Genomic DNA, 68,155 nt, shown 5'->3' on the forward strand with positions numbered 1-68,155 from the left:
CGCTGATTGGACGACGGTGCTTTTGAACCGGAAGTTATCGTTGTTGCGATGCGCTATAGCGTCCGCCATATTGGAAGAGGCTCTGCCAGCAAGATGATGCAAGTAAACGGGCCGAACTTTGTAAAGTGCTTTTCTATTCCAGTGAGTTAATGACACAATCTCAGTATCAGTGACATTCTCAGATTGAGTCTGAGTATATTATATTTAGCAATAATAACAAAACTAAAGACAACGTTTGAAACTTTTCAATGTGATTAATAGTTTTGTGGCAGAATAATTACATTTGATACAGCTGATTCTAATAAATCACTTTTATTGATGAACACACATTTACAGTGATGTATTCATGAACATATTAACATAATTCAATGTGCATTTGCTATTTGAAGAACATTTGTCATAAAGTTTCACAGGACATTTTACTAAAGGAAACGGATTCCTCAGATGATCCTGATGGACTTAAAAAAGGATTTAAGGTCACATCAAGTGAAGCTTGAACAATATTTGAAAACGTGTTTTTGTTTCTGTTTTCTGCGTTCGGATCAGCTGAACAGACCCGACGGCCATCGAGCCCACCAGGCTGACCCGAGCCGGCCAGAACCACGGCAGGACTGGGAACCAGCAGGAACTGGCAGCCAGGTCCGGGTCCGACGGGTCAGAGCGTTCCTTCATCAAACGTCTCTCCGCGTTCCAGCGGAACCTCTTTAATTATTCACTTTTATTATTATTACTATTTATGTTGGAAAAAATGTTTTATTATGAATGAAATAATCTGACAGGGGAACTAAAGAAATACTGACTTGAAACAAATTCACATTTCTTGAGGAAACATTTTCTATCAATTAGTCGAAGAAATTTGCACTTGAAACTCGACCAAAAACACTTGATAGGATTTTTAATAATAAAAATGTAATAAAAAATGTATTACCAAAATGTTTTAATTTTTGTAGTAACGCTGGAGGAAGTTTAGCTAAACTCCATTTCCTGTCAGCGCGCACAGACAGGAAGTGAGGTAATGAGAGACAAAGTTATGGGTCAAAGGTCATCAGGCCAGTGAAATGTGGGTTGTGCTGCTGCGCTGCAGATTTTGGGTGACTGAGACACACTGGACAGTTTTCCTTCAAAACATTAACCAGTTTCAGGTCTGCACTTTGACTAGGCCGCTCCAAACAGCCTTCAGGATGTTCTGGTAGTTTCCTGCAGTTCCATCGTTCACTACTTATAAATCTCTGAATTATTTTGGCAGGTCATGATAACAAACCACAGAATTAGATCAACCTTCCTGTTCACTCAGTTCCATGCAGGAATAATTCATAAAACAGAAACAGACTGGATTGGCCACGAAGGTTTTTTATTGTTGCGTGTGCCATAAACATGTTGATAGCTAAAGTACCATCCAGACGGGAATCAGTGCGAAAAGCCTGCTGCGTTCGCTCGGCGCGGCTCCGACCTCGTCATAAAGTGCTTCACTTTAGGCAAAGTTACAAACCGAGTCGCTGCAGGAGGTTTCCTGAAGCAGCGGCAGCCGCTCAGCAGCGCGGGTTCCCCATCCGGCACAAACACACCGTCTTAAACAGCCGGCACTGGCAGAACGCGCAGAAGTCGCAGCAAACGTTGCCGGGAGCTTTGCAGCTTCCCCAGAGCGGGACGCAGTCCGGCGGAGGAGGCGGCCGCTTCCTCGCAAACTTATTCTGACAGAAACAGGAAAACAAGAGCAGAGCTCAGATTTAATCTGACGTCCATCACAAAGTTTAACGCCACAGACTGAAGATCATTTCACAAATTCAGCAGACAGAACAGAGCAGCTCAATGAGGCGATATTAGAAATAAAACCAGCAAAAAAAGAAAAGAAAATATATATCAGACAAACAATCAGACAAAACAGAGAAAATTTAAAACTGCAAATAATTAAATCTTACTTATGATCCAGTGAAAATATTTTAGGTTACTAAAATAATGCAAAACTAACTTTTCAGAAAGATATTGGAGCTTGTTAAATTTAAGTTATTAATTCCTCTGACAGATTATTTCTCTGATAAAAATGGAAAAAGGTTTGAAGTGAAATAATCTGCCAGTGCCTTATTATCAATATTCGGTAATTATTTACTGAAAACAGGCTCTGATAAGCTGCTTTAATTTTATTTCAAGTGTATTTCCATATTTTCTCTAAACTCTGTTTTTGCAGTGTTCCAACCTTTTTCTGCTTCCTTCCTTTTTCCTTCTTCCTGGTGGATTTGTTCAATTCTGAAACAGAAGAAGCAGCTTAAACACGTCGCAGTTTTATCGCCTCTGGTTCATATTATCATGAATGACTTTGGATTTTATTATGAAATATCGTCACGAGGGATAAGATGCTTGTCGCCACGCAGACGCTCCGACTCTACATGAAGATGCAAACATATTTACCCACAATAACAACAGGAGGCGGGTCGACCTGCAGGCTGTGAGACAGAGCGTTGGACGCAACGACCCGATTGGTGGACAGCCTGTCGTCAGGGATCATGTGGGCGGAGCCAAGGCAGCACTGCGTGAGCGCGATGACGCAGCAGCCCAGCGGCAGGAAGGCCTGCATCTCTGGAAGGAAAGACAAACACGTCAACAAGGCGACTTTCAGTGAGGCTGAAGCGGCAACAGCAACTTGACCACATTTCTTTATACTTCCTTACATCAGGTTAGGATCGGCCCACGGCCTAATCAAAGCAAAAACATGGCAGACGATTTCTCTTCATTATGTTTACCTGGTTTATGTCAAAACATCCCAAACATTTTTTTCCAACTTGCATCATCATGCGAACCACAGAGGGATAAATGATTAGCATTTTTAATGCAACATAACAGAAAAATAAAGTTGTAGGGCAGGTTTTTGTCACGCAGTAGATTCAAACTTTTTATCAATTTGCAATAGAACTGTGCCGATCGATCGGCCACCGATCATAATCGGCCAATTTCGGTGAAAAAGGGTTTGATCGGTGATCAGGGTCTGTTGTTGCCGATCACCAAACCGATCAGCTGTATCTCACTTGGCAGCCTGCGTGTGCAGCTGCTCTCTTTGCTTCTCGCTGCGCAGCAGCAAATCCTCAGCGATGCCATGCAGCACTTCAACACTCAGAGTGAATGGGGACGTTTGCGAGTTGCGGCGGAAAATGACCTTGGGGTGAAGCAGGTCACAAAGCGTCAACACAACCGATCTAATGCCACGCTTAAAAAACTTGACGGAGTTTGGCTCCATCGAGGCTCAATGCAGGAAAAAAGCAACCAGACAGCAGGAACAGCTGCTTAAAACTACCAACATTGACCCGGATTAGCATCACGGTCACAAAGCTAAACAAGTCACCCAACGGTGATTCAAGTCTTGGAGCTGCGGAGGGAGACGCTGGTTCTGCTCCCGCTGCCGGACCTGCTGGGAATACTTCACAGACAGCAGCGCTGAACCTGCAGACGGTGAGCTGTCACACCGAGAGCTGCAGCAGGAACTTAAAAGATTTGACACTTGCGCTGCGTCCCAACACGAGACAGATCCACCCGTCCCTCTTCTTTCCACCTTGTCCCTAGTGGGTCGGGTGCTGCTGCCCATCTCCAGTGAACATACATGAGACACGTCATCTGAAACGAATCCATCTCCTCCTCCCTGTGTCTGCAGAACTACTGCTCAGTCAGAAGCAACCAATCAGAGCATTGATCTGCTAGCCAATCAGAGCTTAATCAGCTAGCCAATCAGAGCTTAATCAGCTAGCCAATCAGAGCTTAATCAGCTAGCCAATCAGAGCATTGATCAGCTAACCAATCAGAGCTTAATCAGCTAGCCAATCAGAGCTTAATCAGCTAGCCAATCAGACCATTGATCAGCTAACCAATCAGAGCTTAATCAGCTAGCCAATCAGAGCTTAATCAGCTAGCCAATCAGAGCTTAATCAGCTAGCCAATCAGACCATTGATCAAACCAATCAGAGCTTAATCAGCTAGCCAATCAGAGCTTAATCAGCTAGCCAATCAGAGCTTAATCAGCTAGCCAATCAGAGCTTAATCAGCTAGCCAATCAGAGCTTAATCAGCTAGCCAATCAGAGCTTAATCAGCTAGCCAATCAGAGCTTAATCAGCTAGCCAATCAGAGCTTAATCAGCTAGCCAATCAGAGCATTGATCAGCTAACCAATCAGAGCATTGATCAGCTAACCAATCAGAGCTTAATCAGCTAGCCAATCAGAGCTTAATCAGCTAGCCAATCAGAGCTTTGATCAGCTAACCAATCAGAGCATTAATCAGCTAGCCAATCAGAGCTTAATCAGCTAGCCAATCAGAGCTTAATCAGCTAGCCAATCAGAGCTTAATCAGCTAGCCAATCAGAGCTTAATCAGCTAGCCAATCAGAGCATTGATCAGCTAGCCAATCAGAGCATTGATCAGCTAGCCAATCAGAGCTTAATCAGCTAGCCAATCAGAGCATTGATCAGCTAACCAATCAGAGCATTAATCAGCTAGCCAATCAGAGCTTAATCAGCTAGCCAATCAGAGCATTGATCAGCTAACCAATCAGAGCATTAATCAGCTAGCCAATCAGAGCTTAATCAGCTAACCAATCAGAGCTTAATCAGCTAGCCAATCAGAGCTTAATCAGATAGCCAATCAGAGCATTGATCAGCTAGCCAATCATAGCTTAATCAGCTAGCCAATCAGAGCTTAATCAGCTAGCCAATCAGAGCATTGATCAGATAGCCAATCAGAGCATTTATCAGCTAGCCAATCAGAGCATTGATCAGCTAGCCAATCAGAGCTTAATCAGCTAGCCAATCAGAGCATTGATCAGCTAACCAATCAGAGCATTGATCAGCTAGACAATCAGAGCTTAATCAGCTAACCAATCAGAGCTTAATCAGCTAGCCAATCAGAGCATTGATCAGCTAACCAATCAGAGCATTGATCAGCTAGCCAATCAGAGCATTGATAAGCTAGCCAATCAGAGCTTAATCAGCTAGCCAATCAGAGCTTAATCAGCTAGCCAATCAGAGCATTGATCAGCTAACCAATCAGAGCATTGATCAGCTAACCAATCAGAGCTTAATCAGCTAGCCAATCAGAGCTTAATCAGCTAGCCAATCAGAGCTTTGATCAGCTAACCAATCAGAGCATTAATCAGCTAGCCAATCAGAGCTTAATCAGCTAGCCAATCAGAGCTTAATCAGCTAGCCAATCAGAGCTTAATCAGCTAGCCAATCAGAGCATTGATCAGCTAGCCAATCAGAGCATTGATCAGCTAGCCAATCAGAGCTTAATCAGCTAGCCAATCAGAGCTTAATCAGCTAGCCAATCAGAGCTTAATCAGCTAGCCAATCAGAGCATTGATCAGCTAGCCAATCAGAGCATTGATCAGCTAGCCAATCAGAGCTTAATCAGCTAGCCAATCAGAGCATTGATCAGCTAACCAATCAGAGCATTGATCAGCTAGCCAATCAGAGCTTAATCAGCTAGCCAATCAGAGCATTGATCAGCTAACCAATCAGAGCATTGATCAGCTAGCCAATCAGAGCTTAATCAGCTAACCAATCAGAGCTTAATCAGCTAGCCAATCAGAGCTTAATCAGCTAACCAATCAGAGCATTGATCAGATAGCCAATCAGAGCATTGATCAGCTAGCCAATCAGAGCTTAATCAGCTAGCCAATCAGAGCTTAATCAGCTAGCCAATCAGAGCTTAATCAGCTAGCCAATCAGAGCTTAATCAGCTAGCCAATCAGAGCTTAATCAGCTAGCCAATCAGAGCATTAATCAGCTAGCCAATCAGAGCTTAATCAGCTAGCCAATCAGAGCTTAATCAGCTAGCCAATCAGAGCTTAATCAGCTAGCCAATCAGAGCTTAATCAGCTAGCCAATCAGAGCATTGATCAGATAGCCAATCAGAGCATTTATCAGCTAGCCAATCAGAGCATTGATCAGCTAGCCAATCAGAGCTTAATCAGCTAGCCAATCAGAGCATGATCAGCTAACCAATCAGAGCATTGATCAGCTAGCCAATCAGAGCTTAATCAGCTAACCAATCAGAGCTTAATCAGCTAGCCAATCAGAGCATTGATCAGCTAACCAATCAGAGCATTGATCAGCTAGCCAATCAGAGCATTGATAAGCTAGCCAATCAGAGCTTAATCAGCTAGCCAATCAGAGCATTGATCAGCTAACCAATCAGAGCATTGATCAGCTAGCCAATCAGAGCTTAATCAGCTAGCCAATCAGAGCTTAATCAGCTAGCCAATCAGAGCATTGATAAGCTAACAATCAGAGCATTTATTTGCTAGCCAATCAGAGCATTGATCAGCTAACCAATCAGAGCATTGATCAGCTAGCCAATCAGAGCATTGATCAGCTAGCTGAAGTCAGGACGTTTTAATTCATGATTGTTCATCTTGATGCTTTTGATAAATGTTTCCTTTTGTTCTCGACATTATTTGATATCTGTGCTGTGAGATTTATGTGACTCATGATTTATGTGAGAGCCTTACTGTTAAATATTATTTTACTGGTTGCAGGTTTTTCAGTCCTTTTCACTGAGTAGCTGCTGTTTTGTGTCTGCAAGTATTTTGTGTGGCTGCTGTCAGGACAACTGCATCTTGTTTTTTATTTTGTTTTTTATGTTTAAGGTGGCAGTAGTAATTTTATTGGTTTTATGTTGGGTGTACATTGGAATGTAGAGGGGGAACTTTTGTTTTGTTCCGCGCGGCATGTGTTGCCCGGGGAGCTTTGGCTGGCGCATTTGGAGCCATGTGGGTCATGCAGGCTGGAGAGACTGAGAAGATTAGACTTTATTCCTCTGGAGTTGATGCAGATAATGAGGTACAGTTTGTTGTATGGATCTTTTGTTATATTGTGCCATTTGTTGTGAACTGATTTAGGTTGTGTTACCTTTTTTGTAGTTCTGACGGCATTTTTGAGGACCTCGAAGAATGTGTCTGAAATAAATGGCTGTAGAAAATCAATAACTGCGTTAAGTTTAATTGAACTCGAGAGGAGTAACATTTTGCATGTTTTATGTCTAAATTAAGTGAATTTATTAGCAGATCAATTTTCCATTTTTCAAATCACTTAATAGCATTTATACCTGAAGCAAAAAAGTAACAGCCAATGCTGATCAGTGATCAATGCTGATCAGTGATCAGCATTGATCGGTGATGGGAATCAGAAAATCCTGATTGGATCGTCGCTAATCATGATAGAAATATTCTCTCAGTTGCTGCCAATTTCTTTTCACAGAAATCTTTCCTGACTTATTCTTAATCCTGATATTCACTAATATTATGGCACCATGAATAAATGATTTCTGCTTTTGTCCAACATCATCTACCTGCTAAGTCACATGACCCCCATCGCCATGCAGACACGAACAGGGCCGTTACCCAGCAGCAGATGAAGAGGATCTGAATGCGCTGCAGGATTTACGGCGGGATCTCTGAGACCTTGACCTTAACCTCTGACCCCTAAGCCGTCCTTCTGAAGATGAAGAACTTTTATAAATGATCAGACATCTGGACTTCATTCCTGCTGCAGCCGCAGATCGGCGCACAGCAAAAAGAAAGATGCTTCAGAAATAATGAGGTCCTTCAGATCTGCTGCGGATCAGACAGATTTTACTGAAGTCAAACCTGCTTCGACGCTCAGAGGCTGAACGAACTCACCCGGCCAACCAGGCTTCACTTCTGAAATAAATCTCACTTTCTCATCTCTTTGCCGTCTCATTATTTTAAGTGTTGCTGCTTTATTAGCAACACATGAGCTGCACATGTTCTGTTTGCCAGAAAATGTTTTCATCCTGCCGCTGTCAGACTCAAATTGCTCCATATTTATTCCCAATGTGAGAAACAGAAAATTATAACAAAATGTTGCTAAATTGGAGGCTTGGCAGCATGAGAAGCAACAAAAATAATGATTTCAACGCAGAGAGAAAAAACTTTCTGGAACAAACAAGGAACATATTTTCTGATTCACATCAGAAAACATGAAGACAACAATAAATATCTTCATGTTGATGCACTTCACCAAAGATTTCAGCAACAAGCACATAATTACAGAAAGAGAAAATCAACCTGGACTACGACTATTAAAACATTTCTTAAACTTTTACTTTTCTTCTGTTTTCTCCATATTTTACTGTAACAGATGAATAAAAAACTAAATATTTCAACAGTATTTCAAACATGCAACTCTAAAAAACAAGAGACTGTTGGATTGTGGGAAATGTAGTTTAACATCTAACAGCTCCGGATGAGAACTGACGGATCGGAGAGAGAATCGGGTTCAATGCCAAACTCTTGCAGATGGAGTTTTGAGTTTTGATGTGGATGGAATATAAGTTCTGTCACAAGATTTTTTATTTATAAAATAGTTTAAAAAACATGCATTATTTCCCATTTCCACTTCTTTTGCTGTCCTTTCTGTTATTCTAAAGCATAAAAGACTCTGGATGCTGTTGGCCATGTTGAGTCGAACACAGATATTTGCATAATATTCAACTTTGGATTTGAACCTCCCAGTAACTTTTTGCTGTGTTTTTTCTTTATTTCTGAAATGTTTTTTCAAAAATAAAATCATATTTCACTGTGACCTGCTTCCAGAAATCTCAAACTTAAAGAAAAAAATGAAATGATATGTAAGAAACAGTCAGGTTGTTTTCTGATTGAATTTTCAGTTTTGAAATATCGGCCTGATTGTGAGATGAATGTGATTGTGTGAAACATGAATTGCCGTCGTGTTTGCGTCGCGTTCACAGAGTTCTGCGTTGTGACCGGGTGTGGCACTTTCACTCAAACTGTTTTATTTCTCCAGTGTGAAGCGAAAAACGGTTTTCATTGCAGTTGAACAAAATATATTCAATACGGCCAAAAAAAAACAAGTCACCTAAGCACAAAAAATGTTTTATCAAAAAGTGAGTTTTTAAAAATGGTGTTTTTATTAGATAACGATATTTTTTAAATGTTCAATTTGTATAATTTTATCATTAATGGACAACAAGTCATTCAAAATAGGGAAAAGTCATTAGCCCTAGCCTAACCTAACCTAGCCTAACCTAACCTAACCTAACCTAACCTAACCTAACCTAACCTAACCGACTCCTAACGTTTCCAAACAGATTCTGATAAAAACATCGCAGCAGAAGAAAGTCATGTTTCCTCTGTGTCCTCTGGTCAAATGTTTAGGAACTAGAAGCTGCTCTGTAGACGACTGCAGGACAAAGATCTGAGAATCACAGACCTGACGGTGATAAGGCAGCTCATACTAATGAAAGGTAGTGTCTTATTTTAAACGTGCTGCACTTTAGACGTGAAAAGGTATCAGGCTGCGACTGTATGTGGAAAAAGCAGCTGAAACATTTGGTAGCTGTTTCAGCAGCGTCTGTCTGTCTGTCAGAAAACACCTGACAACACCTTGACCTGCATCTGGTTGGACTTAAAGCTTCACGTCTGGCACCCAACCCTGAGGCACTCCACTCTAAAGTGGGTAGTTACATCTTGAAGTCAAACGATTTAAAGACATAACTGCTTGGAAAGATGACTAAAAATATTTACAGATGTCAGAAAATAATGGAGCATAATGTCTGGCAGAGCTTTGTGAAGCTCTAGAAAACATCTGAAGCGTTTCAGTTCAGCGTAGCATCACAGAATTCAACGTTAAATCAGAGTTTAATGTTAAATCAGTTTAGCGATAAATCGGTTTAACGATAAATTGGTTTAACGATAAATCAGTTAAACCGATTTATTGACGATAAATCTGTGATTTATTGACGATAAATCTGTGATTTATTGACGATAAATCTGTGATTTATTGACGATAAATCTGTGATTTATTGACGATAAATCTGTGATTTATTGACGATAAATCTGTGATTTATTGACGATAAATCTGTGATTTATTGACGATAAATCTGTGATTTATTGACGATAAATCTGTGATTGATTGACGATAAATCTGTGATTTATCGTTAAACCAATTATTTATTGTTATTGGTTAAACAATAAATCAGTTTAACGATAAATCGGTTTAACGATAAATCACAGATTAAATCAGACTTTTATATTACATCGCTATAGAAATGATATGTATTCCGCTCACTTCCAGCTAACTTGCTTGTTGATGACGTAAGCGGCTAGCATCAACACAGAGCGGCGGGAAGCAGCACGGCTCACAGCACAAATGAAGAGCTCGTTAAAAAGGAAGATGCAAGACATGAATTATTTGGACCTTGTTCGGGTTTAACCTCCTGCGGTCTGAGCAGCGCTCAGGATGAGCGCGGCTGATGTCACGGTCTGACAGCGGGGAAGTGGCGGGTAGCGGGGTGACAGCCTCACGGTCTCTCCAAAACCATAAAACACCTTGTAAAACACACAGCGCGACTCTGCAGGACCGCTCAAAGTAAAAAAGTTGTGGGGTTTAAATGACGTCGTGTCTTAAGATCACGGGAGGCTTGAACAATCAGACCAGGAGCAGAAAACTAACCTGCAAACTGAGTGAAAGACAGGAAATGATTTGTTTTCCCACTACCAGCATGAGTTTCGATGGCAGCAATGCAGCCGAACACAACCAGTCGCTGCACTGGGCAGACAGGATTGGACACTGACATTCTTTGCATGTTTTTATATTTCATTTATGTATTTAGTCTTGATTTACCCAGGAAGTCGCCGCCACGTCTCCCTTGCAAAGAGATTTTTAAGGCAATGACAAGCAGCAACGTAAAACTGAACATTTACAAACATAAATAAGATCCACAAAAACAGCAGAGTGTTAAACTAGCTTTAACATTACAATTAGGATGTTTTTTTTTTAAATGTCTTGGTAAATTTTATACAATTTATCTTGACATGAGTTTCATGCCATATGGCACGGCCTTGCATGGCAGCGCTTTACGTCAGTTTTATTTTTATCCACGTCAGAATAATGTCAAACTGCAACATAAAAACTCTGCTGTCATTAAGTTTCTGTGACAACATTCTGCTCAACGTTCTAGAAATTGAATCAATATATGGGGATTTCTTTATGCTGCAGATAAAGACTGGAGCAAACTTCAGCAAGTATTCCAGCTTTTTATGGATAGAAACCAACCCCGAGCATGAATGAACCCCTGACCCCTGACCCCATCGGTAGCAATGAACCAGCTAAAATGGTGTTAAAGCTGCATGGGTAACTGAACGCTAAGCGTTCCTGTGGGACTCGCTGCAGAGAGAAACACGGAGAACGCCTGCCTCGTTTCATTTCTGACTCCACTTAAAACGATCCGCGACCCGGGGTCACGGCACGCCGGGCCGGCTGCTTCCCGCGACCCCGGGGTCACGGCACGCCGGGCCGGCTGCTTCCCGCACACCCAAACATGACTTAGGAAAGGAAGCAGCACAAAGCTCAGAGCGCCAGGCACTGAAGTGTGTGCAGATGTTCCAGTAGCGGCTCGCTGCGGCGGCTGGCTGCGGCGGCTGGCTGCGGCGGCGACCATCAGGGTTCATACGCAGGATGAGAGGAAATACAATCACACAGTTCTACAGAAATACTAAAATAATCTTCATGCAAAACAATACATGGTGGAGGCAGCGTCATGCTGTGGGCATTGATTTATTATTCACCTCCCAACCTGAACCTCCAGCCAGAGACATAATGGTTCAAATCAACAAAAATCCATGTTCACAAGGCCTAGTCAAAGTCACAGACTGTAAAAACACACAGAGCAAATCATGAACGATCTGTTTCCACTTGATCATTAATAAATCCTGACAGATAATGCAAGTAAGCTAAACTTGCAGGTTAAAGAATTTAAAAACCTTCAATAAAATGATCATTTGAACCAAACTCAAAAATTAAAACCTCAGAAAACAGAAAAGATTTAAAATGTTTTGCTAATCAGTTTTTACTGACAGAATTAAAACGCTGAAATATGGAAATATTTCTGTTCTGCAAAAACAAGAAATCTTCCTGATTATTTATGTTCACAAACATTTAGTTTTATAAGATAAAACATAAAAAAGATCCACAAAAACAACAACAGAGTGTGAATCTAGTTTTAACTTTACAATTAGGATGTTACTTTTTTAAGCATCTTATCAGTGAGCAGATTATCAGCCAATAATCCCTGAATATTGATGAAAAAGTTCCAGACAGATTATTTCATTTATTACATGTTTTGCAATAACTGAAATAATCTGATACTTTTAATCAATATTAAGAAATTATTGATTTAAAAAAAAAAATCCAATCTTTTTCTGAAAAGTTACAAATTTGTTTAAGTGAAATAAAATATTTGCTCTAAAATTCTTGGTATGATTTTGTATTTTTGAGACATAACTGCATGTTTATCTGGTATTAAAAGATAAAAATGAATCACTATGCAAGTCTTCACATGATGTTCAGAATAAAAACATTCATTTGATAGCAAACTGTCGCGGCTCAAAGCGGCAAACAGGAAACTTTGTAGTAAAATAATGAAATGGTTTGATTAAATGTTTCGTGTCGTCAGTGAATAAATCTGGATGAAAACATGAATAATCTGGATGAATTTAATCCAAACAAACATGAAACAGCAGCAAGACGTTTCTGTTTGTCCGGTTCTGATGCAGATCGGCATCAGAACCGGAACCCGACATCCGCAGGAGAAAAACTGCATAACGACATTATTTCAGCTTTTTATCTCATAACCATATTAAAAAGAAAAACAAGCAGAAACTTTTTCCCTTTTCACAAACATCTTTTCTACTCAATCTGCAGAAATGCAACTTTTCTTTGTTTTTCTACCTTTTCACTTAAATCCTCTGTTGATAGAAAAAGGTTAAAGTTACAGGAAATATGTAATTTAATAAACCACAGCAGGTTTATGATTCCGGTTTCAGCCTGAAAATCAAAATGTTTGAATGTTTGAGATCAGATTCTCCATCACGAATAAAAGCATAAAACATGAAAGTTGTGGGTTAAAGGTCAGCATCCATTTTACTCACATTTACCAGAAATTCTGTAAATCAGTTTCATGATTAAACTATTCAACAAATAAAGATTCATTTGACTTCAAAATGCTTTGCCAGTGTTTGGATTTGAGTTTTCTGGGAAATAATTTAAAGGAGATTTTTTTTAAAATGTAAAACACAGAAGCAGAAAATTTAACATTTGAGGAAAAAGATTTAAATATAATAATAGCAATATTAATCCTGAACAACAAAATGAAATGTTTTCAACTTAATTACCAAATAAAAAAAGCTTCCAAGATATTCAGGCTTCCAACAAAATAACTCATATTTCTGCTCTGATCTGAATATTTTATGACTTTTAGATTTTTTTTCTGAATTCATAATATAGCAATAATAATAATAATAATAATAATTATTATTATTAGAGTCATTAGGGAAAACACACCAAAACAATCTGTTTTCATGAAACATTAAGTTATTTTTCGTTGATGAAGTTTTTCCTGACACCGGACCAGACGGGATGGGACCGGGCCGGACCGGGCTGGACCAGTCAGGACCGGACCGGACCAGTCAGGACCGGACGGAACTGGACAGGACCAGACGGGACCGGACGGGACCGGGCCGGACCAGACCAGACGGGACCGTCACATTATTTTTAACTTGGTAAATCAAAACTAAAACATTGTTCCACCGAAGCCTTTCTGAATTATTGTTCAGATATTTTGCAACCTGCAGCTGATTGAATGCATCAGAGTTTTTTCTGTCATAATCAGATTATAATCAGATTATAATCAGATTATAATCAGTCAGATTGTTTCCATGTTTTCAGTTTTATTCTGTTATAAATTTATTATTGAGGGAAACAAAAAGCTGCTGGTCGTTTCTTCCTGCTAACAGGAGCCAAACGGGAAAACCGATTCGGATCATTTCACCATCAGCCCAGTTCCTGGTCCGGTTGGTTCCGATCCAGATTCTGATTGTGAGGACAATTTGATCCCAAAACCAATCCATTGTGAGAGAACCAGAACCAGAACCAGGTCTGTGTTTTCCTCACCGTTCACCGACTCAACAATCAGGATCCGTTTCTTGTCGTTTCATTTGGGTTTGAACTGAACCGGATGGGTAAACCGGACCGAGCGGCTCGGCCGTCCTCCAGCCTGCTGCTTGCCGGGTCCATCCTGAAAGCGTCTCGCTCTCCTACCTGAGGATCCTGCGTCTGACGGGACGCGGCGGCGCTCTCCGCTCCTCTGATTCCTGCTGTTTTCTTTCCTCTCGGCTCTGATTGGAGTCTTCGCTTCGTTTCAGTTTTCCTCTCTGCTTTTTTCCCGGCTGATTTTCCCCTCGTCCAGATCTTCTTATTCCCGCTGCGTCGTTCCTGTTGAGCTGGACTAGCTTTCCCTGCGTTGGAGCTTCACACCATGAAGATATACTGGGAGGTTCGGCCCGGAGGCGGGACCAGTGCTGCTGAGGTTTAGGGGATGGAAAAGGTCAAATCCTAAGGATGGACAGATAAATGTGAACCAGACCCTCCGCTGAGCGAACCCGTTACCACTACGGCTGAGCGCTACTGGATTTCAGAGGCCAGAGCCGCTTCGCCAAAAACGCTTTCATGTGTCAAGCAGCCATGTTAGTTTTCACTCAGCGACGCATCAGGCCGGTTAACGTCCCAACAGCCCCGACAAACAAGCCAGAAAATGATTTCTAGTTCGCACTTTGAGCGCTCCACAAACATCTGTCCGAAGGTTTTCCAAAGATCGGACTCCAATCAGAGCAGGAGACCCAGAACCAAGGAAACCGGCGGCTGCTTCCGGGTTCTGGACGACTCCAGGAACGACTCCAGGAACGACTCCGGGTTCTGCGGAATATATCCGGCATGCAAAACTTCTAAACTGGCAGAAATAACAGGGATGGATTGATATACATCACTAAGTGAGAAACATTTATGAAAACATGTAAATTACTCAACCAGAAACACTTCCTGGTGTTAAACTAACAACGATGAACTGAGCAACAACAGCCAGGTCAGACACGATGGCTTCATCTCCTTCTGACTCAACATTGTGAAAGAATTCATTCATCGTTTGCTTTATTTTGCTGCACAAACGTCTCGACCCAAAAACAGTTCCAGCCGATCAAAACAGCAGCTTTTATTTTAGCGATGATCCAATCAGAATTTTCTGATTCCCATCACCGATCAATGCTGATCAGTGATCAATGCTGATCAGTGATCAATGCTGATCAGCATTGGCTGTTACTTTTTTGCTTCAGGTATAAATGCTATTAAGTGATTTGAAAAAATGGAAAATTGATCTGCTAATAAATTCACTTAATTTAGACATAAAACATGCAAAATACTTGCAGACACAAAACAGCAGCTACTCAGTGAAAAGGACTGAAAAACCTGCAACCAGTAAAATAATATTTAACAGTAAGGCTCTCACACATAAATCATGAGTCACATAAATCTCACAGCACAGATATCAAATAATGTCGAGAACAAAAGGAAACATTTATCAAAAGCATCAAGATGAACAATCATGAATTAAAACGTCCTGACTTCAGCTAGCTGATCAATGCTCTGATTGGCTAGCTGATCAATGCTCTGATTGGTTAGCTGATCAATGCTCTGATTGGCTAGCTGATCAATGCTCTGATTGGCTAGCTGATCAATGCTCTGATTGGCTAGCTGATTAAGTTCTGATTGGTTAGCTGATCAATGCTCTGATTGGTTAGCAAATCAATGCTCTGATTGGCTAGCTGATCAATGCTCTGATTGGTTAGCAAATCAATGCTCTGATTGGCTAGCTGATCAATGCTCTGATTGGTTAGCAAATCAATGCTCTGATTGGCTAGCTGATTAAGCTCTGATTGGTTAGCTGATCAATGCTCTGATTGGTTAGCTGATCAATGCTCTGATTGGCTAGCTGATTAAGCTCTGATTGGCTAGCTGATTAAGCTCTGATTGGCTAGCAGATCAATGCTCTGATTGGCTAGCAGATCAATGCTCTGATTGGTTGCTTCTGACTGAGCAGTAGTTCTGCAGACACAGGGAGGAGGAGATGGATTCGTTTCAGATGACGTGTCTCATGTATGTTCACTGGAGATGGGCAGCAGCACCCGACCCACTAGGGACAAGGTGGAAAGAAGAGGGACGGGTGGATCTGTCTCGTGTTGGGACGCAGCGCAAGTGTCAAATCTTTTAAGTTCCTGCTGCAGCTCTCGGTGTGACAGCTCACCGTCTGCAGGTTCAGCGGCTGCGTCTGTGAAGTATTCCCAGCAGGTCCGGCGGGAGCAGAACCAGCGTCTCCCTCCGCAGCTCCAAGACTTGAATCACCGTTGGGTGACTTGTTTAGCTTTGTGACCGTGATGCTAATCCGGGTCAATGTTGGTAGTTTTAAGCAGCTGTTCCTGCTGTCTGGTTGCTTTTTCCTGCATTGAGCCTCGATGGAGCCAAACTCCGTCAAGTTTTTTAAGCGTGGCATTAGATCGGTTGTGTTGACGCTTTGTGACCTGCTTCACCCCAAGGTCATTTTCCGCCGCAACTCGCAAACGTCCCCATTCACTCTGAGTGTTGAAGTGCTGCATGGCATCGCTGAGGATTTGCTGCTGCGCAGCGAGAAGCAAAGAGAGCAGCTGCACACGCAGGCTGCCAAGTGAGATACAGCTGATCGGTTTGGTGATCGGCAACAACAGACCCTGATCACCGATCAAACCCTTTTTCACCGAAATTGGCCGATTATGATCGGGCCGATCGATCGGCACAGCTCCATGAATTTTTACAAAGTAAGCGGCCTGGGAGGTCACGGGAGGTCGTGTGGGGTCTTGCATGTGTGCCGTATTTCCTTCCCCTTCCTGGTTGTGAGAAAGGATCCATTTTAAGTTTTGCTCTCGTTAATCGTAAACCTCTTCCTGGTTTCTCTGACATGCCAGGTATGTTGAGAAAGACGTTTTCTTTCCAGAAGATTAGATTTGACATATTTACGTCCAGTTTCTGAACCGCCCCAACCATCGGATGATACATGTGACAGAAATGCTGAATCTGCAGAGAAGTTGCTCCCAGAGGAGTCGTCCGTCTTCCATCCTGATGTTAACATAACTGGGAAAAACAACGAACAGGAACCCTCCTTCCCTCCAGAAAGAACGGACAGGAGCTGCAGCCCTGACCTTTAACCCGGGAATCTGACCTGCTCTCTGCATCTCACGTTACCTCTTCAAGTGCCAGAAAGGCCAGAATGAAGGTGCTTCCAGAAAAAACCCAAGAAGCCCTGATAAGTTCAGCCGTTTGGGGCCTTCCGATGAAACGGACCAATCAGAACGGCTCTCTGGTTCTGAACCAGGCTGTGATTTCAAACCGACGCTGCAGTTTCACAGAGACGTGCCTCACTTTTGATCTCCTGATGGATTTTAAAGCTCCAAGCTTGACGTCAGAGTTGGTCGGATTTACGAAGCGTCCGAGGAAACTTTCTGCAAAGCTACGGCAGCCAGAATATGGATCATATGGATTACAGGGTCTGAAGAAGGACCGGCCGAAACAATCCGAGTTTCAGTTTCAATGTGGAAAGTAACGTCATAAAGGCAAATAAATCCCTGAATGCAGAAATAAAACATGCAATTTTGAGTTTTGAAGGTTATGAAGACACCAGACTCACATGGAGCCACTAGGAAACGTTCATTTCACCCAAAACTGCGTCAGAACAACTGTTATGAGTTAACAGCCAAACCAAACAGGAAGTCGCTGCTGTTCTCTGGCTTTTACCGATTCATGCCACCATTTAATGTTTTGTGATGTTTAGTCAGTCTGAGAAATAGACGTGCTGAACTGATCAGAGGATGTGAAACACTGAATGGAGCCAAATCCAGTGGAAAACAGTCAGCATTTTATTATTATTCATCTATGTAATTAGAAAGTCTTTGTAGTCTGTTTTCCTCCTTCAGTGGGGTCGACCGGTTCTACTGGAACCAGAACATCTGCTCCACCTCCAGCTGCTGTGGTTCTGAGTCCAACCAGCCTGTTCCCCTCCTGGCCTGTGGGGGCGCTGCACCAACAACCACTGCAGGAAACGACACTAAAACCTCTGAAAACACTGAGAGCAACTTCCTGTTTCAGCAGATGAAACAAGATGGAGGCGTCAGAGTTTAGTGATTTCTCTTTAGTCTTTGGCTGAAGACCAGGAGGCCATTTCTGCTGCTAATGCTAAGCTAACATGTTAGCTTTGGTTACCCAGAATGCCCTGCGCTGTAGTCCACTTCCTGCTTTTGGCACACTCTCAGGTCCCACTTTAAGTTAAGATATTTAAACTGAAACAGAGTTCACTTTAACAGAACCCAAAGCGAGGTTTGGAAGACCAGAGGTCAGAGGTCGATAAGCGTTCACACCCCACACCTAAAGCAGTCCAGAGTCGTTTAAGGCGGGCCGGAGTCGGATGAGGCGGACCGGAGGCGGGATGAGGCGGACCGGAGTCGGGATGAGGCGGACCGGAGTCGGGATGAGGCGGACCGGAGGTGGGATGAGGCGGACCGGAGTCGGGATGAGGCGGACCGGAGTCGGGATGAGGCGGACCGGAGGTGGGATGAGGCGGACCGGAGTCGGGTTGAGGCGGACTGGAGTCGGGATGAGGCGGACCGGAGGTGGGATGAGGCGGACCGGAGTCGGGATGAGGCGGACCGGAGTCGGGTTGAGGCGGACCGGAGTCGGGATGAGGCGGATTGGAGTCGTTTTAAGGCGGATCGGAGTCGGGATGAGGCGGACCGGAGGCGGGATGAGGCGGACCGGAGGCGGGATGAGGCGGACCGGAGTCGGGTTGAGGCGGACGGAGTCGGGATGAGCGGACCGGAGGTGGGATGAGCGGACCGGAGTCGGGATGAGGCGGGACCGGAGTCGGGTTGAGGCGGACTGGAGTCGGGATGAGGCGGACCGGAGGTGGGATGAGGCGGACCGGAGTCGGGTTGAGGCGGACTGGAGTCGGGATGAGGCGGACCGGAGGTGGGATGAGGCGGACCGGAGTCGGGATGAGGCGGACCGGAGTCGGGTTGAGGCGGACCGGAGTCGGGATGAGGCGGATTGGAGTCGTTTTAAGGCGGATTGGAGTCGGGATGAGGCGGACCGGAGTCGAGTTGAGGCGGACTGGAGTCGGGATGAGGCGGACCGGAGTCGGGTTGAGGCGGATCGGAGTCGGAATGAGGCGGATTGGAGTCGTTTTAAGGCGGATCGGAGTCGGGATGAGGCGGACCGGAGTCGGGTTGAGGCGGACCGGAGGCGGGATGAGGTGGACCGGAGTCGGGATGAGGCGGATTGGAGTCGTTTTAAGGCGGATCGGAGTCGGGATGAGGCGGACCGGAGTCGAGTTGAGGCGGACTGGAGTCGGGATGAGGCGGACCGGAGTCGGGTTGAGGCGGACCGGAGGCGGGATGAGGCGGACCGGAGTCGGGTTGAGGCGGACCGGAGTCGGGATGAGGCGGACGGAAGTCGGGATGAGGCGGACGGACGGAGGCGGGATGAGGCGGACCGGAGTCGGGTTGAGGCGGACCGGAGTCGGGATGAGGCGGATTGGAGTCGTTTTAAGGCGGATGGAGTCGGGATGAGGCGGACCGGAGTCGAGTTGAGGCGGATGGAGTCGGGATGAGGCGGACCGGAGTCGGGTTGAGGCGATCGGAGTCGGAATGAGGCGGATTGGAGTCGTTTTAAGGCGGATCGGAGTCGGATGAGGCGGACCGGAGTCGGGTTGAGGCGGACCGGAGTCGGGATGAGGCGGATTGGAGTTGTTTTAAGGCGGATCAGAGTCGGGATGAGGCGGACCGGAGTCGGGATGAGGCGGACCGGAGTCGGGTTGAGGCGGACCGGAGGTGGGATGAGGCGGACCGGAGTCGGGATGAGGCGGACCGGAGTCGGGTTGAGGCGGACTGGAGTCGGGATGAGGCGGACCGGAGGTGGGATGAGGCGGACCGGAGTCGGGATGAGGCGGACCGGAGTCGGGTTGAGGCGGATCGGAGTCGGGATGAGGCGGACCGGAGTCGGGTTGAGGCGGACCGGAGTCGGGTTGAGGCGGATCGGAGTCGGAATGAGGCGGATTGGAGTCGTTTTAAGGCGGATCGGAGTCGGGATGAGGCGGACCGGAGTCGGGTTGAGGCGGATTGGAGTCGGGTTGAGGCGGACGGGAGTCGGGATGAGGCGGACCGGAGTCTGTTTAAGGTGGATTGGAGTCGGGATGAGGTGGATTGGAGTCGGGATGAGGCGGACCGGAGTCTGTTTAAGGTGGATCGGAGTCGGGTTGAGGCAGACCACATGGATAAGCTGGACCCGTTGGAGCTATTTATTCTTTATCCATGTTAATTTTTTGTTAGTTTATTCTTAAATGTATGTTTTTTGTGTTATTTGGAGAGTTATTTGTAGGTTAATATTGATTTTATTTATTTTTTTGTTTTCTTATTTACTTTCTTATTAAGACAGGAAGTAATGTGGGTCGGTCCACTAAGTGTAGGGGCCCGGTTCAGGACCAGCAGGTGTCTGGGCTTGGGGCCTGTGGTTTCAACCAGAGCAATAAAGGAAGCAGGAAAAAAAGGAACGTTTGAATGTTGTAATTGTTTACTGAAATGGGAAAATAAATCATCCAGATCAATCTACAAGTTTGGACATTGAACCTTCTTTTGCCTGCATACAGAAACTTGACCCCATTGCCTTTTGTGGCTTACAGAAACTTTTCCTGGGTATCTGGTTTGGCAAACAATCACCATTAGACAACCCAACAAGCGTTTTCCCCTGAGCAGGTCACACTGACCCCATCTGTGCTTTTATGAGGGTTTCTTGTGTGTCTTTCAGGAACTGACTGTGTGACCGGACAGCGCCCCCTGCTGCTCTTGATCCATCTAGCAGAGCTAAATGCCAGGCAGTGCATTTGATTTTGTCATTTGGAAGCAGGAAGGCATGATTAAGCTTTCCCCAAGACTCCAGATGGTTGTCTGCTCATAAAATGTTCCTTAATAGTTCCCAGGGAGTATATTAGAGAAGAAATTAGGCTTTTATACTATAAACTGCTATAATCAATGCTGCACAGGATTGTCTGTCTCTTTCTTTTCTTCCTCGTTAAACAGAGGTTACAAACAAACCATAAATAATTTTGTTTCTGCAGTAAAATGCATCTGTGTGAAGCCGCAGTGTCCAGACTTCATGTCCGGGGAGCCGATCTTAGAAAACATTCACTCAAGGGTTGCCTTCAACTCCACCTTGTCGTCGCCCTCTGTTTTCTCTGTGGGTTGAAGTGCATGTGACGTTTCTGTCACCACCGTGCAGCTTCAGCCGTCATCCTGCTGCTAGCCGAGCCGAGCCGGGCCGAGCCAAGCCGGGCCGAGCCGAGCCGGGCCGAGCCGAGCCGAGCCGGGCCGAGCCAAGCCGGCCGAGCCGAGCCGAGCCGAGCCAAGCCGAGCCAAGCCGAGCCGAGCCAAGCAGACCACCTGGGTGTTCTCCACTCACGCACGCTTCACGCTGAGCGCTAACTCAATGTGAATATTTCCCACTGTGAGGAACATGTGTTAACAACAACAGCATAAAACTTTCAGGCCAGCATTCTCCCCCCTCTCTGCTCACATGCTCGCATCTTAGACTGATTGGAAACAATTTACTGCAGCTGCTGCGGTTCTGAGCTGAAAATTTTGGACTTTTCCATTTTCTGCTGCTGACATTTTTAAAGCTGTGGGCAAATGATACTGGAGACAACCTGAAGTATCGGTTCAGAGAGGTTTGATTTATTGAGTTCTTTATCCGTCTGCTCCATGCAGCTCGTCATTCATTCAGTCGTTCCTTTACTGACCAGTATCTACCACTGGGAGCCGTGGGTGATAACTGGTGAACCTTTGCGGAAACTGGACCTGATCCAGACACACGGCGGCCATCTGAAGGCAGCAGCTCCTTTTTCTGCAAAACGCCGAGCAGCAGGTTCTGACCGATTAGCCGCAGTTAACAACAACATAGAAATAACTGAGTTTAAAATGGATCAAATCTGGGAGCGGTTCTGCAGTTTGGTACGGCTAACAAAGAGTCATGGGAGGGACAATCCTCCTTTTCATGTCTGATTTAAGAGCTGCGTTTCCTGGCATCTTCTATCAATCGCACACAAGTCGACGCCATAAATACCGGGAAAGATTAGCTAAACCACAGCAAAAAGCCAGGGCCTTCGAAGAAACAGGAACTGCTTTTCAAGATTTACAAAACAACACAAGGATGCATTTAAGAAACAACCACAACAGAAAAAACCATGAGCAGATTAAAGCTGCCTCACTGCAACTTGGTGCATGAAATCCTGCAGACAAATGAGGACAAAACCCAGAATTTTCTCCTGGAGAAGATGAAAAAGCCCTGTGGCTGAATATTAGGTGGTAAAGCACACGGTGAGGGCGAAGAGCAGCATCGAGACACCGAGGATTTGGTCCACATTTACAGCCTGGAGCTGAGAACTGAGGTTCAGATGAATCAACTGAGGGGGAACCGGTTCATGTCTTCAGTTCCTTTTCATTGGTTCATGTCTTCAGTTCCTTTTCATTGGTTCATGTCTTCAGTTCCTTTTCATTGGTTCATGTCTTCAGTTCCTTTTCATTGGTTCATGTCTTCAGTTCCTTTTCATTGGTTCATGTCTTCAGTTCCTTTTCATTGGCCCGACGGTGGCGGCCTGATCACGACGGCGGCGGCAACATTTTCACTGGTTTTCTTTGGGAAGTTTATTGGTTTGAATAAATGTTTAATTTTTACTTGGTTCTTATGCCATTACTGAGTTTGTTGAATAAAGTATTTTAAGTGGAAGATTGAAGCATTTCTGAGGTTTAGTCAAGTTGCATTTTCTCTCTATATGTAGATATTCTGTTCATGTTATTTAATACCTAACCATATCAGGCAGAATCTCGTGAGAAAATTCAGAATGAAACCGTTTGGCTCGTATTTCCGTCAGACGTTTTCCTGAAACCAACTGGATTACAGGTTTTGGTAAAAGCTGCTGTTTGCATTTATGAAAGTTTTCAGAACCAGTTTCTGCTCTGGGATCGGAGCTTGTTGCAGGGATGTAATGTGATTATATGTCTCAAGAGAATCTTTACAGTGAGAGCTGTAAGGCTCCACTTGTGAAAATAAATCACTCTGGCTCTCATAAAAACCCTAACAGGAAACTTATGAAAAAATGATAAAAACTGAGCTATAAAATTGAAATATCAAGGAATATTTCTGCAGTTTTTATGCAGTCATTGAAAGGAAAAATTAAATGCATTATTTTCACATTTCCAACGGCTTTAGCTTTTCAGACGTTAAAGCTGAAACTATGTCAGAGTAATCAGATTACTTAAAGATGAAGCAGGTGAAACTGGAAAGCCCAGCGGCGTTTCCAGACCCCTGAGGCTCCAGCACATCGAGACGAAATGCAGAACCTCCGGATCTGCCTGATTATTTCAGCTAATGACTGCAGAGCAGAGCAGGTCATTGCTGCTGCCAACATGTGACAGCCAGCACTGATGAATGAGCTCAGACTGACTAATGCTGCTCTGCAGCCAGCGCTCTGCAGCCAGCGCTCTGCAGCCAGCGCCGGCCTCTCAGGGCTTTCACTGCGTCGGACAGGAACGGACGACTTCTCATGCAAACTACAGCTTCAGGTTATCAGGCTGCAAATAATCAAACAGGAATTATAGCTGTGAGATGGTTTCAGGCGCTTCATTCACAGCTCACTAACTTTCTGCCATAATTACGCGGCTCACTCCAAACTCCAAACCCAGCGAGACAGATAAGACGTGGGCTGCGCTCACCGACGGCCCGCGCGGCCAGCTGGGATGCAGATGCACATCTGGAGGCGGGCGAGCCGCAGGGTGGGAGTAATGAGCTGCCCAGGACGCTGTCCAGACGTCCAGCTCCCGGGACGCCGCTCACGTCACGTGACACGTTCCTGACCGCGCCGCCGTGACTCTGCGCAGCATCTGGGCCGCAGAGCCGCATTCCTCACCAGAAGCCTCCCTTTATTACCTGTTAGAGAAACGGAGAGTGACGCAGGATGATATTAAATGTAGATAAAGTTCTAAATAATGGCCTGGACGTTTGGGAAATGGATGCAGCAGGAGGTTTACACTTTCAGGCTGCGCCCGTTTCCTGCATTGCTTTGGGATTTAGGGATCAATCTTCTCCTAAATCTGAAGGGACCAAGGAGTTCAGGCTGACAGGATTTATCACAGGATTTATCACAGGATTTATCACAGGATTTATCACAGGATTTATCACAGGATTTATCACAGGATTTATCACAGGATTTATCACAGGATTTATCACAGGATTTCTTTTCTTCGTAGAAACGACTGAGTTCCCATGAAGCAGGTGACTGCAGTCAGAAACAGAGCTGCTGCTGCAGAGGCTGTTTAAACGTCCCACAGCCAGAAGCTGCCAGATTCAGAAGCTTTTAACATCAAATATAGTTTTTATTTTAGTATTTGTTTTCATCAGCTTTTCTACAAATACTGTTTGGCTTCTCCAGTTTAAGAGGAGACACATAAAACCGGTGGGTCGGGTCGAGAAGGACTTCATGATGGTTCTGCTGAAGAATTTATGGAAGGAATAGAAACGAGATTAGAGCCAACAGGAGGAAAATTAAAGCTACAACCAGAGAAAATGACCCTCCTGCTGAACAAAACCAGAAAAATTCCAGATATAATGAGAAATGAGGCGAAAACCAAACAAACTGTTGGTTCTTCTGCAGCGAATCTGTTATTATTTCCACGGGAATCTCAGAAAACGTGGATATGAGAACCAACTTCTGATCACAGAGGAGCTTCGGCCTTCATGAGCGCGTAACCTTCTGCTGTACAAAGTAGTGCCAACCAAAATACAACAGCGGCAAACAGAAACATTTTTTCTACTTCGTTTCATACATTATTATAACAGAACCGCGACTATTTTTCATATTTTGCTTGGACAGATGATCCAGTAGTTTTCAGTGAGCCTGGAAACTGAATTTAAATTAATATGAATAATTAATGTTACAATGATTAAAATAAGGAATGATTTATTTTGGAGTATCGTTACAAATACTTATATTTAAATACTGACCTTCCTATCATTCATTTATCGATATTTATTTATGTATTTTATAATTAAAAGTTTCACAAATCACACAATTGGCTTTAAATATTCTGTATTTTATGTAAAATAATGGTTTTAAAGAGTCTAAGCATTTTAGCTTTTAAACTCTGTTTGCCGTTTGTCCAATCAGACGCCAACTTCAGCTTCATGTTTCTTCATATGGTGGCCGGAGTCTTTGTATTATTAATTATTATTTTCATTATTATTAAATGAGGTACAAAGAATGTTGTAGCATGGATAGAAAGAGAAGCAAATCCTGGACTGAACACAGACAACAAAAAGGCAAATGAACAGAAATGGAGCAAATTTTAAAACTAAAGGAAAGTCGAGATTCTTCCATGTTTTACATAAACATTTCAAATGTTTCAATGACGTGTAATACACTTTAAATGAACTAGGAAAAGTCAAAGCAGGAGTAAAACCTCCCCTCCTACAGCAGGGTTTATGAAATTTAACAAGCAAGAAAACAATATAGTCAGATATTTGTTGATCAAAGTCGTCAATATAGTAATCGGTGGGTGATGCTTTTCTCTGGGATGTCCTCAATTTTAAGACACAACCACTTTAATGTCTCTCCATAGTTGAAAAGGAAAAGAGATAATTAATGGACCTTCTGGACATTTACATTCATGTTGAATCAAATTTCAATCTTTTGTGCAAAAATTCAGCCACTGGGTAAAAACTAAGAGATTTTGAAGTGTCTCTTTTACCGGCCATTTTACATACTTTCTCAATTCTAGACAAATATTATTATCATAATCCTTAAATAATTTAGATTGGAAGTCAGTCACATGCATTACATTATTGCACTTTCTATCAGTTATTCTCCAATCTTCACTTTGGGTAAAGATGACATGGAGCAGAGCTGCAGGAATATAATCTCTGCATACTTTTACATATTCATCACAAGAACAGTTCAGATTAAATCTCTACAATTTAACAAAACACCTTCACTGCAAGTCAGTTACAAATACAATACCTTGTTCATGCTGATCAGGTCTAAAAATAGATTTTCATTTATTAATATTGGTCTGTTATTCCACACTAGGGATCCATGTGGGGTAAAATTGTAGGTAAATATTATTTTTCAAAAATGTAAAACTTGTTTATGAAAATTAGACTGAAATCAGAGTCTTGGTCAATTCAAAAGCCCATTTAAGCAAGAAATCCAGGCCAGCCAGGCTTTTAAATATAGATTCATGGATATGAAACCACATGGAGTTGGAACGAGACAAATATGTCTTTAGCCAATTTACTCTAAATGAACCAATCAGAGCCTGAGAATCTGAAGCTCTACTTCCTCCTTTATCAAAATCTTTAATAAGATGAGAACGTCGTAAACAGTGACTTTTATTCCTCCAGATAAATTGAATGTTTTTGTCAGAAATAATGGATAAATTCATTTGGATGCTCCTTCATGAAAGAGTTTGTCCAAAACTAGTCAGATCTGTAGTTCAGCAGCGGCTCCAGCATGTCTTCATGCCATCCCAGCATCTTGCCATGTTTTCTCCTCTCTTCTACTGGTACTTTTTTAAATGATATTCAACTTTGGACTTGACTGAGCTGGAATGATGGGCAGAAGTTCACATTTATCAATATTGAGAGACGACCGTTAGAATGGATTTTAGCGCGACGTCTACCATAGATCTATCTCTTAGAGAAATGCTTGTATCGTCAGCAAATTGACTTATTGAATCCTGATCAAAAATTTGTATACCATGCAAATTACAATTTTTCATAATTAGTAAGGTAAGCGTTTGAGTTGTTAATATCAATAATTTAGGTGAAATTGGGGCTGATTCCTCATGACATAGAGAAACTTGTTCCCAGAGAAACTGAGCTACTTCTATTACTGTAAAATAATCTGATTATATTACTACATTTCTCCCCAAAGCCAACATATTTGAAGGTTTTTATGATAAAGCAGTGAGTCAAAAGCCTTAAAAAAATCCAGGAATAAAATAAAACTGTCATTATCAATAAAGCTACGATAATCAATTATATGAAGAATGAGTCTCGTATGATGATGGATATTTGTCCCTTTAAAAACGCTGATTGCCACTCATTAATAATCGTTCAAGCGATTGGCATAAACAAGACTGTACACAACAGAGTGACGGGTCTCCAATTGTCTCGTGATAAAGGATCTTTGTTTCGTGGATCAGACCTCGTTCCATGGTGGAAACATTATTGTCTGAAATTCATCCAGCAACGTTCCCTCTAATTGTTCATGTGTCTGGGCGTACACACAAGCTTCCTGAACACACTGAGCATCATCAGTGTACACGGCGTGGCCACTGAGGACCACTGTGAGCATCATCAGTGTACACGGCGTGGCCACTGAGGACCACTGAGCATCATCAGTGTACACGGCGTGGCCACTGAGGACCACTGTGAGCATCATCAGTGTACACGGCGTGGCCACTGAGGACCACTGTGAGCATCATCAGTGTACACGGCGTGGCCACTGAGGACCACTGTGAGCATCATCAGTGTGCACGGCGTGGCCACTGAGGACCACTGTGAGCATCATCAGTGTACACGGCGTGGCCACTGAGGACCACTGTGAGCATCATCAGTGTACACGGCGTGGCCACGCACAAGTATCATAAATCTGGGATCATAGAAAGTTGCATGGCTTATTAAAAAAATCAAATTACATCAGCAATTTTCATTCGTTTGCTTTTAATTTAAGTGATTTGCTCAATTAAAATAATAAAGGAAAGAAAACATTGCTGTTCATGAGATGCATGCTATAAGTAAGAGTCCTGCTTCAGCCAGGTGAGAAATGAGACATTACACCTTTCAGACATAAATGTTTGTTCATATTAAAACATTCATATTTTGCACAATGAAATGTTTTCTGTAGCTTGTGATGCAGTTATAAATTCTTGTAAAATATTTAATTACAGTTTTTTTCACGTCTGCCCTTCTCACTTCTCCAGTGGTTGTTCACTTAGCCCAGGTTGATGGTCAGTCTGCTTCTTGCTTTATGTTCTTGAATTCAGCATATTGACTGTTAATGGCCTCCATAATCTGTGGGTGGAGGAGAATGGCCTCATACTCTTTGCCAGTGTACAAATGTCTGCTTATCCATAGTCAAAAGTCTGAACTCAAGATTTCAGTATCAAATGCAGACCATTCCTTTCATTTGATTTGATTCCATTTGATCTTAGAAGAAGTGCATTTCTTTTTTTTTTACTGTGGCTTGGTGAGTGGATGTCCCACTAGACATGATAAGCTGATGGCTTTCACGTTTCTTAACTCTACCGCTCTATTCTCACCTGCACGGCCATATGACCAAGGTAGCGAAAGTGAACCGTATCGTATCATTGGCTGGATTCCTGTCACTCACTGAGTTCGATCACAAAGTAGTACGGAAAAAAATTTTATTGGTCCATAGTCAAAACTGATGTCTGAGCTCAATGTCCACTTTACGTTGGACTTTCTTTTATGCGCTACATAGATTTTCTTGTGCGCTGAGAATATGTGAGCAGAGCGCGATTGCGCAGCTTAGAGGGAACATTGGACTCAAGTAATAGTTTTCAGAACAGAAAGTAGAAATTCAGCGTCTCATCCAGGAGTTTTACCGTTTGTTGTGTTGCTTCGTCTCTTCGAGTCTCAAATTCAAAAGGTTTTTAAAATCAAGATTCATTTTTTCAACAGACTCCTGAATTTCATCAAACAGACACTGGCATTAAATACCTGGAACAATAAAGATCACTAGAACAATTTCTAATTGCTGTGTGGATTAAATCCAGGCCTTCAGTTAATAATCAGTTTCTGTCTCTTGATTTTCAAGATTGAAAAAATATGAAGATTTCATTTCTCCATCCACCGAGTCCTGAGCGAATAAAAGCCTCGTGATTTATCTAGAAAAACATCGTCTAGATGAGCTTCGAGAACATCAGGCTGATTCAGCTCTTCAGATGAGGAAACTGATTTTGAACACAGAATTAATATTGCTAATAAGTTGGGATTGTTTCTGTCTCCTCAGCTTGGGAACAAGTTTGCCTCTTTATTGCTGTTGTCCTGACATTCAGTTTAAGCCACTCCCACTTATTTAAGGGAGACTGAAATATTCAGAATAGAAAGTTTTATTATCCAGGAGATTACTATTAAACTTCCAAGCTAAGTTTGAAGGTTTACATTCATTCAGAGAGAGAAACAAGGTAACAGAGCAATGATCTGTTAGAGGAGCCGCTGAGATTTCAGTTTGAAATATTATTTACCAGATTATGAGAGATTAACCAGTAATCTGGCCAAGAGCATTGGCCGTTTCCGGAAGGATTGAACCAGGAATATTATCTGATATTAAGATTTCTAATTCTCCAGCCGCCTGTCAAATTTCTATTAGAGATCAAGTTTATAAAGATATCATTATAAATGTGGTGCTGCCCCCTAGAGGGGAGACGATCAAGCGATCCATCTGGAGTTGCATTAAAATCTCCTCCTAAGATAACCTGATCAGTGCAATATTTTATTTTCCATTGTTTTATCATTAGGTCAGAAAAAATACGCTATTATCGCTTTATTATTATGTCCATATACACACACCAAAATGATCTTGTTTCCACCAATCTCCACTATTAGTTACCCAGTGGCCTTGTGTATCACTGATATGATCCAACAAAGAACCTTTATAAATCATAACCCAGAACTAAAATCAATTGGATCACACCAGTTCAGCCTCCTCACTTAACGAATGAGTTTCCTGCAGAAAAAAACAATTTGCCTTTTGCTCCTTGCAATAAGGAAAATTAGCCTTACGTTTAACAATATTTTTTAAACCTCTTGTATTAAGTGAAAGTAAAGATAACATGAAATAAACACAGGAACTGCCAGGAACGCTGAGCAGGAATGAGATGAGAGCCAGTAACAGCTGTAAGGAATAGCGCATTAGCCCTTTAAACAGATAGCGCATTAGCCCTTTAAACAGATAGCGCATTAGCCCTTTAAACAGATAGCGCATTAGCCCTTTAAACAGACAGCGCATTAGCCCTTTAAACAGATAGCGCATTAGCCCTTTAAACAGATAGCGCATTAGCCCTTTAAACAGATAGCGCATTAGCCCTTTAAACAGATAGCGCATTAGCCCTTTAAACAGACAGCGCATTAGCCCTTTAAACAGATAGCGCATTAGCCCTTTAAACAGATAGCGCATTAGCCTTTAAACAGATAGCGCATTAGCCCTTTAAACAGATAGCGCATTAGCCCTTTAAACAGACAGCGCATTAGCCCTTTAAACAGATAGCGCATTAGCCCTTTAAACAGATAGCGCATTAGCCCTTTAAACAGATAGCGCATTAGCCCTTTAAACAGACAGCGCATTAGCCCTTTAAACAGATAGCGCATTAGCCCTTTAAACAGATAGCGCATTAGCCCTTTAAACAGATAGCGCATTAGCCCTTTAAACAGATAGCGCATTAGCCCTTTAAACAGATAGCGCATTAGCCCTTTAAACAGATAGCGCATTAGCCCTTTAAACAGATAGCGCATTAGCCCTTTAAACAGACAGCGCATTAGCCCTTTAAACAGATAGCGCATTAGCCCTTTAAACAGATAGCGCATTAGCCCTTTAAACAGATAGCGCATTAGCCCTTTAAACAGATAGCGCATTAGCCCTTTAAACAGATAGCGCATTAGCCCTTTAAACAGATAGCGCATTAGCCCTTTAAACAGATAGCGCATTAGCCCTTTAAACAGATAGCGCATTAGCCCTTTAAACAGATAGCGCATTAGCCCTTTAAACAGATAGCGCATTAGCCCTTTAAACAGACAGCGCATTAGCCCTTTAAACAGATAGCGCATTAGCCCTTTAAACAGATAGCGCATTAGCCCTTTAAACAGATAGCGCATTAGCCCTTTAAACAGATAGCGCATTAGCCCTTTAAACAGATAGCGCATTAGCCCTTTAAACAGATAGCGCATTAGCCCTTTAAACAGATAGCGCATTAGCCCTTTAAACAGATAGCGCATTAGCCCTTTAAACAGATAGCGCATTAGCCCTTTAAACAGATAGCGCATTAGCCCTTTAAACAGATAGCGCATTAGCCCTTTAAACAGACAGCGCATTAGCCCTTTAAACAGATAGCGCATTAGCCCTTTAAACAGATAGCGCATTAGCCCTTTAAACAGATAGCGCATTAGCCCTTTAAACAGATAGCGCATTAGCCCTTTAAACAGATAGCGCATTAGCCCTTTAAACAGATAGCGCATTAGCCCTTTAAACAGACAGCGCATTAGCCCTTTAAACAGATAGCGCATTAGCCCTTTAAACAGATAGCGCATTAGCCCTTTAAACAGATAGCGCATTAGCCCTTTAAACAGATAGCGCATTAGCCCTTTAAACAGATAGCGCATTAGCCCTTTAAACAGATAGCGCATTAGCCCTTTAAACAGACAGCGCATTAGCCTTTAAACAGATAGCGCATTAGCCCTTTAAACAGATAGCGCATTAGCCCTTTAAACAGATAGCGCATTAGCCCTTTAAAACAGACAGCGCATTAGCCCTTTAAACAGATAGCGCATTAGCCCTTTAAACAGATAGCGCATTAGCCCTTTAAACAGATAGCGCATTAGCCCTTTAAACAGATAGCGCATTAGCCCTTTAAACAGACAGCGCATTAGCCCTTTAAACAGATAGCGCATTAGCCCTTTAAACAGATAGCGCATTAGCCCTTTAAACAGATAGCGCATTAGCCCTTTAAACAGATAGCGCATTAGCCCTTTAAACAGATAGCGCATTAGCCCTTTAAACAGATAGCGCATTAGCCCTTTAAACAGACAGCGCATTAGCCCTTTAAACAGATAGCGCATTAGCCCTTTAAACAGATAGCGCATTAGCCCTTTAAACAGATAGCGCATTAGCCCTTTAAACAGACAGCGCATTAGCCCTTTAAACAGATAGCGCATTAGCCCTTTAAACAGATAGCGCATTAGCCCTTTAAACAGACAGCGCATTAGCCCTTTAAACAGATAGCGCATTAGCCCTTTAAACAGATAGCGCATTAGCCCTTTAAACAGATAGCGCATTAGCCCTTTAAACAGATAGCGCATTAGCCCTTTAAACAGATAGCGCATTAGCCCTTTAAACAGATAGCGCATTAGCCCTTTAAACAGACAGCGCATTAGCCCTTTAAACAGATAGCGCATTAGCCCTTTAAACAGACAGCGCATTAGCCCTTTAAACAGATACCAACCAGTGGGGGGAAGCAACATGGCGGTGGGTTAGGGTGCAGGTCGTCAGGGTGAACCCTTCCTCCAGGTTTCATCCTGTCCTCCTTCAAGCTGATCTGCTTTTCCTTACAAACTTCAGCATCTGTTTCCTCCAGGCCTCATCCTGCAGTTCGCATCCCGAACCGAACATGAAGCTCTGGGTCGGTTGTTGGAGCGACGGCGGCTCCGATCTGTCAACAGATCTCCATGGAGACAGGACAGTATCCATGGAGACAGGACCGTATCCATGGAGACAGGACCGTATCCATGGAGACAGGACCGATCCGAGTGAGGATCCCAGATTCCTGAAGGTTCTCCTCAGGCCTTCCGATCTCCACCAGGTCCGGTCTCGGGTCCGGTGTCGGGTCCGGTGTCGGGTCCGGTCTCGGGTCCGGTGTCGGGTCCGGTCCGGTCTCGGGTCCGGTCTCGGGTCCGGTCCGGTCTCGGGTCCGGTCTCGGGTCCGGTGTCGGGTCCGGTGTCCCTCGGGTTCCTCCAGCAGAGCCTCAGCGCTGAATTTCCCAGTTTCAGGTTGAGGCTGCAGCAGAAGCTCTGTTGTTGATTTATTATTGGCCTCAATGGCGGCAGTTTGACCTTCAATTTGTTTTTTGATACTTTTCAAAATGTCAGTCTGATTGTCGGTGTCTGTTCTGCTGTCGCATGAGGAAAAGCATTAGCTGTGTCCTCCTTACATTCAATTTGTTCTAGTTTTTCTTCTCACTCGCTGTTTGATCCCCTTCAGCAGCTCCAACAGGCTCTAACTAGCTCTAATCAGCTCTAATCGGCTCTAACCAGTTCCAACCGGCTCTAACTAGCTCTAATCGGCTCTAACTAGCTCTAATCGGCTCTAACCAGTTCCAACAGGCTCTAACTAGCTCTAATCGGCTCTAACTAGCTCTAATCAGCTCTAATCGGCTCTAACCAGTTCCAACCGGCTCTAACTAGCTCTAATCGGCTCTAACTAGCTCTAATCAGCTCAAATTGGCTCTAACCAGTTCCAACCGGCTCTAACTAGCTCTAATCGGCTCTAACTAGCTCTAATCAGCTCTAATCGGCTCTAACCAGTTCCAACCGGCTCTAACTAGCTCTAATTGGCTCTAACTAGCTCTAATCGGCTCTAACTAGCTCTAACCAGTTCCAACCGGCTCTAACTAGCTCTAATCGGCTCTAACTATCTCTAATCAGCTTTAACCAGTTCCAACAGGCTCTAACTAGCTCTAATCGGCTCTAACTAGCTCTAATCAGCTCTAACCAGTTCCAACAGGCTCTAACTAGCTCTAATCGGCTCTAACTAGCTCTAATCAGCTTTAACCATTTCCAACAGGCTCTAACTAGCTCTAATCGGCTCTAACTAGCTCTAATCAGCTCTAATCGGCTCTAACCAGTTCCAACAGGCTCTAACTAGTTCTAATCAGCTCTAATCAACTCTAACTAGCTCTAATCAGCTTTAACCAGTTCCAACCGGCTCTAACTAGCTCTAATCGGCTCTAACTAGCTTTTATCAGCTTTAACCAGTTCCAACAGGCTCTAACTAGCTCTAATCGGCTCTAACTAGCTCTAATCAGCTCTAACCAGTTCCAACAGGCTCTAACTAGCTCTAATCGGCTCTAACTAGCTCTAATCAGCTTTAACCAGTTCCAACAGGCTCTAATCGGCTCTAACTAGCTCTAATCGGCTCTAACTAGCTCTAATCAGCTCTAACTAGCTCTAATCGGCTCTAACCAGTTCCAACCGGCTCTAACTAGCTCTAATCGGCTCTAACTAGCTCTAACTAGCTCTAATCAGCTCTAACCAGTTCCAACCGGCTCTAACTAGCTCTAATCGGCTCTAACTAGCTCTAATCAGCTCTAACCAGTTCCAACAGGCTCTAACTAGCTCTAATCGGCTCTAACCAGTTCCAACCGGCTCTAACTAGCTCTAATCGGCTCTAACTAGCTCTAATCAGCTCTAACCAGTTCCAACAGGCTCTAACTAGCTCTAATCGGCTCTAACTAGCTCTAATCGGCTCTAACCAGTTCCAACAGGCTCTAACTAGCTCTAACTAGCTCTAACTAGCTCTAATCGGCTCTAACCAGTTCCAACAGGCTCTAACTAGCTCTAACTAGCTCTAATCAGCTCTAACTAGCTCTAATCAGCTCTAACTAGCTCTAATCGGCTCTAACCAATTCCAACAGGCTCCAACTAGCTCCATGTCTCCCAGACCGTCTCCCGGTTAGCGTCGTGCTCCGACATGCTAATCCTCCGCAGAAAAACTCCCAGACGGTAGAAAACAACAAAAAGGCTGAAATTGTTTCAAAAAGCTAAGAGCAAAAAATCAATACGCTTTAAAACGGGGCTGAAGCACAAATATTGGATTCAAACTCGGGGAGACACTAACTGTATGCTAACACCTCACTCCGCCATTTTGGGACCGAAGAGAAGAACCTCATGATCACAACGGAAAATGGCCGCCAGGCCGCAGGACCGACGAAGCTGAAGTTGGTTTCCGATTCCGAAATTGGCTAAAGGCCAGTTCCACCAAATTTTCACTACCTTCCGCATCTTTAATCGGCTGTAGTTTAAAAACTACAACATCTAGACCAGGGGTGTCAACATCCAGTCCTCGAGGGCCGATATCCTGCAACTTTTATATGTGCCTCTGCTGCATCACACCTGAATAGAATAATTAGGTCTTTAGCAAGGCTCTGGAGAACAAGGAGGAGGTAATTAAGCCTTTTCATTCCTGTGTTTTGTACCTGTGGCACATTGAAAAACTGCAGGACATCTCGAGGACTGGAGTTTGACACCCCTGATCTACTGTTCAGACCTGGACTGTATTATTCTGCTCTAATAGCAGGTGTTACAATACCTGTAATAACACCTGTAATAACACGTGTTATTACAGGTGTTATGCCGAGAAACGCCTGCCCTCTCGCAGGAATGCACATCGCTCTAAACTCTCGCATATTGATGAGAAAACGGACTGAAATGTGACCAAAGAGAAAACTTTGAAAGATATTTGTAACATTATCAAGTTTCTTAAGGATGTAAAGCCTGAAATGTTGGGTTTTATTTGAAGGTTTTCCAGTGAACATTTTCTATCAACTGTCTAGTTTATTAATGTAGGAAGGATGCATTTTCATTTCTGAGCCTGCTAATATTTGCTCACATGGAGAAATGAAGAGTTCAGATGATTTCACCTTTTCTACATAATGACTCTTGTTCTCTGAACTCTGCTATAAGTTTCATATCCACAGGACAATAGTCAAGATGCAAATATTAGCAGGCTCAGAAATGAAAATGCATCCTTCCTACTTTAATAGACTAGACAGTTAGAGATGATATAAAATGCATGATGGGTCTCTGTCATGTAAAGATTAAAATTATATGATATTAAAAGAAAATATGGTGCTTTCAAACCATCTGGGGAAAATGTTCACTGGAAAACCTTCAATCATCAATACGCGAGTTTAGAGCAATGCGCTCTCCCGCGAGAGGGCAGGCGTTTCTCGGCACAGCATGTTATAACACCTGTAATAACTTGGGTTATTACAGGTGTTATAACACCTGTTATTACAGCAGAATAATACAGTCCAGGTCTGAACAGTCTAGATGTTGTAGTTTTTAAACTAGAGTCGATTAAAGATGCGGAAGGTAGGGAAAATTCGGTGGAATTGCCCTTTAGCCAATTTCCGAATCGGAAACCAACTTCATCTTCGTCGGTCCTGCGGCCTGGCGGCCATTTTCCGTTGTGATCATGAGGTTCTTCTCTTCGGTCCCAAAATGGCGGCAGGACCATGTTATATTTACTAACAGGAGTCAGTAATAGGAGACTGTATTCTCACGTGAATTTATTCTTAATCACTGTCATTTTTTTAATCTGTGGTATTTCAGTAATACTCTGCTGCAGCTTCATGTTTGAAACATAAATCAGAAAACAGTGAATGAAGGAAAGAAAACTAGAAAACCTTCTTAAAGTTTCTTTTATTCTCCATCATTTTTGAGCTTCAAGCTGGAACCGGCAGATCGGAGCATTAAATTAAATCACATTTTCAGAGCAGAGCATTTCTTCGATGATTCATTTGGCAGAATTACGTCCAAAACCAGCCAGAGCTTCGAACACAGATCAGCTTAGTGCTAAAAGGAAATACACTGAAAAACACAGCAGACTGCACAAACACAGAATATTACCAACTCAGGTCCATTTCTAGTGCAAATATCTGAGATGAGTCAAAATAAAAACCTTTGCAGCAGCTTGTTTAAACCAATAGTTAGTGACTATTCAGCAGGTTTTTTCCACCTACAAGAAAACATTTTCCATGTTACAGTGAAACAATAAGGCGCTGCAGCTGAAACTTGTTCAGTGTTCAAACAAGTTAGCATCCTGCTGATCAATTATTTTGTTCTTTCAGGAGAAGCGAGATGTTTGCTGTAGAAACTAAACTCAACCTGTTGGCACATTTTGTGTTTTTGCAGTGCAGACTCTCCCAGACAGGAATGACGAGGAATTTTCTCCACGCGGCCCGGAGGACCGCCAGGCGCCGCCGCTCCTTCGGGCCGAGCTGCCGCCGCCTGCCACGGCCTGCGGGGGGCGCTCAGTACCGGTAGTGGTCCGGTTTGAAGGGGCCGTCTGAGGGCAGGCCCAGGTACCGGGCCTGTTGGTCCGTCAGTTTGGTCAGCTTCACTCCCAGCTTGTCCAGGTGAGCCGCCGCCACCTGCTCATCCAGCTGCAGCACAGAACCAGAACCGGTTAGCGGGTTGGACCCGAACCGGCTGCAGAACCGGGTCGGTAACATGTTCAGAGTTTTGATCAAACTTGTGAAAACATCTGGACTCCGTTCAGCTAAATGGCCGATAGAAAATCAATAACCGATCAAATCAGCACGACGACTTTCTGTCAACATGTAAACAAATGGGTCAAAGTTCAACTAGAGATCTACAGTAATGTGAAAAAAGCGTAGTGCTACAATGGATAGATCTGACCTTGAGGGAGACATCACTGACATTAGATATAGAACTGCTGCAAATATCGGCACCGATCCGATATTAACATCGAGATCGTTAATATCGCTTCACTCCGATCTCCGATACAGGCGGGCGAAACGCGTTTCCTCCGAAGGGAGCTGGGCTCTCAGAGAGAGAAGCTCAGTCATCCTGGAGGGATCAGACTAGAGCTGCTGCTCCTCCACATGGAGAGGATCCAGCTGAGGGTCAGGACGGAGGCTCCCTGTGAGGCGTTCAGGTCCCACCGGGACGAGAGGAAGACCAGGGAGGGACGATGTCTCCCGGCTGGCCTGGGAACGCCTCGGGATTCCCCCGGAGGAGCTGGACCTAGAGGCTGGGAGAGGGAAGCCTGGGCCTCCATTCTTAGGCTGCTGACCCCGCGACCCCACCCGATAAGCAGCAGACGATGGATGGATGCTAAATAATAAAGACATGAAAGCGAAGCTGACCTGTGACCGCCAGAACCGAAGCTCAGCCGGGACCCAAACCACCGACTGGGCTCAAACTCCACTCATTCATTTTTAGCTCACAGAACAAGCACCAAACTGTAACATTTAGGCTTTGATGTGACCTTTGACCCCCACAGACTCGCTGCCTACAGATGTTTTGACATAAGAGGTTTTTTGTTCTCCACTAAACAGAACAGAAGGTTAAATAAAAATTCCAGGAGTTATTCTTTTCTCTTTAAGGGAAAATGTCCAGGTAACAGCCTGGGTCCAGCTGCAGGCGCTGCCAGAACTCTGACCTTTAACCCTAATTGGGTTATAGGTCAGGCGACCAACGTGGGGTTGTGACCCCTGCCCTGTTGTCATCTAGATGCTCCAGATCAGGGGTAGGCAACTCCAGGCCTGGAGGGTCTCCTGAAACTTTTAGATGCGTCTCCACTTCAACACACCTGAGTCAAATAATGATGTCATCAGCAGAACTCTGCAGAACCGGACTGGACTGGACTGGACTGAGGAGCTGATTCAGCCATTTGATCAGCTGTGCTGGACCAGGGAGACGTCCAAGAGTTGCAGGAGACCGGTTCTCCAGGCCTGGAGTTGCCTACCCCTGATCTAGATAAAAACATCGGACCGGTTCCTCTGCTTCTGATTGGCCACTCACCTTCTTGGGCAGGAAGTAGACTCCCACAGGATACTTGGCCGTGTTCGTCCACAACTCGATCTGGGCCAGAACCTGCAGGACGACAGCAGTCAGAACCACCGACTCAATGCAGCCTTCATCCTCCTCACCCTCCTCCTCCTCACCTGGTTGGTGAAGGAGTTGCTCATGACGAAGGACGGGTGTCCCATGGCGCAGCCCAGGTTCACCAGGCGGCCCTCCGCCAGCACGATGATGTGGCGGCCATTTTTCATCCGGTACCGGTCCACCTGGGGAGCAGAACCGCCTCAGATCATGAGGAGGATTCAGTTTGGTAAACAAATCGACAGCATCAATAGGTATGAAAACACGCAGAACGGCGTCGGCATGTGAAGCTCAGTGACGAGTCTGGAGCAAAAAGATTCGCTTTTAAAATCCGTTTGTGGAGTTCTGATGGCGCCAAGCAGCGAAACCAAACAAGTCAGGGATCAGATTCACAATCGCCACAAAACATCAGATAACAGTTAATATCAACAGCAACCGCCAAACTACCACCAACCCTCAGAGTTTGTCCCCAAACTACCACCAACCCTCAGAGTTTATCCCCAAACTACCACCAACCCTCAGTTTATCCCCAAACTACCACCAACCCTCAGTTTGTCCCCAAACTACCACCAACCCTCAGTTTGTCCCCAAACTACCACCAACCCTCAGAGTTTGTCCCCAAACTACCACCAACCCTCAGAGTTTATCCCCAAACTACCACCAACCCTCAGAGTTTGTCCCAAACTACCACCAACCCTCAGAGTTTATCCCCAAACTACCACCAACCCTCAGAGTTTATCCCCAAACTACCACCAACCCTCAGAGTTTATCCCCAAACTACCACCAACCCTCAGTTTGTCCCCAAACTACCACCAACCCTCAGTTTGTCCCCAAACTACCACCAACCCTCAGTTTGTCCCCAAACTACCACCAACCCTCAGAGTTTATCCCCAAACTACCACCAACCCTCAGTTTATCCCCAAACTACCACCAACCCTCAGTTTATCCCCAAACTACCACCAACCCTCAGAGTTTGTCCCCAAACTACCACCAACCCTCAGAGTTTATCCCCAAACTACCACCAACCCTCAGTTTATCCCCAAACTACCACCAACCCTCAGTTTATCCCCAAACTACCACCAACCCTCAGAGTTTGTCCCCAAACTACCACCAACCCTCAGAGTTTATCCCCAAACTACCACCAACCCTCAGAGTTTATCCCCAAACTACCACCAACCCTCAGTTTGTCCCCAAACTACCACCAACCCTCAGTTTGTCCCCAAACTACCACCAACCCTCTGAAGCGGACCGAATCCGTCTCTTAATTTTCTGAAATGAAGCGACCGGCGGCGTGTCGATGGCGTTTGAGTCCGAGTCTCTCAGCGCTGGAGAGTTCGGCGCCTCAAACCGCCAGCGGTTCGTCTGCGCCCCGTCTGACGCAGCGGCAACACGGCGAGTTGAGCTGCAACGCCTCCAGGGGCAAAACGCAGGAGTAACAGGTCTGCAGCGCAGCGGCGCAGACCCAAACCTGATTAACGAGCCAATCTGGACCCGAGCGGGTCAGAGGTGAACGGCCGGCCCACCTGCGGCTTCACGTTGATGCGCTCCGCGGCGTTCTTGTTCAGCCAGTTCATGTCGATCTCGCAGTCGAAGTGTCCGATGTTGCAGACGATGGCGTCGTCCTTCATGCTCTCAAAGTGACTGAAATGGAAATGACATCACTCGTTGCCAGGGAAACCAACAGGCTGTTATCACTATATGCACTTTTAAATAGATCAATAACAATAACATACAAAACTGCACATTTTCAGGGTTATTTTCTACTTTCTTTTCTAAAATGTCACCAGAATAAAAAACTATATTTGTAGATAAGTGTAAACTAAAGTCACAATATGCAGTGAGTGACAGGAAATGTGAACTAAATGCACATGTGAACAGCTGTATGTGAAGAACTGCAACATGATGTGCAGAGTCTTCATGTATGAGAGCAAATATTCCTTTAAAAGCTGTTGTCACTTCCTGCTCCCCTGCAGCTTCGCAGGTGTCGTTCCATGATGTCACTTCCTGTTTCAGTGACCTCTGCTGACAGCTGCAGTATTAATAGCTCATATTTCGGGCGGCGCAGCAGGACCTCCGCCCCACGACGATGTCCTCGCAGCCGGTCGTGGTGACGAAGATGTTTCCCTCCTTGCAGGCTTCGTCCATCGTCGTCACCTCGTACCCTGAAACAGGAAGTCCGTGTCAGTCGACTTCCTGCGGCCCAAGGCTCGGCGCCTCGGCCGCTACGAGCTCACCCTCCATGGCGGCCTGCAGGGCGTTGATGGGGTCGATCTCCGTGACGATGACGCGGGCGCCGAAGGCCGCAGCGCCTGGACGCAGCCTTTGCCGACGTCGCCGAAGCCCGCTACCACGGCGACCTTCCCGGCGATCATGACGTCGGTGGCTCGCTTGATGCCGTCGATCAGACTCTCCCTGCAGCCGTACAGGTTGTCGAACTTGCTCTGCGGAGACGTGCCGACGATGAGGAGGAGGAGGAAGGCTGGCCGCGGCGGTCAGACGGGCGCTTACCTTGGTGACGGAGTCGTTGACGTTGATGGCCGGCATCTTCAGTTCTCCTTTTTCAGCATCTTGTAGAGGTTATGAACTCCTGTGGTGGTTCCTCCGACACGCCGCGGATACCTGGAGACAGGCCGGACATGAAACCACAGAAGAAGAAAAAACAACAGAAGAACAACAACAACTTCCAGGGCTTGTTCAGTAAAATTCAAAGGTTTTCACCATTTTCAAGGAAGTTTTCTCATGTTTTGGGGATAAAAACAATACAAGTCTAAAAACAAAGTTTAAATTCATGATTATACGATCTCAGTTATGAATAAGTTAACGGTTTTCTACAGCTGAGACACGATGAGCCAGAATAAAACTAAATGTTTCAAAATGTTTCACCATAAACACCAGGAAATGAAACAATAATTTAACAAAAAAATCCTCCAACTTCAGTCATTTTAACATTTAAAAGTCACCGAGCCGTTAAGAATTATAAATAATATTTACATTAAAACAATCCTGGGAGAAAAATGACCTTCCTGATCAAATTAAATACTCAAACATAAAATACAAAAAATCTCTAAAAATGTTCTCATTTAGTTTTCTGGTTTTTAGCCAGAAACAGAAATAATTGTTCGATTCTGTCTGACCTGAAACCACAAATGTTTATTCAGATTTAACTTCAGACAAAAAGAAAAATCATTTCTCTCTCAGCTGGATGCAAATATCTGATTCAAACTGGAAATAACATTTTGCTGATCAATAGTTCATATTAGCAAACCTGATAACTTTATACATTACATTAACAGTGTGCAAGTTAAACTTTATGGAGTAAAACATCTGAAAAATAAAATATCTCAACCTAATTACACGAGTTTTGGGCCAAAAATAGAGAGAAATATGAGAATAAAGTCATAATATGATAACTTTAATACTCTGTCAAGAAAATAAAATGTTAGCACAAAAAGACTTGAGTTAAAACACAAAGCTCAAGTATGAAAACGGAAATATTTCTCCAAGAAGAATCTGAGAAAAGATTTTTATTTTTCAGGCAAATTTAAAAATCATTCCGTTCAGAGCTGCACTCCTCACCAGCAGGTGGCGGTAAAGCCAAACCCATCAACTGAACAAACTGGACTATAAGACACTGAGCTGAACCAGGGTTTACTGATCCGACCTACAAAAACATTGACATTTTCTAGTGATTATTTTGAGAAAAATAAATCCAATTAGAAACAGTTTCAGTTTCAGCCTCATTTCTCTGGATTTCACTCGGACGCTTCAGCTCTGCTTTTATTTCAGAGCAACCAGACAGAACCTGGAGCTCGACTTTAATCAACTATTGTGTTTTTTCAGTGTGTTGGAGAAATAAACATTAACTTCCCTGAACCTGTTGCTCAACTGCTTTAGAGCGGGGTGTCCAAACTTTATCACACGTCCAAAAGGACGAAACGGCTGAACAATAAACTAAGAATACTTTAAATAATTTGACTGTTGGAGAGCGGCGTGGAAAATATTCTAGATCAAAATGAAAGATCTGCCTTGTTAAAAGCAATCAAAGACAAAAATACTGAACTAAACGTTTCAGATTCCAAGCAACAAAAATCTGCATTTAGGTCAGTTTCTTCAGAACTGCTTTAGAAAAGATTCACAAATGGATCAAAAGCTGGTTAATGAGCAGCAAAGGAGTGAAAGTTACTGGAAAGACAGAGAGAAGAAAACCTGATAATTAAAGAGAAGATTTAACTGCTGCTCGCTGCGTCTGAAGGCAGGGGCCACAAATGGCCCCCGCCCCACACCTTGGAAACCCTGCCTTACAGGAACGAAGCTGCACAGCCCGACGGGGGCAGGAACCCACCCGGCAGCAGCTTGGGGTATTTCTGGTGCACCAGGTTGGTGAGGTCTCCGCCGTCGTCCAGGATCATGTTGAGCGGCGCTCCGTCTCTGAAGTACAGCGTCTGCTCGATGCACCACACGTACTCCTCGTCCGTCTCGCCCTTCCAGGCGTAAACTTTAAAAATACATCAGAGGTCACTTCATGCCTGGGTGCTACGCCGAGCGGCCACAGGGGGCGCCGTCTGGTACCTGGAACGCCAGTTTTGGCGATGGCAGCAGCGGCGTGGTCCTGGGTGGAAAAGATGTTGCAACTGGACCACTGAACCTGTGGAGGGGGTCAGAGGTCAAGGTAACTCTGATGAGATGATGTCCGCCTCCATCAATAATCAATAGAAACAGATTTATTGGCAAATCAATCATGTTCACTGCATATTTATCTTTTACGGTGCATCACCTGATCCTACACTGCAAAAAACTAAATCTGACCAAACAAACGTCCGAGTTCAGATGAATCAGAAAAACATACGGAGTAAAAAATCCTTTGTATTAATGAAGTAGGACTCGGCCCACTGGTAAATTATTTCACTCAAACATTTTCCCAGATCATCATCTCTAGACTTTTTCAGACGAGGTTAGTCGCTCCAGATGAACTTAAAGCCAGAGCCTCCAGTGAACGATTCCAGGCCAACATGGCCGACTGATCTGACCTGTTAGAAACATCCTGCAGTCCAGGTTGGGTTCACATTCTGCTTAAAAACAGACCAATTCTAAATTTTGTGATTATTTAACTGCAAGTCTGCGGCACACTGCTGCCTCCTGGTGTCAGAACACAAAGACTGCAGGTCTGAAGAAACGATGGGCAGATTTGAATGAATGTGGACGAGGTTTGAACCCATTTCCTCTCCAGAATTCCAGTTCTGCTCTGATCCAGGCAGATTTCTGGTCCCATCCTGCTGGTTTGTGCAGGATGGGACCAGTGCGGGTCGGACAGACCCAGACGTGATAACCGCACAGCAGCCTTGAGGAGAACAACTGAGTCAACATTAGCTCGATATGCTGGCCCCCTGCAGCATGAGCGCAAACAGCCGCCACAAACACAACAAAGTTCCTTCATTAGCTCAACATTAACTCAGCTGGCAGCAGAAGGTCAAAGGTCACCTCGGCTCCGAGGGCCGTCAGGGTCTCGATGAGCACGGCGGTCTGCAGCGTCATGTGCAGGCAGCCGGCGATGCGCGCGCCCTTCAGCGGCTTGGACTGGCCGTACAGCTCCCTCATCTTCATCAGGCCCGGCATCTCGTTCTCCGCGATGGCGATGGCCTTCCGGCCCCACTCCGCCAGGCTGATGTCAGCTGGGCCCGACCGGCGCCGCCAAGGAGGACAACAGTTAGGAAACTTGAACAACATCTGGCTCAATATTCAGAGGCTTTTCACTCCATTAAATCTTTTATTTGTTCTCTTTCCTGCAGAAATACAGCAAACTCTCAGCTCAGCTAGGAGGAATAAATCACAGTGGAAAACTTCACAGAACGGCGCCACCTGCAGGAACCTCACAGAAAGGCGCCAGATTTGTGCATGTGAACTTTCTGCTGCCCTTTGTTCAGGTTTGGTCATTCTGCTTCAGCTCATAGCAGAATGGGTTTAATTAACACCAAGAAGCTGCAATGAGAGAAACGAAGGTGCAGAGAAGGGAGTTTTGACGCAACAGGATACGTTTTCAGAGTGAGGTCAGGACCGACCCAAATCAGACAAAGTTTGATAAAAATGTCTGTTTCTGCATAGAAACCTCTTAAACAATAATTGGGCATCTTGCAGCTCATAACCCGGCTCAGTTGGGATGAATGCGAATTACAAGTTTGATTTCTGCAGGCCTGTGTTTGTGTGGACTTTGACCCTATTGATCAGATCAATCATTTGTTTGCTTCCAATCACAAAACGATCCAACAGTTTTCAAAGAAATAAATTATCTTGCTTTGCTGTTTTGTTGTTGCTTATCTGGTTTTAATTTGCTTTTATTACTTTAATGTGTTTGCTCACAATTTTTCACACATCTGAAGCCATAAAGATGACACGTCCGAAAACACATCAAAACTATTGAACATCGTAAATAAAACTATGAAGAGACAGTCGCGCGTGGAGACCACGTGTTGTTACAGCTATGTAGCTTCTCTCAGTCGGTGCAGCGACGCGTAATCTCTGCCTGTTCTTGTCACTCACGAGCAAACTGGCAGTGAAGCGCGAGGCATCATGGGAGATAGAGTTTACAAACACCGAGCGAGCAGTGGGCGGACAGCCACGGGCTGCGCTGATGAACTACATTACCCAGAAGCCTTTGGCGAGCCGTTTCAGGTCTGAGAGAAGCCCATGCTGGGCGCGATTACATGTCTATTCATTCTCAGGACTGAACTCCAGCCTGCCAAATGTAAACATGAGATTAATCAAAACTACAGAACTACCGAAGAACTACCGAAAATTACATTAGAATGTGAAATACCGTCCAACTGCAACCACACATTCATCTGTAACGCCAACAAGTGAACTCGGTCTGGAGAGCACAAGTCCTCAGACTAAAACCGGACTCGTGTGTAATATGCGAACATAAAGTAGAAATTGGGTTTGTTCAAGATTCTGAACCCGTCAGAACCAGTTAGAAGAGACAGTTAGACCAGTTAGCATCGCCAACAAAGCTACTCCGGTAAAAACCGATTAAACGGCGCGGAAAGGAGCGCAGCCACCTACCCACTTTGTAGGGCAGTTTTTCAGACATGGCTGTTCTGGGTCGTTTGGTTCCGAGGAGTCTGTGTGAAGCGGCAGCCTGGCCGGAGGACTGAGGCGGAGAGGGAGGGACGGAAACATGACGGCTCGGTTTTTATCGGCCGGCTTCGTTCAGAAGGCTCTCCGTTGTCGGGAGGCTCCGAAGCGGGGATGCTCTGGTTTCCTATTGGCTGGGGCAGCTCCCACCCCACGGCCGGGCAGCCAATCAGCAGGTGGATTGTGACCTGGGGCGTTCACTGCCTGTGAAAAATGTAGTTAGACTAGAGCGAGTCTGGACCGGACTCTGTTATTGGGCAAGCCTCGACACAAAGGTTAGAAGAAAAAGAACACCTGCACCGCTTTCCTCACTTCTCCTGGGAGTATGTTTAACGTTCAAAACCGAGAAAGTCTCTATTTATTACCACCGATTCAACGCTTTATCAAATCTATTTGTATAATAATTTAACTCAAAATCTTTGGACAGGTATGAACATAGTCTTTGTGTATGAGAGATCCTAAACATTTATGATCTCAATTATTCATAAAGATGTTGCTCCCCAACAAAAGGCATTAAATATGCGCTTGATATTTCAAGTAGTTGAGAAAGTGTTTACAAAATCCTCCAATGAAGCAGTGAATATATTGGCTGCAGAAAAGTGCCTCCGCGCCACTTTCTGTACATGAGTTGATGCTTCACATGCTGTGAAACGAGCCTGGTCTTGCTGCTGCGCACACACACACACGCACACACACACCAAAAACCATTTCCACAAACACTGGTGTCTTCAGTTTTTACACATCCAAAACTGGTCCAGGAAGCAGAAGCAAACTATTTTTTATTTTCTGTTCATGTTTTTCTGTTTTGCTGCTGTAGAAGTGGAATTAATTTGACTGGTCTCCCAGTCTTTTACTGGTTCGTAAAACATCTCCTTTGTTTCATGTGCATGTGTGTCAAGCATCCAAATGTCTGGTAACAACACAATTATCTGGATCAGCCAAATTTATAATACAACTTCTACCTGAAGGGGGTCAAAGCTGACCCACCGTCTTACTTCTCACACCATCATGAATTTGCAACCCAGATGTTTATAAATTATGTTTAAATGTTAGAAAAGATAAAAGAAATGCGGCCAATAAGACGCACGTTATGACCGTGACCTTTGACACTGAGCAGTAACATTATGCTACAGCTAATTTAGGAGCAGATGTAGGAGAACTGCCAGCTCAGGTTCCTCTGACTCTTTGAGCCTGAGTTCAAACTATTTAAAGGAACATGTTTTTTCTAGCAGTTAATGATTGTTTCTCCAAATGTTTGATCAAAGTGAATGACAGGAACTGGCGAAACAAGAGTTTGAGCTTAAAAAAAGAAGGAAGCTGTTGGTGGAGGGTGTCCCTCAAGGGTCAGTTTCTTGGACCAGTTCTATTTATCTACAGACAAACTTTTAAAGTATCTTCGATCCGGAACTGAACTTGGGAACCACTTCTTCCACCAAGACTTAACAAAAGAGTCACAACCATTTAATAAAGGAGGAACATTAACAGAATGACTTTAAAAAAACAGAAAAAAGGACCAGCAATGGCCGATTGAGAAAAAGCATAAAAATCTAATTCTTTTATTTGGAGAATCAGCAATTCTTACAAGTCATTGAATCCAAACTTTATTCAGGTTACCTGTGCTGTAGCAACAGTGAAACATGAAGTCCAGAACCAGCGCAGTCAGGAAGAACATGACGACATCTGAGGTAAAGTAATCCCAGCATATGTTGGAGCTTTTACTTATTATAAATACAAAGAGCGGCTTAGAGAGCTGCAACGCTTTTATCAAAGTTAGATCTGACGAGCAGGAGGAGCGGCTCCAGCCCGGCAGTGAGCAGAAGCTGGTTTCCATGCTGATTTCAGCAGGAAGACCGAGTCAGAACCAGAACCCATCGGGTCCATCACTGAGTGCTGGAGCAGAGTTACACATAAAGCCAGTCATTAGGAAACCGTAAACCACAAGGCGCAGGAGGTGTCAGGCACGTTTCATTCAGCAGAGCAGCAGGCCAATCAGAAAACAGATCAATATCAACTTATCAATTTACAGCTGAAACAGAAAACCTCCCTTCAGGAGTTCACCTCAATCTCATTTAATCCCAAACCGTTCAGCAATCTGAGGAAGTTCCCTCAGCAATCTGAGGAGGTTCCTCAGCAATCTGAGGAAGTTCCCTCAGCAATCTGAGGAGGCCCTCAGCTTGAGGAGGTCCCTCAGCAATCTGAGGAACCTCAGCAATCTGAGGAGGTTCCCTCAGCAATCTGAGGAAGTTCCCTCAGCAATCTGAGGAGGTTCCTCAGCAATCTGAGGAGGTTCCCTCAGCAATCTGAGGAGGTTCCCTCAGCAATCTGAGGAAGTTCCCTCAGCAATCTGAGGAGGTTCCCTCAGCAATCTGAGGAAGTTCCCTCAGCAATCTGAGGAGGTTCCCTCAGCAATCTGAGGAGGTTCCCTCAGCAATCTGAGGAAGTTCCCTCAGCAATCTGAGGAGGTTCCCTCAGCAATCTGAGGAAGTTCCCTCAGCAATCTGAGGAGGTTCCCTCAGCAATCTGAGGAGGTTCCCTCAGCAATCTGAGGAGGTTCCCTCAGCAATCTGAGGAGGTTCCCTCAGCAATCTGAGGGAGGTTCCTCAGCGAGGAGAGCAGCAGCTCAGAGCGGAACGCTGCGTGTTCTTCCTGGTTGTTGATGAAATCACTGCAGCTAAATGCACAGAGAAAATTTAAGCAGTTGGTTGGTGCAACATATCTGTTTCAGAGATGTGTGTGAAATTTTAGATTATTTAAACTCTTGAAAGGGAGCAAATTTTTTCATGCTTTCTTCCAAATTGCTTAAGGAAAATAAGACGAGGGTGTGGCTGAAGCGAAGCAGCGAAAGTTTCATGGAAACTTAAACTCCAGCTGTGCAACAGGAGCAAATGCTCCCTCAGTAACGTGTGGATCACGGTTCAGTACCGATCCGACGTTCCCAAGACATTCAGCAGAAACGGGTTCATCATCTCTGCAGCGCAGCAGACTGACGGGAACATGGAGAGCAGCAAGATGGCTGCCGCCGCTGCGCCACTTTCTGTACATGCGTTGATGCTTCACATTGCTGTGAAACAAGCCTGGTCCTGCTGCTGCGCACACACACACACAGTCACACACACATCAAAACCATTTCCACACAAACACAGGCTAGCCGCAGGCTCCTGGAGGATGTTTTGTTTCACTCAGAGGGAGCAGAGGTCAGAGGTCACTCAGGAGGAAGAGAAGCTGGGACGCAAAGCAGCATCAGCAGCCGACAGCCCCTGCTGCTCTCCAAGGGAAACCCTGCTCAGTTGGCCGCCCAGGCCTCTAGGTCAGCCATGTCGTCCTCGTCTTCCTCCACCTTCTTCTTGGCTGGAGGAGAAACAGAAAGAGGTCAAGGATGGGGCTAAGCGCCCAGCGCAGCAGCAGGTGAATCTGAACAGGAAGTCTCACCTGGCTGAGAGGGAAGCGACGTGGACGGGACGCTGGGCAGAGACACGTCTTCTGTTCCCTCGATCTCCAGCAGGTTTTTATCCAGCTCTTCCTGCTCCAGCTCCTCCAGCTCCGCCATCAGCTCATCCTGAAGACAGACATAGGGATCAGGCCACAATCTGGACTGCACTCCATTGGGCAGTAAAGATGGCTGCCGCAGCTCTCCATTTTGTGGTGGAAAATTAGGAATCGGCTGTTCGGACGGTGTCTGAAGCAGTATTGAAGAGCGAACATAAAGTCAGAGCTGAACTGGACCTCTGGTTCCGATCGGCTCTCACCTCGTCGTAATCTTCCCCGAAGCCCACCGGTCTGGAGATGACGTCAGAGATCTCCTGCGCCAGCTCCTGCTGCTCCGTGATGTCTGCCATCAGGTCATCCACCTTGTCGATGTCCCTGGCAGACGGCAGGGAGAAAAATCGCGTTTATACAAAAACCAAAAGGAAGGAAGCCCAGAGCGACAGGAAGCGGAACAGAGAGCTTACATGTTTTCATGTGCGGCCTTCATGGCTTTGGCAGCGAAGCCCATGTTCTTCAGCACCTCCGTGTTGGTGTTGGCGTTCTCTAGCGCCTCCCGCTGGAATTCGATGGTGGACAACGTCCCATCTATCTGGGCCAGCTGCTTCTCATAGCGCTTTTTCCTCTTCAGGGCCTGGAGAGCCGCTGGGGGTCAAAGATCACCTTCATTTATTACACTTCCATGAACCTGTCCTGTCAGTCAGCTGAGATAAATTAACCTGGTGCATAATCAGCTTTTCTTCTTTTTGAATTTAAACCAAACGGGAAGTGAGTGTTTCTGAAACACAGCTAGGTCAGGAGATCGGCAGCAACAGGAAACAGGAAGTCAGCCTGATAGTCAAAACTGCTGCAAAACAGACAAATATTGTGAAGCAGTTCAACATTTAAAAATAACCATTCTCATATTTAATAAGCAAAATGACAAAAATCTCATGATAATGATGTGAGTTTCAGGATATTAAGCCTCAAAAACATGGCAGGCAGAACCACCTAACATTTATTAATCAATAATATAATATGTTGATTTAAACTGTCTTTAAATCATTAAAAGGGCGATATCATGGATGTTAAGGCCCTTACTGCCGTTTTGTAACAATGTTACTTTCAGTTGTAAAAATGCTAAATATAATATGACTTTAAAGAAACGTGACTTCTAGTTTTAACTAATTGAAATTGGGTCTCTGTGTCTTTAAGAAGCTCCTGCTCTCTCTGAAGCTCCGCCTGAAGAAAGTCGTCCCAACATGGCTCCCCTTTAGCTCTTTAACGTTTTTAGCAAGGAGCTCAGCAGCTGTTTGCTAATTGCTGCTGGCTAGTCTGAAGGAGCTGAGTGGGGGTGGAGCTGCGCTTTGAAGGCGGGGCTAGGCCCTCCAGGTGTTTCGGAGCCCAATGGTTCCCATGGAGATGAAAGGGTCTCTGAAACAAGAAAGGGTCACTGACTAAAACCAAGACGGTGTTGAAGAAATCAAAGTTTTCTCCAGAAGTCAGACGGCGCAGTGTCCACCTGTCCATCTCACTGTCCATCCACCTGTCCGTCTCACTGTCCATCGTCCACCTGTCCATCTCACTGTCCATCGTCCACCTCTCCGTCTCACTGTCCATCGTCCACCTGTCCATCTCACTGTCCATCGTCCACCTGTCCGTCTCACTGTCCATCGTCCACCTGTCCATCTCACTGTCCATCGTCCACCTGTCCGTCTCACTGTCCATCGTCCTGTCCGTCTCACTGTCCATCGTCCACCTGTCCATCTCACTGTCCATCGTCCACCTGTCCATCGTCCACCTGTCCATCTCACTGTCCATCGTCCACCTGTCCATCTCACTGTCCATCGTCCACCTGTCCGTCTCACTGTCCATCGTCCACCTGTCCGTCTCACTGTCCATCGTCCACCTGTCCGTCTCACTGTCCATCGTCCACCTGTCCATCGTCCACCTGTCCATCTCACTGTCCATCGTCCACCTGTCCGTCTCACTGTCCATCGTCCACCTGTCCGTCTCACTGTCCATCGTCCACCTGTCCATCTCACTGTCCATCGTCCACCTGTCCGTCTCACTGTCCATCGTCCACCTGTCCATCTCACTGTCCATCGTCCACCTGTCCATCGTCCACCTGTCCATCTCACTGTCCATCGTCCACCTGTCCATCTCACTGTCCATCGTCCCTGTCCGTCTCACTGTCCATCGTCCACCTGTCCATCTCACTGTCCATCGTCCACCTGTCCATCATCCACCTGTCCGTCTCACTGTCCATCGTCCACCTGTCCATCTCACTGTCCATCGTCCACCTGTCCATCTCACTGTCCATCGTCCACCTGTCCATCTCACTGTCCATCGTCCACCTGTCCGTCTCACTGTCCATCGTCCACCTGTCCGTCTCACTGTCCATCGTCCACCTGTCCATCTCACTGTCCATCGTCCAGCTGTCCGTCTCACTGTCCATCGTCCACCTGTCCGTCTCACTGTCCATCGTCCACCTGTCCATCTCACTGTCCATCGTCCACCTGTCCATCTCACTGTCCATCGTCCACCTGTCCATCTCACTGTCCATCGTCCACCTGTCCATCGTCCACCTGTTCATCTCACTGTCCATCATCCACCTGTCCATCGTCCACCTGTCCGTCTGAGCCCAGAGGATTAAAGACTGACACCGTTTGGCTCGTACTATCAGCTTTTCATTATTTACCATGCTGAAGGGCTGTTTGCCTTTTAATTCTTAAAAACATTCTGTTTCCAAATTCAGTCATTTTTATCGTGTGACAGAGTGAATTCACCCTTTTACGTCTGTCTGGGCTCTCAGATGTATTTCAGGTAGAAGATGTCAAGAGTTGGTAATGTTAACCAAACTGTTTTATTTTTATTTGAAACAAGATGTTTCATTTTCTCAAACATTTTGTATTCGTTCTGGTTATTTAGAGATTCTGTGGTTTGGTCAGGAGTCAGAAAGGGTCAAAGTTCAGAAAATGGAACCACAACAATTGGAAATGTGGTCAGATATTAAACTGTACAAATACATTACTGTGTGTGTGTAATACTTTTGGACCAAACATTTCTCGACAAAAAGCAGATGCAGAATAGTTTGTAAGGGTGTCCAAAGTGTGGCCCGGGGGCCGTTTGCAGCCCTGGGAATGATTTCAGACGGTCCTCAATAAGTCAGGCTCTCCCAGAGCTTTGGAACAAAAGGTCAGAGAGCAATTTTCACTGATGTGAGGCTTTAAAAAATATACACAGAAAATCTTAGAATTAAAAAATATGACAAAGCATTGCTGTGTTATCAGCCACGTTTTTTCTTTAATTACATTTGGAGCCCAAACATCATCTGAGTTTTATTGAGAGGCAGAGCAGGGAGCTGAAAGATGGAGCCAGAGAGCCACATCCTGATCCAGAAAACAGACTACAACCTGAAAAACTATTTCAAACTCACCGATTTCCATTTCTACACAAATCACACCACTTTGTTTCAATGAAATATTGTTGTTCAACATCTAAAAAATAAAAACAAATATAGTTTTTGTAATTTTATCTAGTATTTCAGCTTCCAAGGTTGTCTGGTTTTTATGATCTGAAGTCAAAGTGAAATGACTTCAGGGAGTAGAAAACATCCTTGGTGAAAACCTTCTCCAAACATGGATTATTAAACAGTTTAAATCAAACTCTGCTTCTACCTCAATCTGCGACCTTTGTCTGACCTTCAGGACACGTCTCAGATGCAACAAAACAGCAGATTTAGATACGCCACACAGTCACAGCTTCTTGCTGTTCATATGGATCTGATGATATTTATGTTTAGGCTCCTACATGTCCGTGTGGATCCACTGGGAGCCGCATGACGTCCCAGTTTGATCCGATTATTTCAGCATCCAGACATGATCTGAAACGACATTATGCGACTCTTTATGAGATTATGGCGCTGAGTCCAGATCACTGCTTTCTGCTGATCCTTTCCGGGAACGAGTCCCTTTTATTTCAAAGCAAAGTGAAAAAGATTCAGATTGTTTTCAGCCGTGATAAGGAAGCTTAGCTCATCAGGACCCGACCGTTTGCATAAACGTCATGTTGAGTCTTCTTCCTCTTTAGTCTCATGGATAGATTCAACAGGCTGGTGCAGGTCCCATCACTCCTAATATGATCAGAACAGGTTTGGTCTGTTTCTCATTAACTCTTCTCTATCCTGCCACAGTTGGAAGCAGAAAACAATCCTGATCATCAGGTTTATGTTTGGAAGTAAATATGCCACCAAAGATGAAGTGAAAACAGCCTGAATGAGAACCACTATCAATTTATTAACCAAACAATCGATGAGAGCCGAGAGAGTAACAAACATCACAAACAATGAACATGGTGAGCATCTGATCAGCAACTCAAAGGTCAGATTGATAACGCTTGAACTCTGACCCCAAATCACAGAGAATTTGAAACAAAAGCTTTAGCAGATCGAATAGAGCTTCAGCGCTCCTGTGTTAAGACCTGTCGGCCTTAACACAGGGGCAGCAAAAGCAAAGGAGGCGGATTAGCAACTGATGATGTCGCAGGACACCATACGAGCTGTTAGCATGCTATGGATGTCAGACAGCAGTCAGAGGCTCAGGTTATGTAATGGGCTGCCCCAGTCACTGCTGACTCATGGTTGCTAAAAACTTTACAAGACCCACTGATTTTAGTGACACAGTGGGTGTAAAATATTGAACAAAATGTTGTGTTAGATGACTTTATTTAACCTTATGACACACAAAATTACAAGTAGATCATCCATATTGTCTCCAAGTGTATTCTGGGTAAAGCTTGTCACCAGCCGTCCACCAATGTCCTCATCAGTCACTAGGCAACAGATGGTAAACTAGATAGACCAGTGGTCCCCAACCCCCGGGGCGCGGACCAATACCAGGCCGCGGACCAATACCGGGGCGCGGACCAATACCGGGCCGCGGAACAATACCGGGCCGCGGACCAATACCGGGGCGCGGACCAATACCGGGCCGCGGAACAATACCGGGCCGCGGACCAATACCGGGGCGCGGACCAATACCGGGCCGCGGAACAATACCGGGCCGCGGACCAATACCGGGCCGCGGACCAATACCGGGCCGCGGAACAAAACATTCAGGATGCCGCCCTTGAGGACCCACTTTTGGGAACCCTGAGTTAAATTATCATGAGCTTCATTTTTTATTTTTATTATTTGGGTATGAAGGACCTGGTCATTAGCCCCGCCCCCCGGCCCGACTCTGACTGGTTCCGTCAGTGCAGTGGCTTCTTTGGTTTGGTTTCGAGACTGACTGCTACTGGTGATCCTTCCCTCCGTCACCAACAGACGCAAATGATTCTTAATTTACTTTTGGGCTAAATAAAGTATTTATGGAATGAATTAAATAAATAACATACTGTATTTTCCGGAGGACAAGCTGCTACTTTCCCCACGTTTGGAACCACGTGGCTTACAGCCAGGTGGCTTTTCTGTGGATTTTTCTTCCACCACCAGGGGGGGCTCTTTAGCAGGAAGTGAATCGTTGGAAGTCAAAATTGGAAATGAAAGAAGAAAGCGCTGAATTTCATTTGAACCAGTACATGTAGCAGCAGCAAAAACGTTTTCCAACTCAAACCCCTCATCAAGGAAACAACATGAAGAAGTTGATATGATGCAGCTTTTAAGTTGAAGGCGATTGATCCCGCAGGACAGATCGATAGCTGCATAAGCTCAGGGAACAAATCCACGGTTCGGCGTTGTTGACCCAGGACTGCGTCCTTAATAGCAGATTTATTCAGGGTGGAAAACCGAGCCCAGCGGTTTGCAGTCCGGTGCGGCTGATAAATCTACGTTTCCAGTTTCATTTGATAAACTTTGTGGTACGGCTTGTAGTGAGGTGCGCTCTATAGTCCGGAGAATACGGTAGATTCTAAGATTAAAGTGAATAATGACAGCCGAGTATGTGGTCGTATCTTATTAAAGACAATTTTATATGTCAGAAACAGAATGAGCATACTGGACAATGATTTTTATTTTTACAGTTTACCTTTCAGTTTTGAGCCCTTTCATGCTTTATGCTCCTTTAATGAATAGTTTTATCTGTTCCGGTTCATGTCAGCTGAAACTAAAACCCTCCAGAAGCTTCTATGCTTATGGACACATTATTGAAAAAATGAAGTACCAGCTGCCATTCTCCTTCTGGTTAGTTGGTTAGCCGCAGTCAGATAACTACCCTATCAACGAACTAGCTGACCAACTAACTAGCTAACCAACATATCAACTAACTAGCCGACTAACCAACTAAGCAGCTGTTCGGCCGCTGACTTTAACAGCCAGGGAGATTTATTTATCTCACCTCGTTTGTTTTTCGTGCCGTTCTTCTTCGCCGTCAGCAGCTCCTGGTCGATCTTCTTCTCCAGAAACTCCTGTTTTTTGGCTAACATCTCCTCCGTTTCCCGGAGTTTTTGGATCGCCTCCTGGGGAGTCGGTCCTTTTCCTCCCTTCCCTCCTCCGGTGCCGAATATCTTACCAAACAGCGACATTTTGTGTGATTCAGATTAAAATGCGCCTGTTGGGCTGTGAACACACACAACCCAGCGGAACTTTGTGAGAAGCTAACGAGGATCTCCTAACTGCCGCTGGTGTTGTTTTACTCCCTTCTTCCGCTTTCCGCTCACAGGCCTCGTGATGTCATTACGTAAGCGCCGTGACTCATAGCCGGAAGACGAGAGGGGAATTCCAGCCGCCATCATCAGCATCTTCATACGTCATTGAGCAAATCGATGTATGTCTATCTAAAGTCAAAGATTGATGAGACAGTAGAAGATATTTGAAGCATCTCTCCAAAAAACTTTGATCTTAAAATCCAGAGGAGTTAAGAATCCAAAACTTGCAGCCCATTGAAGTCAAGATAGTTTTAGCTGTAAAGTATTGACTCAAGTAAGAGAAGAAAGGTTTGAGCCAAGGCGCTGATTGCAAAGGGATGCAAAGTTACACAGCAACATCAAGAGCAACATTTTTGGTTTAATTCACCTATCAGATAAGAAAAAGGCGTTTTATGTCTATTCATACATTTACAGCTCAGTTTCAAATTACATATTTACTTCACAAGCTAAATATTGAGTTTACAAAACAGACATTTAGCTTGCAAAATAAACACTCATTTGGAGCTAAATATTTCTGTTAACTAAATATTTCCTCAAAACGTTTAATTTTCAAATTGAATATATAGCCTAACTAAATACATTTGGATAAAATAAGTCATTAGTGATAAGCACACTAAATCTCATCAGTGATAAACATTTTTTGAAAGACTGTAGGCTATCCATTCCAGTCAAGCTTTCATCCTCACAATAAATGGATTGATAACAATAATACATGATTATTATTTCAGCCATTAATTATGAAAAGGGTCTAAATAAATCAACAAAATGCCGTCAGACTGAATTATTGTTTGAAAATATGTTTTTAATTGCCTGCCAACCCAAATTATTTTATTTACTGTATCGAACTCAGCTGCAAGCATCTGGAGACCAACCCAAATCCTTCAGGAAACTACGCCTCCCATGATGCACTGCGTTGTACTTTTCCAGCTGGAGGCAGGACGATCCAGAACGCCATCCGATGAAACGCTGAGAGGTCAGAGGGACGACGGAGGACGAGCCGACCTGGACCAGGAAAGGACAGGTGAGCACAGGTAACAGCAGAGCAGGAGCAGAGATGCTGGGGGAGCCTTACCTGGATCTGTTTCTGTGGAGGGGTCAAAGGTCGAACCCTTAGGTCAGGCTGGAGGCCCATCTTCAGCTGCGCACTCTTCATCTCGTACTGAAACAGAGCAGAACATGGCAGAAACACCGGCGGCCATTTTGATCTGAACATAAAGAAAGAAATCCAGACGAGAACCAAACTAGAACCAGAACCAGAACCAGACTAGAACCAGAACCAGACTAGAACCAGAACCAGACTGGACCAGAACCAGACTAGAACCAGACTGGAACCAGAACCAGACTACAACCAGAACCAGACTAGAACCAGAACCAGACTGGACCAGAACCAGACTAGAACCAGAACCAGACTAGAACCAGACTGGACCAGAACCAGACTAGAACCAGAACCAGACTAGAACCAGTCTGGAACTAGAACCAGAACCAAACTAGAACTAGAACCAGACTAGAACCAAACTAGAACCAGAACCAGACTAGAGCCAAACCAGAACCAGACTAGAACCAGAACCAGACTAGAACCAGACTGGACCAGAACCAGACTAGAACCAGAACCAGACTAGAACCAGTCTGGAACTAGAACCAGAACCAAACTAGAACTAGAACCAGACTAGAACCAAACTAGAACCAGAACCAGACTAGAACCAGACTGGACCAGAACCAGACTAGAACTAGAACCAGACTAGAACCAGAACCATACTAGAAACAGAACCAGAACCAGACTAGAACCAGAACCAGACTAGAACCAGAACCAGACTAGAACCAGACTGGAACCAGAACCAGACTAGAACCAGAACCAGACTAGAACCAGAACCAGACTAGAACCAGAACCGGAACCAGAACCAGACTAGAACCAGAACCAGACTAGAACCAGAACCAGACTAGAACCAGAACCAGACTGGACCAGAACCAGACTAGAACCAGACTGGAACCAGAACCAGACTACAACCAGAACCAGACTAGAACCAGAACCAGACTGGACCAGAACCAGACTAGAACCAGAACCAGACTAGAACCAGACTGGACCAGAACCAGACTAGAACCAGTCTGGAACTAGAACCAGAACCAAACTAGAACTAGAACCAGACTAGAACCAAACTAGAACCAGAACCAGACTAGAGCCAAACCAGAACCAGACTAGAACCAGAACCAGACTAGAACCAGACTGGACCAGAACCAGACTAGAACCAGAACCAGACTAGAACCAAACTAGAACCAGAACCAGACTAGAACCAAACTAGAACCAGAACCAGACTAGAACTAGAACCAGACTAGAACCAGTCTGGAACTAGAACCAGAACCAAACTAGAACTAGAACCAGACTAGAACCAAACTAGAACCAGAACCAGACTAGAGCCAAACCAGAACCAAACTAGAACCAGAACCAGACTAGAACCAAACTAGAACCAGAACTAGAACCAGAACCAGACTAGAACCAGAACTAGAACCAGAACTAGAACCAGAACCAGACTAGAACTAGAACCAGACTAGAACCAGAACTAGAACCAGAACTAGAACCAGAACCAGACTAGAACTAGAACCAGACTAGAACCAGTCTGGAACCAGAACCAGAACCAAACTAGAACTAGAACCAGAACCAGACTAGAACCAGACTGGTACTAGAACCAGACTGGAACCAGAACCAGACTAGAACCAGACTGGTACCAGAACCAGACCACAATCAAACTAGAACCAGAACCAGACTAGAATCAGACTAGAACCAGAACCAGACTAGAACCAAACTAGAACCAGAACCAGACTAGAACCAGACTGGAACCAGAACCAGTTGTCACTGGACCATCGTTTAGCTGCTCAGACACCTGGAGCATCCTCTGCTTTCCACCAACAGAGGCTTCTGCAGCACCGCTGCAACACAGACTGCTCTGTGATCAGAATGACAGAATGCTATTTGGTTATGAAAGTATTTCAACATGAAAACCATCTGGATTTATAATCTGGGACGTTAATCCTGAACCTAAACAATCCAGTTTTCATGTTAATTAATAAAGTTAATTAATTAAACAGATGTTTACCTCCTTATAGGCTTCAGACAGGAAGCCCCAGTTTTCCTCCATGATTCTCCAGAATCCTTCTCAATTTTTATATGAGCTTTCCTGCGAAAAATACACGAGTAAATTAAAATTCATTAACTCAACTTCAAAAGTGAAGTGTTTTTGGACTGAAGTTAAACCACCCTCTCTTTTTTCTTCTTTTTGCAGACGAGATAAAATGAAGCTTTTCAGAATAAAATGATATTAATATTCACCAGATTTCATCCTGATGAACAAAGTTGGGAGGTTCAGATGTTTGCTGTGAATTTTCCATCAGAGCCGCTGTGAGGAACGCCGATACACCTGTTTACTGTTGCCATGGATACAGGACCAGGTGTATCAGCTGTCACCGCGGGAAGGTCAATGATGAAAGAAAAGCTGCTCAACAGGAAGTGGAAACAACAACTTCCTGTGTCTCAGGAACATAAATACCTGGAGCAAAGAGCGTTACATGAAACACTTCAGCACAAACACGGAGCTTAATGAGCAGGTATAGAGGAGGATCAGGCATGCTTTGGGCCTCTTCCTGTGACTTTCTACAATAATGATAAAGGAGCTTGTTTAATTCATTTCAATCGGATGATAACGTGGCTCCACAGTCAGGACGAAAAATGTCATCAACAATCTGCCAGCGGAAGCCGAACGTCACAAAGTCAACTTTATCCAAACAAACTCCTGAATCTGGAGAAAAACTTGTTACTTTTGTCTCCTTTGTGGAGTCGTAAGGCAGTGTTTCCCAGCCCTGGTCCTGGAGGTGCTTTGCCCTGCATGTTTTGGATGTTCCTCTGGTCCAACGCTTCATTCAGAGAGGCGGCGAGGCGAGGCGGCGAGGTCGGGACCGCGAGGCAGGGCGGCGAGGCGAGGCTGAGGTGGCCGCTCGCAGCTTTAATATGTATTGCTTTTATCTCCAAACTGCTGGAAAAGTTTCAAAACGTACCTTTAAAGTCCTTGAATTTTACTGGGAAAAGAATCCTGGAAAAATAGAGCCTCATGACACAGAGCACAGATAGGAGAGGGAGCAGCAAGAGCAAAGGTGCTGGATTAGCAGAGCTAGCAAAAACATGATGGCTAAATCCAGGAGATGCTACTGTGGAATATTCTTTGTGGAACTGTAAGGTTTATTTAATTATCTTAAAATCAAGCAAGTCAACAAACAAACATGCAGAGGAAATACAAGAAGCAGAAACTGCATAAAAATCACTGACAGGATCCAGAACACAAGGAGAAATGGTTCAAAAGCAGAAAATCAAACGTTTGCCTAGATCTGAGCGGTGGCGGAGTCGCCGAAGTACTGGTGGAAGATCTGTGGATGGGCGGAGCAGAACTGCCTGAGCAGACGCTTCCTGTACTTCGGCGCCATGCTGCGGTCCAGGTTGATGCTGCGCAGCAGCTCCAACAGGGCCTGCTGGGTGGCCTGCTGGGTGGCCTGCTTGGCTGCGGCAGCAGGAGCCGCACTGGGAGGAGATGCTGCAGGAAGAGAGCCACACGATCACCGTGCTGCTGAGATTAAAGTCAGATTATCTTTCCAGTGGCTCTAAAGCTGCTCTGCTGTTCTGTCGGGTTCTGCATGTTACCTGCAGCATCGGTCTGAGCGAGCCCCGCCAGCTTCTCACTGATGGTTTTGTGCAGAGATCCTGGAATCTGAAACAGGAAGCAGAAAACACTCACTTCCTGTTTCAGACTGACTCTGAAATTATTCAGGGTGATGCAATAAACAACTTAGCAAATACATTCAGGTTAGATCATAACTACACTGCAAAAACACTGAATCTAACCAATAGTTCCTCCTGCAAACATCTATTCCATTATTACTATTTTAAAAAAGATCAAACTAACTGAAACATAACTCTTCAGCAACATATGAGAACTTTTTAAAACCAATTACTCTTGAATATTGATAAGAACCCCTCGCAGATTATTTTACTAATAATTTAGGGAATGAATCTTCATCATTTTAATAACTTAAAATTTTATTCCTGGATGGATGTTGCTTGACAATCTGCTGCACCTTTTTCTACACACTGTTTCCTTCCACTAAACCTTTTATGAATGTGCTTGGTCACAGCACTGATGACTGTAACAGGCGGTTTTGACAGGATGTGAGGTCACCTTAAAGACTTCTTGTCTGTTGCTGAGCAGGAAGTTGAGCATCAGGTCCTGCTTCTCCTTCGGAAAGCTCCTGCTGTGAAGAACAGCCTTGGAGAACGCCTTCATCACCGCCGCTCTGTTCTCCACCTGCAGACCCGCCCAGTGGTCCAGTCAAAGTCTCCCCACAGCTCTCTAAAGGGATGTGACGGTCACCACCTCCTTGTCCAGCTTCGGCGCTCGTGGTTCAGCCGCAGCAGCCATGAAGGTCAGCAGCCTGCGTAGCTCCTCCCGGCAGCCAGGGGCAGCAGCTTCAGACACAGCTGCAGAGCCTCCAGCGCCTTTTCCAGCTGGCCATTCTCTGCCAAACACATCAAGCAGGTTCAGCTGCTGCAGCGCCTCTGGGCTGCGCTGCAGCAGCTTCCTACCCAGCAGCTCGGCCACGGCCGCGTACACGGCCGCCATGTTGGGAGGCAGCAGAGGCGGCCGGCTGCCGTAGTGCCTGACCAGAAAGCCGAACAGCAGCAGCGGCCCCGGGGCCGGGGGCCGAGCCGGTACATCGTCCTCACTGCTGGGCCCTGCAGCGGACAGACACACAGTTGCTGGAGCAATATGGCTGAAGGATTCACTTAGTTACAGATGATTCCCATGATTAGATAATTCTACATTCTGCAGATTTTTCATTTTAAGGTGACCTTCACTGATCAGTTTAGGCCCAGTCTACGGCCTAATCCAAACATGTTCATAAAATATTTATAAAATATAAAATATATAAAAATATATTTTATATATTTTATAATATATAAAAATCAGATTCACAGGAACCAGATTTCAGTCTGGTCAGTTCTGCCTGTTCAGCTGCTTCAGGGCCATCGGCCCTGCCGACCACGCCCCGCTGACCACGCCCCGCCCCGCCGACCACGCCCCGCCCCACTGACCACGCCACGCCCCGCTGACCACGCCCCGCCGGCCCCGCCCCACTGACCACGCCCCGCCGGCCCCGCCCCCAGGTGAAAATGGCTGCCAGTCTGCTTTGTTGCAGACGGACTGCAGTCGGATTGGCGATCCCCAACGGAACCGGACTCTCTAGCCAGGCGGACTGGAGTCGGGTTGAAGCGGCTAAACATGGCTGCTGCAAAAAACCCCTCTGTTGAACCTGATTGGAGGAGAACTCGCCTCTGCCTTGAATGGCGCCCCCGTGTGGTGGTTCTGGGTCACTGCTGTCTGGGGGAAGCAGCGCGGCAGCTCTCTGCTCAGCTCCGCCACCTGCTGGTCAGGCAGGAAGTCCAAACAGTCCAAACCGCTGGATAGCCAGTCGTCTTCCCTGAAACCAGAAACACCTGAAACTCCAGTGCTCCCAGTACGTCCCACTGGGAGTCCCATTCGTCACACTGGTTTTCCTAGTTTCACCATCAGTCCTACTGGCTTTACTGATCTGACTTACTGGGAGTCCCTGAAGGCCTGGAGGATCCGTCTGTCCAGGCTGTCGCTGATCAGCAGCAGGTCGGCTGAGGGGTCAGAGGTCGGGCTCTGGCTGCACTGCAGGACTCCTTCCAGCAGGGGGAGCTCCACCAGGTTGAGCAGCCTGAGCAGCGTCTGCTCTTGCCACACCTGGTCGACCACTGGAGGCAGAAACAGACGGTCAACCACCTCCCTGCCTCTGCTGCCATGCCAAGCACACTGTCATCTTACAGGACTGAGGCAGAGCTGTGTCCGTCTGGCGCCCCCTGCTGGGACCGCCCACCGGCCCCTCCGGCCCCCCAGGGGACCCGGCCGGCTCCTCGGGCCTGGAGGTTAAAAGGAGCCTGTTGCTATGGTAACTGATGCTTTATGTGGTTATGACCAAACATTTTCTTTATTTTTTGTTGAAAATTTTATTCAAATCTAAAGAAATGCGACTTTAACTTGAATACTTCAGTTTTATCATTCAAAGTTTTGTTTTGGATTTTTTTCCTCTCTGGGTTTCCATAGTTAAGAGTGATGACATCATCCACGACGGCCATCTTGTGAAGTTATGCTTTGATTTACATTTTATATTTTTAATATTTAAGACTTTACAATGAAATTATCAGCACAACTTTGAAATGAGTTGTGATTTGATCTGAGCTGTTCAGATCCTCAAAATGCCATTAAAGCCATTCAAACTTTTTTCACAATAAAATACTTTGTCTCTTAATTTAAGACGTGTTTTCTGATGAAATTGAGCTTTTTTTCTGCTAATATCATAACTTTATTTTGGTAATTAAAAAGCTGGCTGCTGTCTGACTCACAGTAAGAATGACTGAAATAAAAACTCTTCATAAATATTTTCTCACATTAATAATTTTGTTTTTAGATCCGTTACAGAAATCTGATTTTTGAGGTTTTAAGAAATGCTGAGATTACCGAGGAGGAGGAGGAGGAGGAGCGCCGAGGAAGAGCTGCTGGACCAGAGCAGCGTGTCGCTGCAGCTCCTCCACGGCAGGACGGCGTCGCTCGGCGAACCTGATCCAGACAGAGACACGGTCAGAACCCGAACCGGTTTAAACCAGAACCATTCAGAACCAGAACCAGTTTAAGTCCAGTCTGTCTCATTTCTGAGAACATCTGACCGGTACAGAGCGCTCCCACTGTCCTCAAACGCATCCTGCCTCCTGTTTCTGGTTCCCACGGCCTCAAACACACCGCTCTGCAGCAAAGCCTGGCACACACACACCACCTGCTCTCTGGAGACAGCGCCACTGCAGGTTGGACCAAACAGATTCATGTCTGAAACCCATCAGTAGGTTATCAAGACAAAACGTTACTGGCTTCAAAATAATAAGACAACTTGGCACAGCCAAAGCCACGAGTGCACTGCAAAAAAATAGTTTCTCGAGCTAAAATCTTATTTCACTTCATGAAAATGTTTTCATGCAAGTGAAATAATCGATCTTTCATTCTTCAATCAATATTTGACATAAAAAGCTAGAAAGTTATTTGTAACTGTTTATTTCCAGGTGAACTGAAATATTTGACTCTGTGTTTGCAGGGTAAAAAGTGAAACAGCCCTGTGTTTTCTGATAGTCGCTGCAGGCCAGCCGGACGTGGAGCGGACTCACCCGGCAGGCCGTTAGCGTTGGCGGCGTGCCGCAGCAGGACGTCCACGGCCTCAGAGCCCACGAAGCAGTCGCTGTGGGCCTTGAACTGGACCAGTCGGCGCTTCACCGTCAGCTTGGACCTCAGGTGGGTGATGAGGTCGCTCCAGATGGAAGACGACTGCACTGCTTTCACTCCAGCAGCTGAGACACAGAAACACAACAGGCAGCCATGATGACCCACCTTCAGCCACACTAACGCACTGCAAAACATCAATCCTCCAGGATTGTTAGTGCAAAAATCCTGGAAGATTATGGATTTACTTCAATCAACATGAAGTAAGTTTGTAATGTTGATTTAAAATGTTCTAGTTCCAGGTTGTTTTCCCTCCACTGACCTTTCCCCTGAGACATCTAGAAAGCAGCAACAGTTCGTCTTCCCCATGGTTGAATGTTTCTGTGTTTACACTTTTTCATTACTTTATTAAAATCAAAAGTTTCTAAGAATCACTTTAAAATATTACTTTTAATGACGTTTTTCAATAAATTAACTTTTTGTGGCCTTTGCAGGTAAACGAGCTGCACCTGTAACAGCTGATTACTGCAGAATCAGAAAAACGACTCATTACTAGAAATGGAAAAACTCAGCAGAGAACCAAATCAAGCACTTTAAAACATTCTCTAAATGAAATCATCTTCTCGTTTACTGGGGCAGCAAACGCGGCTTGGGCCTCCTGAGAGGCTAAAAGCGACTTTCCTGAACTCACCTGAACTACCTGGACTCACCTGGACTCACCTGAACTACCTGGAGGAGAAAAGGCCCGCAGCTGCAGGGCCGCAGCTCGCTCTCTGATGGAGGCCATGTTGGCTGCGGGACCTGCGGGGCAAAACCGCACAGACACCAAACACAGCGGAAAACCCCAGGCGCTGTGTGATTCTTGACCTGCAGGTGGCAGCACTCACCGATCAGGACCAGACTTTTCTTTCCAGTTCGAAGAGGTTTTTTTTAAAACAGATCTTTATTGAGATACAGAATACATAACAATACAAACACAGTAATGTCTGCCAGGGGCCGCACTGAAACGGTACGTCACCATGACGTCATATGAACGCATTACAGAGACAACATACAGAGCATGTGATTTGATTCGGTTTATCTTTCAGAGTCTAAATAAATTTGGGTTTGGGAAATTCTTTACTTCTGTCGTTAAAACCTTTTACCAAAACAGCAACAGCTCCATCAAATTCAAAAACGGCTCCTCTGCTAGATTCAGCCTCTGCAGAGGAATCAGACAGGGCCGCCCGTCTCCATATTTGTTCCTTTTACTGCTCAACTTCTGGCCGATCATATTAAAACTGGCCCTTTAAAAGGCATCACTGTTGCTAATAAAGTGGTTACTCTAACACAACTGGCAGATGATGCTACTTTGAAAAGATCAGAGCCAAATCTCTTTCAGGAGATTGATACTTTCTCCAAAGCTTCGGCTTTTTCTCTTAACCTTAAAAAATGTGAGATAATGGGCATTAAGGACTGATCCATCGCCTCAATTGAAGCTATGGCAGTTAAGAATGAGGTTGTTTATTTAGGTAAAAGCATCAGGAAGGATCAAATAGAAAGAAGCTCTCTAAACTTCAACCCTAATTCTAAAGACTAGAAAAAGACTCAGTCAGTGGTTCGTTAGAAAGGCTGCAGGCCTCCAGACTCATTAATGCTGAACAATCGTTACACATTGACAAGAAAAGTGAGAAGGAAATTAACAAACTGCTTTTCAACTTTATATGGAAAAATAAGACTCACTATATTAAGAAATCTACTCTATTGAATTCATATTAAAATGGAGGACTTAACTGTTTATCTTTCTCCATCTTGAATAATATTTTTAAAATAAATTGGATCCGTAATTTTTAATTTTCCAGCGTCATTCTGGAATATTATACCTTTCCATATTTTCTCTAAATTCGGTGGTCTAAATTTCTTTTTAACTTGTAATTTTGATATAACGAAGCTACCAATTAAACTCTCTAACTTTCATCTGCAGGCCCTTTCATCCTGGTTATTCATCTACAAGCACAGCTTTTCTCCTCTCCAGTATTTTGATAATAAGGACATTTTATTTGAGAAGAAAACTGTTTTTGATTCCTGGTTTAATCGTAACATTGTTCTGGTTGACCAGTTGTTTCACAGTGATGGTCTGTTGTTGACTTATGAGGAATTTCTGTGTAAATTCAGTTTTCCTGTCTCTCCTGGAGAACGCGCCAAAGTTCTTGGATCTACAGAGACGTGATTCAGGCAGAAGCCGAGAGTCGATTCTCCAGTTCGATCTGCCAAACGTTCTGTTGGCAGAATATGTCTTATTGTTTCCTCCTAACAATAATAAGTGGATCAGATCCCTGTTCCTAGAGGTCGTGACCTCTGTTCCTGGAGGTCGTGACCTCTGTTCCTGGAGGTCGTGACCTCTGTTCCTGGAGGTCGTGACCTCTGATCCTGGAGGTTGTGACCTCTGTTCCTAGAGGTCGTGACCTCTGTTCCTGGAGGTTGTGACCTCTGTTCCTGGAGGTCGTGACCTCTGATCCTGTGGTTGAACATCATTGAAATCTCTTTCGTTTCACTTTGTCCTGGAAATTAATCTGGCTGCTCAATAATCATTTTCTTCTCACTAACAAGGTAAAAGACGTTTCTTTTAAAGTCGTTCCCAGAATCTTCCCCGTTAAAGTTTATCTAAAGAAATTCAACTCTAACATTGATGTGAATTAATGTGACGTTTGCCCAGAATCATTTGTTCTGGTTTTGTCCTCGTTCTAAAGTATTTTGGAAGCATTTTTGAAACTTTATTGATTCCAAAATATCAGCAGGATTTCAGTTATAAATGTCTTATTCATATTTCAACAAAATGGAGGAATGAATGTGAAAAGTTTCCTTATCAATTTAATAATTATTAAGGCTAAATTTCACCCATAAATGCACATATTTGAAGAAAAAACCCAACTTTTCTGTTTTTTTGATTGAACTAACATTATTTATTAACAATTCAATCCTCTTATCTTTATGCTTTATCTTAACGCTCCCCCTGGTCAAGTATTATTATTGTCTTATTGTTTTATCTTCACAATACAATTGTATTGTTGTTCATTGGAATAAATAAAGTTAAAAATGAAATACAGAGCATGTTAGCTTTGCTACTGGTGCTGTTTTCAATGGTTCTGATATGTTTGACTTCATTTTCAAAAATAATTAGCATAACAGCATTTATGAATGTGTCATTTGGCTAAGAATAAAATATATAATAAAATTAATCAGAAATATGTGTGTTTTTTCTGGTTATCAGTGAGGCCAATCAATACGTTTGTGTGTGGGTGTGTGTGTGTGTGTGTGTGTGTGTGTGTGTTTGTTGTCCTGTCTGTCTCTGTGTTGCCCTGCCATGGACCGGCGATCTGTTCAGATGACCCTGCCTGGTGACCTCTGGTGACCCCGATGGGATGGATGGATGGATGATGTAGTGACGCAGTTGAGCCACCAGGTGGCAGTGTTCCACAGAGTGATAACAGACACCCAGATGAAACCAACAAACAGCAACAATGATCTGATGGTTTCCCGCTTCAGTCTCACCTCCAGAGCTTTAATGTAGAACTTTAACTTTAATAATTAAACTGTTGTTTGACCAGATAAGGGTTGGAGGAGCATCACCACCTTCTTCCTGCTGTTTGGTCTCCCTCCCAGTCGGTCCCGTGGTTTCCATGGAAGCTGCAGCACTGTGTGGCGACAACTAGTAGCTCAGTGTTCCAACATCCGCAAACGGCAACTGCTATCACAACTTGAGATTGACGAGATACAACACAAATGCTACGGCAAAAGGGAGGAACCCGGATGTCAGGACTGTGGGGACTTAACTACAAGTCCCCACCCAGTGAGGGGATACACGGCCCCAATGAGCGAAACAGAGCTGAACGAGACAGCTGCTGACCTGAGAGAGAGAAACTCTGAGTGAAGTACCATCAATGTGAATGCAGCATTGAGAACGATCCCTACCAACACCATACAACTCAGCATCAGTGATCCTTGAGACGCTTGGCTATAACAGCAACCATGAGACCCAATACCCACCATGGAAAAGACGGTTAGGTACAAATATATATACACGATTTGGATAAACATCAGAGGAAAGCCGTTGTGGTAGATGTAGCAATACCAAGTGATTGCAACATCAGGAAAAAGGAGAAACTGGAGAAATACCAGGGCCTCAGGGAAGAACTGGAGAGGGCCTGGAAGGTGA

General features: G+C 44.7%; 5 protein-coding genes across 7 annotated transcripts; all 5 read right to left on the reverse strand.

The window, feature by feature from the left end:
• Positions 1-1,330: 1,330 nt before the first annotated feature.
• On the reverse strand, positions 1,331-34,668 carry LOC129356142 (agouti-signaling protein-like). Of its 3 annotated transcripts, XM_055025746.1 has the most exons (6): positions 34,621-34,668; positions 32,217-32,356; positions 23,694-23,907; positions 2,407-2,574; positions 2,195-2,244; positions 1,331-1,691 (listed from the first exon to the last, which is right to left on the reverse strand). In XM_055025746.1, the coding sequence occupies exons 3-6, from the start codon at positions 23,878-23,880 to the stop codon at positions 1,530-1,532; spliced, it is 567 nt and encodes a 188-aa protein (XP_054881721.1). In that variant the 5' UTR covers positions 23,881-23,907; positions 32,217-32,356; positions 34,621-34,668; the 3' UTR covers positions 1,331-1,529. The 3 variants fall into 3 exon arrangements, with proteins under 3 accessions (XP_054881721.1, XP_054881720.1, XP_054881722.1); XM_055025745.1 differs by lacking the exon at positions 34,621-34,668 and having other exon boundaries at positions 32,217-33,874; XM_055025747.1 differs by lacking the exons at positions 32,217-32,356; positions 34,621-34,668 and adding an exon at positions 25,994-26,062.
• Positions 34,669-36,176: 1,508 nt separating this feature from the next.
• LOC129356155 (adenosylhomocysteinase B-like) lies at positions 36,177-45,634 on the reverse strand. The gene is given in 14 exon segments (XM_055025760.1): positions 36,177-36,936; positions 38,321-38,392; positions 38,464-38,586; positions 39,925-40,042; positions 40,476-40,563; positions 40,636-40,701; positions 40,704-40,842; positions 40,910-40,962; positions 40,965-41,000; positions 41,003-41,020; positions 42,744-42,896; positions 42,971-43,046; positions 43,880-44,070; positions 45,458-45,634. Coding segments are annotated over 14 exon segments (1,293 nt in total). The 5' UTR covers positions 45,486-45,634; the 3' UTR covers positions 36,177-36,804.
• Positions 45,635-47,810: 2,176 nt separating this feature from the next.
• LOC129356163 (charged multivesicular body protein 4b-like) lies at positions 47,811-55,644 on the reverse strand. The gene is made up of 5 exons (XM_055025768.1): positions 55,327-55,644; positions 49,480-49,657; positions 49,276-49,390; positions 48,959-49,085; positions 47,811-48,877 (listed from the first exon to the last, which is right to left on the reverse strand). Exons 1-5 carry the CDS (start codon positions 55,511-55,513, stop codon positions 48,813-48,815), a joined length of 672 nt encoding a protein of 223 aa, XP_054881743.1. The 5' UTR covers positions 55,514-55,644; the 3' UTR covers positions 47,811-48,812.
• An 809-nt stretch (positions 55,645-56,453) lies between these two features.
• On the reverse strand, positions 56,454-59,748 carry LOC129356144 (uncharacterized protein C20orf85-like). Its single transcript, XM_055025749.1, is given in 5 exon segments — positions 56,454-56,638; positions 56,709-56,795; positions 58,726-58,763; positions 58,766-58,806; positions 58,959-59,748. Coding segments are annotated over 5 exon segments (381 nt in total). The 5' UTR covers positions 59,018-59,748; the 3' UTR covers positions 56,454-56,482.
• A 98-nt stretch (positions 59,749-59,846) lies between these two features.
• On the reverse strand, positions 59,847-64,818 carry LOC129356145 (DEP domain-containing protein 7-like). Its single transcript, XM_055025750.1, is given in 14 exon segments — positions 59,847-60,210; positions 60,318-60,384; positions 60,853-60,978; positions 61,048-61,133; positions 61,136-61,189; positions 61,257-61,406; positions 62,005-62,064; positions 62,067-62,152; positions 62,273-62,450; positions 62,521-62,615; positions 63,214-63,312; positions 63,420-63,548; positions 63,905-64,088; positions 64,681-64,818. Coding segments are annotated over 14 exon segments (1,590 nt in total). The 5' UTR covers positions 64,748-64,818; the 3' UTR covers positions 59,847-60,001.
• Positions 64,819-68,155: the final 3,337 nt, after the last annotated feature.

Source organism: Poeciliopsis prolifica, unplaced genomic scaffold (assembly GCF_027474105.1).
Source record: "Poeciliopsis prolifica strain line A6 unplaced genomic scaffold, Auburn_PproV2 SCAFFOLD158, whole genome shotgun sequence".
In the NCBI taxonomy this organism is placed as follows: Eukaryota; Metazoa; Chordata; class Actinopteri; order Cyprinodontiformes; family Poeciliidae; genus Poeciliopsis; species Poeciliopsis prolifica.

Coding starts and splice junctions, on each gene's coding strand:
- LOC129356142 (XM_055025746.1), bottom strand. CDS start 23,880: ATGCGGCTCTGCGGCCCAGATGCTGCGCAGAGTCACGGCGGCGCGGTC. Junction 2,245..2,406: donor GCCTCCTGTTGTTATTGTGG/GTAAATATGTTT, acceptor CTTCTGTTTCAG/AATTGAACAAATCCACCAGG. Junction 1,692..2,194: donor AAGGAAGGAAGCAGAAAAAG/GTTGGAACACTG, acceptor TGTTTCTGTCAG/AATAAGTTTGCGAGGAAGCG.
- LOC129356163 (XM_055025768.1), bottom strand. CDS start 55,513: ATGTCGCTGTTTGGTAAGATATTCGGCACCGGAGGAGGGAAGGGAGGA. Junction 49,391..49,479: donor AAGGCCGCACATGAAAACAT/GTAAGCTCTCTG, acceptor GCCGTCTGCCAG/GGACATCGACAAGGTGGATG. Junction 48,878..48,958: donor GTCGCTTCCCTCTCAGCCAG/GTGAGACTTCCT, acceptor TTTCTCCTCCAG/CCAAGAAGAAGGTGGAGGAA.